Here is a 72,089-nt window from a genome sequence, read left to right on the forward strand (position 1 = left end):
TAAATCTGAAAACTTTTGTGCGTACGCAAATTCTGCCTTATGTGCGTACGCACACTTTAAGGAAGAAATCTATGCAAAGTTTTATACATGAGGCCCCTGGTACCCAAGCACTCAGAGGTTAAGCTGGGGCCAGATATCTATTAGTCCCTTACACGTCCCGGGCCCCCTCTACAGTTGAACCACACAGTAAATTGAAATAAAAATAGATGTGTTGCAAAAGCTCAGCACTAACTTCAAAGCAAAAAGCCTTAAGGTATGACATCTCAGAAAACTCACTCATGTCAATTTATCAAAGTAACGGACCAATGACAGGATGACGAAGGGGCAGGAATGAAAGACATTGGAATTTCAGAAGAAAGGAAGGAGAAAAAGCACTAGCAGCATTTCTGTTGCTATTCTGAAGTGAAAGGGGTTTGAGGAACCCAGGTGGCAAGTGATATGAATGCTGTTCAGGGCCAATTGCTCTCTCTCTCTCCTTGACCCCACTCCCATGTTTTTTACACCATCCTGATTTTACACGTCATAGTGACTTAGGAGAAAGAGACAAAAACATAAATAGCTTTTAAAATTGAAAGCAGTGAGTAAATAATAGCACTTTATTTATACTTACTGGCTATTTTTAAACGGATTCTAAATGGAGAGAGTCAGAGTGTCTTTTCTAAAATAGAACAAGAACAGCTGATGTGTGTAAGATTTTGTGATGATAAATGTTAATACAGTAAAATTGTAATGATGTGATTTTTTATTTATTTAAAATAACTGTGTAAATATGATAATACAAATGTGACCGGGGATTTAGGTTTACCACCAGGAACAGTTAGGGGTTCTATTTACTTCAAGTTAATTCAATTAATGCTGTAAAATAAAAATAGAAAAAAAAACCAACTTATTCCCAAATGCAATTTATCAATTTAATTGACAAGAAATAATTCCAATTTGAAATGTTCACAAAAGAAACCCAAAAGAGCAGAAAAAATAAAATTCAATAAATGAGGTTCACTGAGCAGATGATACAATTAAACATCCTCCTCGCTTCATATTACTCAGGGTGCAATTAGAGTAATGCAACAATTTCCAAAACGTTACAATACAATATGCTAGGGCGAAATACCAGACAATATCAAACATTACAGAGTGGGAATACTGTACAAAGAGAACAAAACAATATAAGTATATGAAGAGTTCAGATGCAAAAGCCTCTAAGTGCCATTTGAAATTCTCTTCTAGAATGATAATTTTTATCAAGCTTGTATATTTAAGTTCAGTAATTTCACTTAAATGGCAATGAAGATTACCTATGAATTGTCATTTAAGTGAAATTACTGAACTTAAATATACAAGCTTGATAAAAATTATTATTCTAGAAGAAAATTTCAAATGGCACTTAGAGGCTTTTGCATCTGAACTCTTCATATTTTTTATATTGCCCACTTAGATATAATTCGAGACAAATTAGAGAAAATAGCACTCACATAACAATCAGCTCCAACGCACTTCCACATTCACTTCATGAGGGTTGAAATCCCCAACATTATGTTGCACACTGTGTAAAAAATCACATCAGATTATAATCACATCAAATTATAATCCGATGAACAGCATATGAAATATTTGGGAAATTTAAATGCATAACATTTGGCATATACGACCAAATAATCGGGCCTACACGCATGGTGTGACATCACATTACCACGGACATTACACATGAGATAACTTTTTAAACAAGACAGTTCTCCGAATTGACACCCCATAATATGCATCCACAAATGGTATTAAACAAATATCCGCAAAACATTGTATTAACCCATGGATGAACTCCAATCGTTTACAATCTCCCGAGGGTGCGCGTCTCACCAAAAGACTGCGGCAAGAGTGCGCACGCACCAGATTGTATGAAATCCACCTAGTGCCACCAGTTGATGACCCAATGAAGTACAGGTAATCTCTGTTTTTTTCTGTTTTTATAATTAAACATAGTGAGCAACCATGAAATAAAAGATTTTTAACAGGCAAGGAGAAAAAAGCAAACAAACTTTAAAAGGCATCTACCACCCGGTTTCACAAAAATATTATTAGTGATGGCAAAGCTGAATTTTTAGCAGCCATTACAGTTTTTGCCTGTTACTTGAACACTATAGACATGCTTAAACCAAAGTAACATAGCTTGAAGTTATTGTTACTATACCTTAAAGCTGCAGTCACAGTTTTTCCTCTTTGTTGCTATCTCTGTTTGAAATCTGCAATTGCAGTTATTTGCGGAATTATCAACTTAACGCGAGTTGCACTTCAACACCACACTGAACACAATGTTTAAGGAGAGTTCAGCTGTCACCAAGCTGCTGTGGATACTGTCATTCAGAATCACAGATTATTCTTTTTGGAAGTATGACCAATTTATGACAAATTTTCGAATGGAAAATATGGCGAATTTTCATTGGAAAAATCTCATCTGAATAATAAATTAATAACTGAGAGTGTAAGAAACTTTCAAAAGAATAATAAAAGATCTAAATTAAATCATAATCAATATTTATGGTTATTTTCTAAAAAGAAACGATCTAAACTTGATCATCAGTAAAAAATTGGAGTCAGATTAAGCGTAGAGCTAAAGTCATATTGAAACTAAATTCTAATAAATTAAGTGAACTTCACTGGAGCGCTGAAAAGACATACACACATTATCCCTTCGCCCAGCCGTTGGATTCCGTCTTTGGGCCAATGGGTGGTCCTTACAATCTAGTATATTTCATTGTGTGTTAATATACCGCAATGATATATCTGGTATTCACGAATTGATTTTTATATGCTTTTATATTTTGTTTTATACTTTATTTTTTTTCCATAAAAAAAGTTTCTTTTTTTTTTTTACTTTCAAAGAAAGGGAACTACAAACAAATCTGTGAAGTTCCTAACCTACCTGCCTGCTCTTTTAAATGTAATTCTATCTTCTTGCTTTCCAAAATGTCCTGCGCTGTTACTGATTGCCACTGATTTCCACTCAGCTGCACTATGACACAAGTTGTTCACAGGCACAGCTGTTCCACAGTCCAGTCAGCATGTCTCATGACAGACTCACCCACAGTGAACAAATGCACACTGTTATCGGTGTATGGGGAGTTACAACAATGGCCTTTGATTGTCCATTGTAGAGGAAAGAGGGACCAGGAACCATGAAACAAGCTTCTGCTCTCACTGTAATGATGGCCTTTATGTACAGTAAGTGTGGCATCTAAAATCAATATCCTGCTTTAGGTAGGTGTATAGCACGGGAAATGTTCGATTTGAATATCAGGCATATGCAGCCTTATACATTCAATAGTATATTTTAATGTAGCATATGTCCTGGACTCATGATGGACTCCTAAACTCAGTATATATTTTTGAGTATGCTTTTAACCTTTAAACTCATAATGGTAAATTAGCATGGTGCCGAAGAGTCTGAAGTGAATTGATCTCTTGTGACACATTTGTTATCGAGTGAGGTGCCGCAGACCACCTCTTGGAACTCCAGAAGGGACTTCAAAAAAGTCCCTTATCCCTACACACACACACAAACACACATCCACATACATGGTTTCAGTCCTCTGCATTTAATCACAGAATTGAGTAATCCCAGAATCTGTAGGTGACATATGAAATATGCATGTTTGATATAGTTATGTTATGTTACATTGTGTGATTATCTTGTGTGTAGTTTTTGAATCCTAAGTGTGTATTTTTGTTTTGAGAATGATCCGCTATATTGTCCTAAAATCCTATCTTCTGCTTGACCATAAAACTTTACAAACCCGGAACAGATTTTTTCAGAAGAACACAGCTCAACTTAAATCTTGGTAGAGACAGCGGAATAGAAACCTTATTTACCCTATATATTCTATAAGCTATACATAACCACTGGATAAATGTGTAAACGTGTCTAATTTGCTTTTCCTCCTGATTTCTCCTTTCGGTAGTTGCCTTTTTGGTATTCCAGGTTAACCAAGTTATATGTGTGACAGTTTAAGTGCTAAAAGTCCAATCGTCACTTCCCAATGGTGAATATCACATTCTTGGTAAAGTTTAAGACCATTCAGAGACATGTTGATGTAGATGTCCTTCCATTGACTCTATGGGACTGTTTACACCTGGCCACTACATGCATTTTCTCAGATCGGATAGCTATCTGATTTATCAAAATGATTCCATTTACACCTGGTCACATAAATGTGTTTTTGCAAAACGGATATTAATCCGATCTTCAATTCCCGCACTATATACAGATTTAATGAAGTGCACGTCACCGAATGCAACAGATATGAGCTGCATTTTATTGATCATCGGCTAATTTCAAAATCAGCAAAGACAGCAATAAGAAAGAGCTGCAACAGCCCAGGTAAGATCATTTTGTTTCTTTACTTTTAATGAAGATGGAAGAGTTAAGCGTCTGCGACTTACTTTCACTTTGATTTGCGATAGATTGCAGCTTGATTAGGCACTCAGCTGCTCATCTGAGGTGATCATGTGTGTCGCAGTAGCGTCGTCATATACTTGAATAACATGACATATAGCCTATAATGCTCTCACACGTTTATTTTTTAACATTGTTGCGAGTAATAAAATGTACATATGTGGTTCCAACAACCAGATGCATTTACACATGGAATGCGGCCCAGACCACCTCCCAATGTGGTTTGAGCGATCGGATTCAAATCCATCTCAAATGCGTTTCGGGGGGCATTTACACTCAGGGATAAATTATGAGGGTATCATTGACTCATTAATTCAGCTGATTCATTCAAAACACTTTCATTCATTCAGGAATGAAAAAAAAGAGAAAAAAGTGAGAGCCTGTGAATCAATGCATCATTGAATAATTCACTCAACTGATTTGTTGAAAAAAAAAAAAAAACATCAATAGGGATTTTTTTTTTTTTTTGGCAAATATTTTTTTTTTTTAAACTAGGCTATTTGATGATTAATCAATGTATTAGACATGGAAGCAAGAAATATAAATAGGTTCACACATGCAGTCTTGTGGCAATGTGAATGGTATACCAATCTAAACATTTTCACAACCTGAATACAGAGTAAAACATATGGTGCGAGTGACCAATGTAGTCCGATTCTTGAACAATTATTCAATCCTTTATAGTGAATCAAAAAACATATAGCCCAATCAGAGAAGTCTGACTCCCAAATGAACTACCCAATGGGTTGTTTCTTTTCTGTGAAAAAAACACATATATCATATAATAAAAACCCAACCCATATATAACAAACAATAATCCGTGGCTTTAGGGGCAGGGGATCTTGCAGTTTTGAAGAACAAACACCCGTTGCATAGCACATTATTCTCCTAACGCCCACCTATCCCTCCCTATTACTCCCTCCCACACTCCTGCCTCTCTATTTGCTCTTTTCATTTTCCCTCTGTTTTCTCTGGAGCCGTGAGTCCTTTCCTGTTTTCTGTCTTTGTGTCATTGTGCCTCCTGCTCTCTCTCCATCTCTCCAACCCCTCCCTCCCTCTCTCTCTCTCTCTCTCTCTCTCTCTCTCTCTCTCTCTCTCTCTCTCTCTCTCTCTCTCTCTCTCTCTCTCTCTCTCTCTCTCTCTCTCTCTCATAGCAGCCTGCCTTGTCAGTAGTCTGTGTCTGCTGCCTGTTTTGGTGACACAAAAGTCACAGCAACAGCACATCCTGTTGCCAGCAGGTGACAAAAGAAAGAAAGAAGGTGATAGTGAGTAATCTAAAACAGAAAAATAACACCTAGTAATTTATGCATTGAAGATATATAAGCCGCAACAGTCTTTTCTTCATTATTTTATACAAGTGAACAATACAAGTTTGTCTTCTTGAACAAGACAAAATTTAATTCAGGACACAGGAATTCATTGGAGCTATTGTTTTTTGCTATTGGTGGATCTCATCTGAGTGACAGGTTAACCCGCCCTCGTGCCAGTAAACACAAAGAGATGTCACTGCAAGGGGGAGGGGAAGTTGATTTTGAAAGTTATTATTAATAATAATAATACTAATCATGGACAAATAATCAGAGGCAGACAGAGTACACAGCTTCATTACTTGAGTAAAAGTACATACATTTTACTCAAGTACAAGTAAAAGTACTACAGTCAGATGTCTACATAAGTAAAAGTACTGAAGTACTAGTTTTTAAAAAGTACTTGAGTATCAAGAGTACATTTTCTAAATATTGCATTACTACTTCCACGGAGGTAAAATGTATGTACAGAAAAGTCCTACGAGAACAATGTTAATGTTAATTCTTTGGAGAATGTTAAAGGAATTGAAATTAAAATCAAGTAATTTTCATATTTTTTATGAAAGTTGGAGGATGAATTTTTGTAGGCGATGAAGTTCTGTTTTGGTAAACACAGCAAACACTTGAAGCGAAAACTATCAATAACAGAAAATTGAAATAGTCTGGCGAGGTGGGGTCACGGGTTGGCACATTCACGGGATGGACCTGCTGCGTCTTCATCCGTTGTTTCGTCCCTTATCTAAATCTGACCATGGAGTTGACTTTGGCGGAAAGCTCAAGGTGATTGGATTGTGCAGGTGCCACTAAATGGGACAGCAATCCCGTTCAAAAAAAAAAAATATATAAATATTAACTCGTACTCACGGTTATGGATAGAAATGTAGTGGAGTAAAGAGTACAATATTTCCCTCTCAAATGTACTTAAAGTTGTAAATGTAGTAAAGTTATGAGTACTCCCCAAAAATTATCCTCGAGTAAAGTACAGATCCCTCAAAATTGTACTTAAGTACTGTGCTCAAGTAAATGTACTCAGTTACTGTCCGGCTCTGTAAATAAACTAAATAAATAGTTAGTTTTGTTTTTGATATTCAACAGACATTCATTGAAAAATGACAATTACCTCCTAAACGACTTAGTCAAATATGACTTTGCTCTATAAGCACTGCCCCTCAAAAGCCGCCGCAATGTTTCGCCGGGAAAGCTTGCTCTTGACGGAGACGCGAGTAAGGGACCGTGTGGAAAATGCACTTTTTCTGACACGTTTGTTCAAACAATATATACAATTTTCAACACTTGACAAGCTATAATCCTGGTTATGGGCGTTCCGTTGCCGACAATCTCTGCCTACGGTTTACCAATAACAACTGACTGGGTCATTTGACCAATCGCCGCAGATTCGCGTCACTCAAAGGAGGTGTTTGGGAAAATGAATCTTCGAATGAATCATTTGGGATCGGTTGAGCAAATCAGGTAAAAATAAATGCATATTATAAGACAAATAAAGTGTTTTTTATCCTTGCATGCACGTTAAACTGTTTTTGGGAACTCCCAAAACAAAAATAGGAACATTTCAAATCCTGTAATAGTGGCTCTTTAAAGCCCTTTGAACAGTTTGCAGTTTGTAATGAAAGTGTCTTTTGAACCTTAAACCATTTGGTTCCCACTGAAATGCATTATATGGAGAAAAATGCTGGAATGTTTTCATCAAAAACCTTAATTTCTTTTCGACTGAAGAAAGAATGACATGGACATCTTGGATGACATGGGGGTGAGTAAATTATCAGCAAAAGTTTTTTTTCTTTTTTTTTTCAAAAGTGAACTACTCCTTTAAGGGCTAAAAAAGTGGATTATATGTCCCCTTTAATGCACTGTAAATAACATGAACAAATTATGAACCGCTGTGTCATTAATAAAATTAACTAATACAGGACAATGTATGTCCAAGACAAGTACAAGACACAGTAGAATGTGTGTATTTTGTATAGTTTTGTAAAACTTAATTTAAATTTGGGGTGGAATTTCTACTTTGGAACTTCTAAATATAGGTACAGAATATGGCAAACTGAAATAATAAGCTCTGCAGCATCCTCTTTGTGACTGAAATGTCCTTGACAGATTTGTCTGCAGTGAGGCCAGGATGAGCCCCATTATGGACAGAAACCTGTGCCTGCACAGGATATGCAGCTGCAATAGAAACAACACTACTGCCCACCTGTCATACATAGCAGACAGAGACAAACAAAGTGTGTTTGAGTGATAGAGAAAGGGAGAGTGAATGGTGGGGCTATTTCTTTCTTTTTTTTTTTTTTCTTACATATCAAAAGCAGGCAGTAGCTGCAATAATTATTTTGATTCATGCGGTGTGCTCTCATAAATCTTCTGTTGACAGTAAACATGCAAATGCCTCCCCACCCCCTTATTTATTTAAATAGCTATTTTTAAAACAAAGATACAAAGTGATCTACAATAAGAACATGTAATATTACAAAACAAATACGATACAGAACTTAAAATATGACATGATAGAATAATTGAAATAATAATAATAACAAATACTATTAATTTAAGTAAAAGCTATGCAGCGATCAGGCACATCGGGAGTTAGTAGATCACAGATACAGTATAGGCAGGGGCCTGACCACCATTACCAGCCCATTCTCACCCCCAAGGCGTCACTTAACTGACGCCTTGGGAAGCATTTGGACATGCTTCAATATCTGACGCTTTAGGCGCCCTTTAGCGTCAGTAAGATGACGCCCTAGGATCGCGTGTACCCTACCCCCACCCCACACCTAAACCTAACCGCGTCCTCTAACAGACGCTTTCCTTTAGCGTCAGTTAGATGACGCCGTAGGATCGCGACATGTAAGTGACGCTAAAGGGCGCCTAAAACGTCAAATATTGAAGCATGGTCAAAGGTGACGCCTTGGGGTGAGAATGCGTTGCCATTACAGGCTTTAAAAGCAATCAGTAAAATATTAAAGGGTTAGTTCACCCAAAAATGACAATTCTGTCAGTATTTACTCACCCTCGTGTTGTTCCAACCGCGTAAGACCTTCGTTCATCTTCGGAACACAAATTAAGATATTTTTGATGAAATCTGAGAGCTGGGTCACTCTTGCATATTAGTCCATAGGCTTCTTGAGGAATTGAAACTTTCCGGCCTCGAAAAGTTACATCGTTAAAATAGTCCAAGTGACTACAGTGGTTCGATCTTAAGTTTATCAAACGACGAGAACACTTTTTTGTGTGCAAAAAAAACATCAACAAAAATAACGACTTTATTTCCTTTTCTATGGGAATCAAGTCAGTTAACGTCAAGTCAAACCAATTTTTACACACAAGGGTAGACTAACAACAACACTACTACATATGACAGAAATAACAGCAAAAAGTCACCCCAAAAAACTTTGGTAACACTTTATATTAACTGCACACTATTAAACATTAGTTAAGCATGAGTAAACAGTTAATTCATCATTTATAAAACATTAATAGACATTAATATGCAGTTTATAAATATAGCTATACATGCTTTTTTCTTGATTTATAAACATATCTATAATGCGTTTAATGATTGTATTTTCATACTTTGTTAATGATCAATTAATAATTTCTAAATGAAGTATAGCATTATTTACAAACCAGTTGTTTAAGAGTTGTCAGTCATTCATAAGATCACTTAGAAAGTGGTCGATAATTATGCATGAGGAATACATTTTGGTAAGTTGTGTTGTAACATACTGTATCTTTCAATAGTGTTCGTGTTCTTTTACCATTAGCTAACGATAGTAGAGATGATCGGTTCACAAGCGTTAGGGATCTGTTGTGTAAAGCGCCAAAACTGTATTTATTGTTTGAATTGCGTAATAAAATTAACAGAATATGAGAGCTGACATCGGTCTTCGTGTCCTTTTCTGTGCATAACAAAATTGATGTGTGGCGTGAGAGTGTGTGAAAAGTGTTGTGAGAGTTGGCAGCTCTGAAAGACGCTAGCTTGGTCCACATCAGGGAATGCTGTCTGTCAAATTAATTAAAACTAATGATAAATATGTAACATGAGACTCCCAGATAGCAAACTGACATTGAATCAACGTGGAAACAACGTCTCTCATGACATTGAAACAACGTTGATTTTGCTCATCGAATTAACGTTGAACCAACGTCAGACGCGGCATTCTTCAAAGCTAAATGAAAATCGAAAATTGGTTTGCTTTCATAACGTTGAAACAACGCGTTGATTTCAAGTTGATTTTCCGTTAGTTTTGAAAGAATGACGCGTCTGACGTTGGTTCAACGTTAATTCGATGAGCAAAACAATGTCAGATCAACGTTGTTTCGATGTCATATTTCCAAGATGATTCAATCTCAGTTTGCTATCTGGGACTACTACATATGACCGAAATAACAGCAAAATCTACCCAAAAACTTATTACAAAAGAAATGTACTTTTACCCTAGCCTAGCTTTACATCTTTATATATCTATTAAATCCTATTATAATCTAATTATGACAAATATATCATTGGAAAGGTCTAAGACTTCTAAATAGATATCCAACCCCTGTTTTGTGTTACAAATTATGTAGGAAGAGTAATTGATGAATTTATGACAAGAGTGTGCTTCATAAAATCTGCATCATAACAGGAGGTCTGAACTTTGACACAAAAAGTCAATGCACCCATTTTCAATCATTGAAACTTCTGTTCCCTATCGTAGTCACTTCGAGTTACGTCAGAAGTGACGGAGATTGGGGGTTTCGCATAGAAAGCCAATCCTCTTCGAGTATTAAAACACGAGCCAATGGCATGCAATGCCTTGGGGCTGCGGAAATTTGCATAGCGTACTCCGCCCTACTCCGTGAGTATAAAAGGAGGAAGTGAACGCAACCGCAGTATGTTTTCGCTTCGGAGCCAAGAGAACCTCTTCACTCCTGAAAGCACTGTTCAAGACTCTTCGAGACGAGCGTCCTCTTCAGTGTTGGTGTGACGGCGGTACCCAGCGAGATTCTGCATCGCCTGCGATCTGAGCAGTGGTCTGCCAGACTTTGCGCTTCTCCCTGGTCGCTTCAGCGCTGAAAGAGTGAATTTCCTCCTCTCATTGAAAGAGCTGCACGCGCACGTCTTTTTAAAGACGGTTCGCCCGTGCTCTTCTGGGTGTGATTGATTTCTGTCGTCATCTGATGGTCACGATCGCTGCTTTGTATGCCTGGGCATTTCAGCATGCAGCAGCAGCGTTCGTGGATGACTCATTTTCCTTCTGTGGGAACATGACCATCTCTACACTGAGGTCGAGACTCAATGATCTCACTTGAGTGAGAGTCCCGGTCCCCCCCGCTCGATCGGTTTCCTCCATAGGGGGCCCGTCGACCCGGGGACCTGGTGATTTACGGTGATGGTGTGGGATAAGCCCCGACGATTCCTCGGGCCACACCTCCCGCCTCAGTGCGAGAGCCAGCGAGCGTTAGTTCGATTCAGTCGGTTGCTTCTTCGGTGGCACCGGCTGCTTCGGGCAGCGCTCCAGATGATGATGCGATGTCGATCACAGCATCACTAGGCGGGCTTGACTCCTCGGGAAGTGAGGATGCGGCCGCGTTGCCTCCCTCGGGAGCGTCAGCGCCGCCGTGTCTGATCCCGCGATGATGGCCGTGCTATCTCGGGCGTCCGTGAGCATCGGGTGGGGGTGGAACTCCGCCCCTCCCCGATCTCTCGCGGCTGAATAATTGGTTTTTGGGTAACGCTGCCGCCTTACGGCCACGGCCAACCCCAATTTCCTTTTTTCCCCGAGTTGCATGCGGAACTGACACGCACTAAAAAATAAATAAATAAAAAAAAAAAAAAAAAGCGTGCTTAGTTCCCCGCCCTTCCTCCCCTCGGCGATGCGGCTGTCTGTGGGTACGCTGGGGCTCCCCCGGTCAACCGGCGGTTGCTCTCAGATGCCCCTCCAAAGCCTATGGGTTCTCGTCGTCTATGGCGGCGCGATTCTGTAGAGCGGCGGGACAGGCAGCCTCCGCCCTGCATATGATGAGCACCTACAAAGCTAGCTGCTCAGGAATGTGCACGAGGAGGTGACGGACCAAGCGAGCTGCGAGCCTGTCGCCTACCTTGTCCTTAAACGGGTCACGGAGGCGGTCGCTCGCTCCCTTGGTCAGGTGATGCCCACCGCTGTGGTCCAGGAGCATCATAATGTTCGGCGGTGCGGTCCAGGACTTTGCCCAGCACTTCTCGACCGCCTAGGAGCAGACGAGGGCGGTTTCTCTGCCCCGACGGCCAGCTGCTGCCTCCAACCAGCCGTCGGCTCGGACGCCTCCGCCAGCTCGCCGCCGAGGACGCCCCCCTGCGGCTCCCTTCCCTCCCACGCGGCCCCAGCAGCAGCCTTCAGCCGGTTCGCGTCGCGGAGGAGGCCACAGGTAAGCGTCCCAAGAAAAGAGCCCCCCCTCAGGCCGCGTGCCCCGCTAGATGCCAGGCGAAGCGATGTTCCTGAGGCGGGCCGCTCAGTGATAGTGTCATGGTTTTTCTCAGGAGGCGGTGGCAGGGCCCCTCCTTCCCCGGTGGAGGGCCGGTGGAGAATCTTTTGTTCTAGCTAGCTCCCTGAGCTGGTTGAGGAAAAGCTGACACTGTCATTGAGCACACAGACTGGAATGAGCGCGCACGACGTCCAGTGCGTCGCCCCGTTCATTCCTCTCTGTCTCGGAGGGCGCGGAAGGGTGCGTGTGTCGTCCCCGGGCTACGCCAATCCCTTCCCCCTCTGTCGCCAGACCCCCGGCAGAACAGACCCCCGTGGAACGCTCTGCCTTCCCTGGTCTCTTCTGTCGGGGAGCGGGTTTCGACGGTGCATCCGGACGGGGTAACTCCTGCACGCATGCCGGTCGACCCGCCTCGCTGCCCCTCCGGGGGGACGTCTGTGGTTCGCATGACCCCGTTGGCTCACTTCCTGGAAGCCTGGCTAGCGCTTCCCGGGGTTCCCGCTGGGTCATCAGAACGATCGGATTCGGCTACGCGATTCAGTTCGCACGGTCTCTTCCCCGCTTCAGGGGAGTTCGCTCCACGATGGTTGGTGGCAATGCCCCAGTCTTGAGAGCGGAGATTGCGACCCTGCTGGCGAAGGGTGCAATCGAGACGGTCCCTCCAGCCGAGGTGAGGTCCGGGCTTTACAGCCCCTACTTCATTGTCCCCAAGAAAGACCGGTGGGTTACGACCGATCCTGGACCTGCGCATTTTGAACCGTTCTCTCCATCGACTACCGTTCAAAATGCTCACGGCCAAACGCATTTTCGAATGTGTTCGGTATCAGGATTGGTTTGCAGCGATCGACCTGAAGGACGCGTACTTCCATGTCTCCATTCTCCCTCGACACAGACCGTTTCTTCGGTTTGCCTTCGAGGGCCAGGCATACCAGTACGCCGTTCTCCCATTCGGGTTAGCTCTGTCCCCTCGCGTCTTCACGAAGATCGTCGAGGCAGCCCTTGTTCCCCTTCGCGAACACGGGGTTCGCATCCTGAACTATCTCGACGACTGGCTGTTACTAGCACACTCTCGAGCTCAGGTTTGCGAACACAGAGACCTGGTGCTACGGCACCTAGCCCGTCTGGGCCTTCGGGTCAACCGGGAAAAGAGCAAACTTTGCCCCGTGCAGAGGATCTCTTTTCTCGGCATGGAGATAGACTCGGTCGCCATGTCCGCGCAGCTCACGAACGAGCGCGCGCACTCACTGCTGGCTTGTCTTCGACAGTTCGAGGGCAAGAGTGCGGTTCCACTGAAACTTTTCAGAGGCTCCTGGGGCATATGGCATCCGCGGCCGCGGCAACGCCGCTCGGTTTGCTTCATATGAGACCGCTTCAGCTGTGGCTTCGCGATCGAGTCCCGAGGTGGGCATGGCATCGCGGCTCGCTCCGAGTTCCAGTGACTCCGACGTGCCGCCGATCCTTCTTCCCGTGGTCGAACCTCAGCTTTTTACGGACAGGGTCCCTATTCAGCGAGTTTCCAGGCATCTCGTTGTCTCCACGGATGCGTCTACCACGGGTTGGGGTGCCATGTGCAATGGGCATGCAGCCGCCGGTTCCTGGACAGGAGCCCAGCGCCTCATGCACATCAATTGCCTCGAGCTGTTGGCAGTACGGCTCGCCCGGCACCGCTTCCGAGCGTGCTCTAGGGCCAGCATGTGCTTGTCCGCTCAGACAACACTACGGCAGTAGCGTACATCAACCACCAGGGGGGGTCTACGCTCGCGCCGGTTGTCGCAGCTCGCCCGCCACCTCTTGATATGGAGTCAGAAGCACCTGAGGTCCCTTCGTGCAGTTACATTCCTGGAGACCGGAATCGGGCAGCCGCGAGCTGTCCCGGGCCCGTCCCATCTCCGGCGAATGGCGACTCCATCCCCAGTCGGTCCAGCTGATTTGGGACCAGTTCGGGGAGGCACAGTTAGACCTGTTCGCCTCTCGGGACTCGTCCCACTGCGCCCAGTTATTCTCTGACCCGCGGCTCTCTCGGCTCGGATGCGCTGGCGCACAGCTGGCCACGGGGCCCACGCAAGTGTGCGTTCCCCCAGTGAGCCTCCTTGCACGGGTGTTGTGCAAGATCAAGGAGGACGAGGAGCAGGTCTTGCTGGTAGCCCCCTACTGGCCCACCAAGACGTGGTTCTCCGAACTCTTGCTCCTCGCGACAGCACCTCCTTGGCCTATTCCTCTGAGACCGGACCTACTCTCTCAGAGACGGGGCACTCTGTGGCACCCTCGTCCCGATCTTGGAGGCTGCACGTGTGGCTCCAGGACGGGACGAGGCAGGTTTGAGTTCGCTGCCACCTGCGGTGGCGGCAACCATCACTTCCGCAAGAGCGTCGTCCACGTGACACCTTTATGCGTTGAAGTGAAACCTCTTCGTCAATTGGTGTTCTTCTCGCTGAGAAGACCCCCGGAGATGTTCGATCGGAGTCATGCTTCCTTCCTGCAAGAGGGGTTGGAGCGCAGGCTGTCGCCCTCCACCCTTTGGATTATGTCGCGGCCATTGCCGCGTCTCATGATGCAGTGAAAGGTAAGTCTATGGGAAGCATGACCTGGTCATCAGGTTCCTGAGGGGAGTGAGGGGGCTAAATCCGCCTCCCTCCCCTCCTGCCCTCTGGGGACCTCTCAGTAGACCTGGGTGCTCTGCAGAGGCCTCCCCTGGAGCCTTTGCAGTCGGTAGAGTTTTTGCCCTGTCCTATGTGACAGCACTCCTGATTGCATTGGTATCCATCAGGAGAGTAAGGGACCTGCACGCACTCTCTGTTGACGAAGTGTGCCTGGAGTTCGGGCCGGCTTACTCTCACGTATTCCTGAGACCCCGGCCTGGATATATGCCCAAGGTTCCTACCACTCCCCTCCGGGACCTGGTGGTGAACCTGCAAGCGCTGCCCCTGGAGGAGGCAGACCCAGCCTTGGCACTGCTCTGTCCGGTACGTGCTCTCCGCACCTATGTCGACAGAACGCAGTGTTTCAGGACCTCAGACCAGCTCTTTGTCTGTCATGGGGGGAGCCAGAAGGGAAGGGCTCTCTCAAAGCAACGGCTGTCCCACTGGATAGTGGATGCCATTGCTTTGTCTTACCAGCAGCAAGGCCTTCCGTGCCCCCTTGGTGTGACGGCCCATTCCACTCGGAGTGTAGCCTCCTCTTGGGCTTTAGCGCACGGCGCCTCGCTAACAGACATCTGCAGAGCTGCAGGCTGGGCGACACCCAACACCTTCGCCAGATTCTATAATCTGCGAATTGAGCCGGTATCCTCTCACGTACTCGTTTCGGCCAGTTCTGGATCCGCTCAGGTGTCTTCGCTTGCTCGCCACTCCACTCCCCGGACTGGATAAGTGCGATATTTCCTCAGTTCTTCCATTGAAGTCTTGAGTCCTCCAGCACCGACGATGCGGGCACCACTGCGTTGCTCTGGATGCTAGCTAGGTGCCTCCATGCGCACGGTTCCCCATGGTAACCGTCTCATGTGTATTATCCACTGTAAGCCTCTCTGAGCATGTGTCTTCCCTTGGCAAGCCATCTGCCACCCCTGGAGTTTAAATCAGTAGCCACCTGCGGTTGGTACTCCAGTGTTCCATATGCGTTCCTATGTGGCCATATGTGTATTCTTAAGTCCTCCCTTCGGTAGGCAGCTGGTAGCATGTCCCCTTCGGGATATGTTCCCAGTGTACCTTGGTAATCCTGTGTCAAAGTCGGATCCCCAAAAAAAAAAAAAAAAAAAAAGAGGTAAGGCTCGGGGGTTCAGTCTTTCGCAGGGCACTGGAAGACAGCTTGAAGATGGCGTGATGGCACAGACCCCCAATCTCCGTCACTTCTGACGTAACTCGAAGTGACTACGATAGGGAACGTCTCGGTTACGTATGTAACCCTCGTTCCCTGAGTAGGGAACGGAGACGTTACGTCTCCCTGCCACTTCTGCTGTATCGCTGGGTAGAGGCCGAGTTCAGTCTTGGCTCCTCAGCGAAGACATACTGCGGTTGCGTTCACTTCCTCCTTTTATACTCACGGAGTAGGGCGGAGTACGCTATGCAAATTTCCGCAGCCCCAAGGCATTGCATGCCATTGGCTCGTGTTTTAATACTCGAAGAGGATTGGCTTTCTATGCGAAACCCCCAATCTCCGTCACTTCTGACGTAACGTCTCCGTTCCCTACTCAGGGAACGAGGGTTACATACGTAACCGAGACGTTTTCTTATGCTAAAAGTTCATAATAAAACATGTAATCTAGTATTTTTCTACCAAAAAGTTATAATATAATATTATAAATTCAGAATTCATCCTGTGAACACCGTTTTATAATTGAACGTTGTGTTACCATAGAAACGGTACTCTAAATTATTTTATCAGGCTCCTCTCCTTTTGGCATCATTATATTTCATAATTTATGATCAAAACCTTTTCTAATCCTGACAAAACACATATTGTCAGAAAGGTCTGTGTCTCAAGGTTCCAAATTTTGTGACAGAAATGATATTTGGACAGAATTTTTTTAATTTGTTAAGGCAGAATGTCACACACGGTTGAAGTAAAGAGGAGAAAAGCAGGATTTATGCGCTGACGGTAACTATTTTATTTAAACAAACACAAACAGAACAACCAATTTTTTTTTATTTTTTATTTTATTCTTCGGGCAAACATTAGATGCTTGATAATTCTTGATCACCAGATCAGATGAGCTCAACAAAACAATTAAAAAAAATCTTCCTGTAAAAGAAATAGGCTCTTGTAATAGCCTCCCCGTTGCTAAGGCAGCTCTCCACTTCCTCTTCATGCCTAACGACTTGTATGCCCAATTTGAGAGACAGATTACACAAACAACATCCATCCCAGTTCGTCAAGGGAAATGCCAAACAACAATTTGGTATAGGGTGCTAATTTTTCCATAACACACACAGCAGGGGGCAGCCGCTGCCCTCACTTGGACCCAAGGGTATCTATAAATGCATATAGCATTTTAAAGCTTCTAGTATCTTCACATAAATCCAGGCATGAGACTTGACAGCCCCTATCACTTGCTGTCAACAGGAAGCCAAGTGACACTATAGTAACCATCCCTTTGGCTCTCAGTTAAAGAAGTCTTGTCATACATGTCATGCTAACGACACTCACCCCAAAGATTTAATGATGTTCAAGATTTTATTTGCTTTCAGGGAGTTCATATTGTACCAATCTGTTACCTCTGGCCTCAATATTGTACATGTGCCACTTACTTTCTCTATAGAATGCCAATGGCATGTCAGTGCTTGGCCTCAGCTCACAAGGTGGAAGACATGAAATGAGCCTCGTTACATCAGAGGGAGAACTCGCCATCCAATCTCCACAGGTATAAACAGTCTTCAATCTCATATCACATACAGTAAAGGTTCAACACCAACTTATTTTTAATGCACCCGAACAATCTGTTTATTATCAGATTCATGGCTGACTGATCAGACTGAAAAGCCTTCATGTAAACACCTCAATCAATCCAAGGTCGATCCAAATGAAATTTCAATCGGACTAAAAAGAGTGGTTTAGAACTAAAATACTCACATTAAAAAAAAAAAAAAAATACTCATTCTGCTTAATGAAAATTAGTGCATGTAACATAGGCCTACCTATTGTGTAATAGAAATGATAAGAGTGATAATTATTTTCTCAAGGATTCAGACTAGTTTGAGTCTTCATCTCTGGCATATCTTTTCAGAGGACTAGAAAAATAGACACATAAATTTCATGTTTTAAAGCCCATTTGAATGCTCAAAAAAGTGCTTTACACCTCTTCTAACCAAGCGTGCCGCACAAGCCCTCAAAGTGAAGCCAAAACGTCTCGATCGCCCCCTGGTGGCCAGTCCTATCATACGTCTTAAACCCGCCTCCCCATGTTATTCAACAGGAAATGAGACCAACTAAAAAATGAAATTACACTTCACATATCCTTTTTACAAAGATAGTTTCTATCATTTACTGTAGTTTCTATCACGTTGATGTAATTTCAAGAGTTTTTTTTGAAATAAGTTTGTTTATAGTTAGTTATTTGATGCTATAAAAACGGTGCTGTGACATCATGATTGACAGCTGTGATTGACATGTTCTCTGTGCGAAGTAGTCACTGAAGCACCAACAGACTTTTTTCATAATGTTGACTATGTGGTTAGTAGTTGTATTTGCTTTATTTTAACAAGGTATTGCGATCAGCAGACATCATTGGAGAGCAACGGAGTAGACAGAGGACACTTAAAGCTACACTGTGTGATTTTTACCCCCATCTAGCGGTGTAAAGGTATATGACCATCCAGTGAATATTAGTTTATGTTCCTCTCAATTCCGATTTCGTTTTAACTCCTATACGGTGGCCAATGTAGTCCAAGATTAGCATGCGGCTTCCGGTTCGCGACCTCGTCCATGAGTGTTAACTCAAACGTAAACGCGAAAGGCGAAGCTTGAATTAACGGGTATGTCCCTCTTTGGCTAATGTACTTTCAAGATGGAGGGTCAACATGCCAACCGACATTAGAATCCCTTACCCGTATGTATTTTCAATGGCATATTATACACTCACGAGAATACTTTATTACTTGAACGAAGTAAATATACATTAATGAGCACATATATTTTTGAAAGAACTAAGTGTTTTAGCTAAGAATAAACTAAAAGAGTTACACAGTGTAGCTTTAAGTGCGGGGCGTGTGCTTGCGATTGATTCAGCGAGAGTGAGGGCAGGGCCTTGATTTTGCAGCTTTATTTCCTGCTCACGACTGCACATGTCTGGTCCCGACTTTTTCTATGAGTCATGTAAATTACATGTCAATGAATACTTCAACACTATTTCAAGACTCATGAAAGTATTCCAAAATCTTGGAACTGGGGCAATAAACATGTACCTAATATTTAGCATTCAACAGACAAAAAAAAGAAGAATCAATATGTTTTACATTTGCTTCTCCCATCGCTGATGCTTCATCTGCCTCTGAACTTATTTGAGTCATATCTGACGGCTTTTGACCCATCTGTCTGAGATCTAATTGAACCTCAGAGGTTAAAAATAAGATTGCAGGGCAGGCGACACGAGAATAGCAGTAAAGCAAAACAAGTTAAGACTAGAGCTGTTGGATAAGACACAGGGGATGAATGTTGCTCTGGGAGACAAATGTGATACATGTGTTGAAAAAAAAAAAACCTTTTTCAGGCCAAATCTTTTCAAACAACAGTTGTCACAATGCCGTGAGGTAAAAATCACACTAGATATCAAAAGTGCAGTAACAATCAGGGTTGTTGTTCTTGAAATGCTCACTAGTGTTGTGACCTTTATTCCATGCTGTGAGATGAATGCAATATAAGTGTTGTGGTAAAATTGTGCTGAAATACTTGAGAGTTTGAAGACTGATCAAACTCTGAAGACTGTTTAAAGTTTGAAGATAAAACAATAAGCAAAGTGATTTCATGAGAGCATTTAGGTACTTACATTTCCATAGACACTGGAATGTACAAAATTGACGTATTGACAACACTAAAATGTACATTATTTGCATATATACAACTTTACTGACAAATGTGTGTATGAATCCTTATATCAATGTTAAAATATTGGCATTCATATTTGTATTCATTAGTCATATTAATGACATGTTTTTTAGTTACATTTATTAAACCCAGTTTACTATGGAAGCCCTGAACCGCAATGTAAAAAATAAAAATAAAAATAATCTAGCATTTCGAGATTAAAGTCAAAACGTTTCGAGAGCAAAGTAGAAACGTTTCGAGAGCAAAGTCGAAACGTTTCGAGATTAAAGTCGAAACGTTTCGATAATACAGTCTTCCAAAGAAGTGTGTGAATTCATAACAGTGTGTGTCTGTGTTTGTGTGTAAAGAAATGCACTTGTGAAGTCTTTATAATATTTTATAACATACTATAATGGTACGGGAACGCCGCTGTAAAAAAACAGCAATACAAGTTTGAGAGGAGCACACGCACACACAATTTCAGGCGTGATACTCGATGATGGAAAAAGCGAATAAATAAATAAACACGGTCAGAAGAGTCTAAGAAAAAGGAAAAGATAATCTGACCGCATGAGGAACCAGCCAAGAGTCCCACTCGGTCAGGCTTTACCATAGATGTGGCTTTTCACTCGTTGGCACGAGCTTAATGGTTCTCGGGTCACTCGGGGATGGTTCATCCTTCTAGCTCCTCTTAGGAAGCGGATGACCAGCTCGTTTTTTTCCTAGTGACCAGCCGTGCAGGGGTTCCGTGAACGCCGCGACAAATGAATATCGAAAATTGGTTTGCTTTCATAATGTTGAAAAAACGTTGATTTCAAGTTGATTTTCCGTTAGTTTTGAAAGAATGACGCGTCTGACTTTCGTTCAACGTTAATTCGATGAGCAAAACAATGTCAGATCAACGTTGTTTCGATGTCATGTTTCCATGTTGATTCATTGTCAGTTTGCTATCTGGGGTTGTATTTGTACTTATGAACTCTGAAGTTTTACCTTTCACTAAACATATTTAGATATACGGGAAATCGCAATGAAGGACAAATTTGATAGATCTAAATATGTTTAGTGAAAGGTAAAACTTCCGAAATCTCTGTGTAAACAATGCGTGACGTAGATGCGCGAGAGATCACTTCCGGGGTACGTTGGACACGGTTCAGTTCAGTTTAGATAGACATCTGATTCAGATCAGTTCGACATGGATGTTAAGAGGTAAAAATTATATAAATACCGTTTTCTCACACAAACCGCTCGTTTCGTGTCTTAGGCCATCAGTGTGTACTTACATTCACGAGTCATTAAATCATGTTTAATTTTGACTTCTCTGTGCATGCTCATTGAGGTAGACCCCCTAAAACTGCATTATATGACTGACAGACAACACCGTTTTGACTGAAACATGTCAAAATTGAAAATACTGTGGAAACAAAGACACCTACATCTTGGATGCCCTTCAGGTAAGTTAAAACATATCAAAAATTAATTTCAAAGTGAACTATCCCTTTAAAGTGTGTACATTTCTTGTTGGCTAGGAAGGTTCAGCTGTGCTTGTAATTGTGTTTTTCCTGTGTTTCCATTTTTCTTTCTTATTGTTTTTACTTTCGATTATTCCATATACATCTGTGTTACATGTAGTGGTAGTTCATTTTTATTAAACTTCATTGTACGCTTATTGTCTCTGCCTGTTGATCATATAACAAAGCCTCTTTAACATGCAATCCGAAGCTACAAGCTGATATTGTTAACGAGTCTCCAGCCAAGCAGCCCGGCGGACGAGCTGACTGTGTGAATTGCGTTTAATTCTATTAAGGCATTCTGAAAATCAACAGTAATCCATCTGCATAGGATGTATATTCTTAATTAATTATAATTTGTTGTGTTTAATTACCTGTTTAAATCTGAAGCAGATGTGTACAGTATAACCCTCTTTTGGGTGATTTATTACACACAGACCTGGTTCAAACCATATTCAATGCCTTTTTATCAGAGATTAATAAGTATTGCATACTTTACCCCCGAATCGAACAAGTAGTCTTGGTCAGAAACAATGCTATTAGTCTGTGGCATTTAAACGGTGCCCAATTGGCACTAAGGGGCCTAAAGTGTGCCAAGAAAACATCCGCCACACCATTACACCACCACCAGCAGCCTGCACAGTGGTAACAAGGCATGATGGATCCATGTTCTCATTTTGTTTATTCCAAATTCTGACTCTACCATTTAAATGTCTCAACAGAATTCTGACTCTAATGTCTCAACAGAAATTGAGACTCATCAGACCAAGCAACATTTTTCTAGTCTTCAACTGTTTAATTTTGGTGAGCTCTTGCAAATTGTAGCCTCTTTTTTCATATTTGTAGTGGAGATCAGTGGTACCCGGTAAGGTCTTCTGCTGTTGTAGCCCATCTGCTTCAAGGTTGTGCATGTTGTGGCTTTACAAAAGCTTTGCTGCATACCTCGGTTGTAACGAGTGGTTATTTCAGTCAAAGTTGCTCTTCTATTAGCTTGAACCAGTCAGCCCATTCTCCTCAGACCTCTAACAGAAACTTGGGATTTTCGCCCACAGGACTGCCGCATACTGGATGTTTTTCCCTTTTCACACCATTCTTTGTAAACCCCAGAAATGGTTGTGCATGAAAATCCCAGTAACTGAGCAGATTGTGAAATACTCAGACTGGCCCGTCTGGCACCAAAAACCATGCTACACTAAAAGTTGCTTAAATCACCTTTCTTTCCCATTCTGACATTCAGTTTGGAGTTCAGGAGATTGTCTTGACCAGGACCACAGACCCAATTGCATTGAAACCACTGCCATGTGATTAGTTGATTAGATAATTGCATGAATGAGAAATTGAACAGGTGTTCCTAATAATCCTTTAGGTGAGTGTATATATTTTTAAATAGTTATTTAATTTATCAATTATATATATTTTTATAAAATAATGTTGGTAAGTGCACTCACTCACTTTACTGACAAAATCTGAAGACTAATACACAATATCATAAAATCAGATGTTTTGAGACTTGTTGATCTCAAATAATAATTAATTAATTTAATGTTGCAAAGTTCTTGAATGTGGTGCAGGCTTTGTGATAGATTGCAAGTAACAGAAGGAATCAGTGAATTGTTTCAATAATTGACATTGAGGAGAGAGTGTTATCAATCAACGTTGTCACTCTCCTCGCTGGGGTACTCCTTGCTTTCTGTGATAAATGACAATTCAAATGATCAGTGATTCAATTAGGCTTCCCATTAACAGAAAATATTTTTCCAAGGATGTGATTGGCACATGTGCCGCCATGGCAGATTTATCAGTTGTCTAGACCAGCTATTTTCTTTTTAGAAACCTACAACAGAACATACTGCATGTAATCCTGTAACTGACATGCATTGAGCATGTCATGGTTCAAAGGAGTTCAGATTGAGAGATGGGAGGCTTTCTGGTGCATGCACAATTAAACAACCCAACAAAAATAATCCTGTTAGCATATTTGTTTCTCTATGATGCAGGGCTGTGCTTCCACTCAGTATCATGCTCACTTTCTTTTTTTCACATTCTGCCACCCGAAGTCCTATCTTGGCTGTTGATATATGCCCAGTATTAGTGTGATTTACTCCTTCTGTAATCTGTCGCGTGTGCCAGGCTCCTGGTTCTGTGAACACACTCACACTGCCTCACAGATGCCCAACTGCACTGTATCAATTCATTTGTTTTGGATGAATCATCTTTATCTCAAGTGTATGGCTTATTAAAGGGAGACTCACAGGAAAAGGGCCAGTGTCTGTGATGTATAGCTCTCTCGGACAACTCAGCCAGTTAAAAGCAGCTCTTTAGCACAGCCCTAGATATCGGTTAGCACAAGGGAACATCTCAGAAACAGGATATGTTAAGAAAGTCAATGATTATATTATCACACCATCATCATAACCATGGTGAAACTAAATGAAGTAATTATCAAAGATGATGATGTCCTGAAATTACCGAAAATTATGTTTGCCAAATTCTATGAAATTGTGGTTGAGTTTTGGATATTTAAGTTTGTCACTTTTGTTAATTTCTGAACTGAGTGTGAACTCAGAAAACAAGATTGACAGATGGGTAACACTTTATTTGAAGGGGTGTGAATAAGACTGACATGATACTGTCATAAACATGACATAACACCTGCATGAACATGAAGGAGTCTTTATGAATGTTCATGACTGTTGTCATTAAGTGTCATTCGGTAAATTATTATTTAATGCAAAGTTGACATTGTTTAAAACGTCTTTGACAACTTGACATTAACAAAGACATAAATGTCTTTGTTATGGCAACTTGACATTAACCAACAAAAAAAAATGCCTTGATTATAACAACTTGACATTAACAAAGACAGAAATGTCTTTGTAATCACAACTTGACATTAACCAAGAATTCATAACTACTCCAATGTGTTCCACTTTACTTGAGGTAAAGGGAAATATTATTGACACTGTTGTTGAAGCATTTGACAGTGTAATAACCCTTAATGACATCTTTATAACTAGCACAATGTGTTCAACTTTACTTGGACAAGTAAAACAAGGACAAGTAAAATATTCATGTCACAGTTATAATGTTGTCATGACAACCAAAGTTAAAACCAACCATAACGTATGACAGCGTAATGCAATGGTAACACAAAGCTAAATAACTTCTTTAAGTTTGGTAATTAGACCTGTTATGACATATTTGTAACAGCCACATTTTACTTCTAGTTTTGAAATATCCAACACAGTGGTTCTCAACCTTTTTGACTTCAAGGCCCCCAATTTGCCTTTGGCTAAGCAACGCCCTAGAATGTAGATTGACCAATCACAGCCCAGCCAAGAAAGAGCTCCCACAGAGGTCCGACACTTTTTCACAGCTCTCCATTGACTTTCAACACAGACGTCTTATATTTTTGGTCTCGGCAGGCTCATAGTTTTATCCAAAATATGTTTAAACGTAACTATTAAGTCTGGTTCCCTTGGCAGCCATAGGAAAATCAGCTTATCAATTTAATAGCAAACTAAAGTCATGAGAATGAGACTCAAGGAGCTACAGCTACACCAACACACTCCTCGCCACCATCTTCTTTTTGTTTAGTCGGTTAAGCATGTTGAGACATGCATTTGTGGGTGGTTTATATTCTCTCACGAGAGCATGACCACGTCGGCACGTTGTTCGTCTCCCCTTTCACGTAAAGGCCTGAGTCAGTCAGCATTCCATGTGCTGTCGAGCTGCCGGCTGACAGTGCGCATTGTCATGGCAACCCAGCTCAAGTGCCTAAAAACTAGGTGGAGTCCCTTTGCCTATTCCCCGATCTAGTTCCTCTTCTGATGGCCACCAGAAATGGGCTACTTTGGTTAATAGCATTTGGTGATCTGATAATTACAGTGAGCATTCTCCGACGAGACCACCTCCTCGGGCCCCTCACTTCTCTAGTGCATCACAAACATGCTGAGACTGTGTTTGTAGGTGGTTTATTCTTTCTTATGAGAGAATGACCACATCGACACATTGTTTGTCTTGCCTTTCAAATGAGGGGTGGAGGGCCAATGCTATCAAGGTTATGGCCATGTTCCCTGTCTCGCATGCCTGGCAGCTTTTGGGTGGACTTTCTGGTCCTTCTCATGAGGGACCAGGTACACATCCCTGGTGTGCTCTACCGTGCAGCCGACGAGCTCTCACGGGCACCCGCCTCTTCCAGGAGAATGGCGACTCCATCCCCAGATGGTTCAGCTGATAAGGGGTATCTTAGATAGATCTGATTCATATATAGATCTGATTCCTATTCATATATATATATATATATATATATATATATGTATATATATATATATATATATATATATATATATATGAATAGGAACCATTGGATTTACCATTTAAACCACTTAAGAATAAATTTTTTTGTAGTGTGTTTGGGTTATATTCCATTAGGATTCAATGCCCCCACCAATAGACCCCAACACATATCAGTAGAGACCCACAGAGATCACTATAATTCCAACACAGTGGTTCTCAACCTTTTTGACTTCAAGGCCCTCAATTCGCCTATGGCTAAGCAAAAAAAGTTTTCTAAGTTACAAAAAGTTTTAGGGCTGGACGATATGATGATATATATGGCTATATATAACACTGATATAAGTGATCACCCGGATTTAGACCTACCTATATTATATTTATATAAAGCGTTCACAGGCAAATTTGCTTTATGTTTAGGTTTTGGTTTATTTCCCCGGTGTCGAAATCAGACAAACATAAATGTCAGGCAACACGATTCCCGGCTGCATGTCAATATCCATGGATCGCTGGATCTTTAGTAAGTTGTAAGGAACACTATATTGAGTCCAACATTTAGTTTAAATTGATAAAATTGTTCGATTTAGTCGCATTTCCGCAGTTTTCCCCTATTAAATCCAGTCACGCAGCAGATCTTTTGCCACTCGGTCAGGCTGAGGGGGGTTGTCACGCGGGAAAGTCACGTGTCAAATGCATTCCCTCTATTCGGGGAAATAAGTTGGGAACGACTTTTCTTTCTTGCTGGCTTCTTCCCAACACTAAAATAAACTTAATCTACTCTCAATAATAACATCAATCCACGGTGTTGCCATGGTTTGGCTTCACTTCTATAAGAAATACAGCTACCTGGTTTCAACTACAGGAGTGAACCAGTAGGCTTGTACGACTTCATGCAGCTCTGCGCAGTCCGATCGGTGCCTGACTTGAAGCAGTGCATGCCGATTAGAAATTTTGTCCGACTTAATGCAATGCTGACTCCACATGACTTTCATGCTTTCAAAATACCGCAAGAGTGATTCGAGAGTAGCCGGAGGACTCAGCCAGCGCAGCTTCTCAAGAGCGGCTGCAAAAGCTCTGATGATGTCAACACTGTTCCATGATTGGCCGGATTCACCGCATGACAACGATCACGTACGTTTCGTGTTTATTCTCACACCTTTAGTTCCACTAAAGCTCACAAATCAGTTTTTTTTTTATAACAGTAAACAGTCTTTTCATGTTGTCGCTATGTTATTATTGTGTCATGTTTATCAAAATAAAACTGATTAAAAAACGACTCCACTTCATTGATATAGGCTTATTTTGAACTTTATTCTAGTTCAAACAGATGCTGTATGAAGCAGTAAAGTACGGATCCGCTTCACCGCTGTGCGTGTTCTTAAAGAGAAACACAGACTTTCCAGCTGGCCATTATAAATTGCCATTTTTTTCTGCACTAAACTAGTGAATTTTCCCAAGATAGATTCAGAGATGATAAACAAGGTGTTATAGAATAATAATTTAATAAAAACCAAATTTTGACAAGAAACTGACATTCAATCTATATTTAGACCTTACTGAAAACGTACCAGCGCGACATCTGATGGGTTTTTCCAGATTGCAATACACACACACACACACACACACATATACTGTATATATATATATATATATATATATATATATATATATATAGAGAGAGAGAGAGAGAGAGAGAGAGAGAGAGAGAGAGAGAGAGAGAGAGACTACTAATTTCTGATGAGTGTGATAAAAAGACAGGTGCATGTATATTAAGTACTTGAGTATTTGTACATCATTATTATACATTTTACAATTTGACAGACCTTTATTCATTTTTCTGAACTCACAAGCCAATGAAACTTCACTTCTGGCTGATCTTGTATAGCCAATTACACTCATTTCAGTGTAAATTGTATTTGGAAACAGCTATGCTCATTTGTCTTTGTAAAGAGACATCTCATCAGTCTCCACAACACAGTTTTTGACCTCAAGCTACAGGTTTTAATTATAGGTATTGCTGAAGATGAATGACCTGTCCTGGGTACAGTCAATGATCAATCTATAAACAGCTATATTCAAAAATCAAATCTCGAATTAAAGTTAACAATGTCACTTAAGAAGTTTCACATCTGTAATTATGTTGCTTTAGAATTTTTTGAAAAAATGTTATTTTAATGAGACTATTGATTTTAAACAGTCAGTTTCAATAGCTAAGAAAGATAAAATACATTAGTCCCTTATAATACATTACCATTCCAAAGGTTGAGGTCAGTACGATTTTATTAATTTGTGGGGTGGAGTAGGGGGGATTGGGAGAAATTAATGCTTTTATTTAGCTTGGATGCATTAAATTGATCAAGAGTGATAGTAAAGACACTGGTATCACTTTATGTTGATGGTCTGTAGTCAACAGAATGTGTTAACCATCAAATCAAATGTCAAAATAAAGTGAGCAAAATACTATAAAAAAAGAATGCATGAAACCAAGACATTATAATTTTACCAAAGATTTGTATTTTAAACTTTTTTTTTAAACTGTCTATTCAAGGAAACTGGAAAACATATATGGTTTCCACAAAATTATTAAGCAGCACAACAGTTTTCAACATTTATAATAATAATACTAATAATAAATGTTTATTGCTCACCAAATCAACATTTCATATTTTATGAAAAGGATCATGTACACGAGAATAAAGTAATGACTCCTGAAAATTCATCTTTGCCATTACAGGCATAGCCTATATCAGGGGTTCTCAAACATTTTGGTGCCAGGGACCCCTTTCAGGGGAAAAAAAATTCCAAGGACCCCCCTCATATTTATAACAGTTATTGAGCACAAAGTTAATGTGTGAGCGGCAAATGAAATATTTTTGCACAAAATGAATGGTCTCCACCCAGGGTACTATGCAGGAATTTCTAAATAGCCTACTGAGGTAACGAAAGTGATCTTGCTAATCACTTAGGATCCCTCACTTAGGAATTTTTGATGTTCTTGATCTACACATGTGCATTTTAAGGTGTTTTAAGGCCCCACAATTGGATAACTATAGATTTAGTATGTCAGTCAGTGGCATACATTTTTTTTTTTGTCAAGATGTCACGAAACACAATCACATATTCCAATCAGGAATGACCTTAAAAGAGAAATGTTTCAATAATTAGGCCTATTCTGCACACAAATAAAGCCCATAAGCCTATAAATACAATGATAATGGCATGTTTAATAGGTGTGTGCGTTGTTAATTTGAGCTACTGTAATTAGCTAAAAAAAACATACAGTATATGTTAAATATATGAATCCATAATGTTAATCTCATAGGCACAGTATGTTTCTATTGACCTGCTTTTTCCTTTGTTAAAGTTGAGCTTGATTAATACTTTGCAAACTCATTGTTTCAGTCGTTTTTTAAAACTTTTATCTAAAACAGCTGTTTAGTTTATGTTAATTAAGGCCTACATCTTATCTCGCACTTTATGACCGTTGACTGAAACGTCGCGCGGGGAACTTTGAGTTCACTCCGACTCAAACATTTTGACATTGACGAGCCATCGTTGTTAGTCTGCTGAAGCACCTCAGACGAGAAGGTCAGTTATCATCGCGATGTGCATCCTTGCAATCTCAGTTGTGGGTACGGCCCTGTCACTATGCAGTTTTATTTTGATAATGATCAGACTTCTAATGTCAAATCTACAGTAGGCTAGCAGTGCTAGAACTGACTATTGTGCGCGCACGCGAGACGCCGGCGCGCAATTACATGGGAATTTTTCCTCAGCAGTGGAAACAGGAATACTCTTATTTATGGTCATAGATAAGACAAGAGTGCATCATCCGAAACGGTAACGTGTCCATTTTTTTATTTGTGTATAGGCTACATTATAAATGACTACAAAATGTCATGCCTTTTAAAAATACACAAAAGAACCGGATGCGGGTTCATGCCATCTCTCTGTCTCCTTTCTGGCGCACGTCCCGCAAAATCAACAGCAGCGAATAGTCTACTTGACGCAAAGACATAGATTATCTATCTATAGAAAACTTTAAGTGTTTACTTTGTATTGTTTTATGTTAAATGCTTTATATAAGTTACTTAGGAATAAACAGCATGTTTTCAGATGATAAAGAAAACATGACTCATAGCATGGAAAAAAACGTTAGGTTGTAAATTATTTCGCGGACCCCCTGGCTTTAGCTCGCGGACCACCAGGGGTCCGCGGACCCCACTTTGAGAACCACTGGCCTATATGACATAAACCCTTTAGCTGTCACCCTTTTTGAGAATGGGGGTTAAAATGCCCTATTCAAACTTAAATGGCTGTAATTCAAGAATGCTTTGGAATATATACCCAAGTTGATATCACAAAAATTGAAGTTCCCATGAGATTTTGGGCGTAGTACCAAAACTCAGACCTGTCTGACAATATGTGTTTTGTCAAGATTAGAAGAGGTTTTGATCATAAATTATGAAATATAATGATGCCCAAAAGGGGAGGAGCCTGATAAAATAAATTAGATTACCGTTTCTATGGTAACGCTATGTTCAATTATAAAACGGTTTTCACAGAATGAATTCTGAATTTGTAAGCTTCCATATACCTAATTTATGATAACTACTAAAATATGTAATAAAAAAAGATAAAAACAGATAATATTATATTTTAGAGGATAATATATATTATATATTTTTTTATTGAAAAAAAAAATCGATTTTATGTTTTATTATCAACTTTTAGCATGAAAACCCAGTTTCAGTTATTAAAGGTGTGTGCGTCAACTTCAAATGTCTATTTAGCAGTCTAGACCTTTCCAATGATATAGTTTGTCATGACTAGATTAGGATTTCATAGTAATATAGTGAAGTGAATTTAGGTTTAGGTGACAGTTAATTGATAACAATAAATTCCAACTGTAATCATGTATTTGACAGTAGCATAATCTGACTTAATTGTAATATCTTTTGAGATGAAGTCTGGTGAGAATAGTGCTGAATCAGTTGAGAAGGGACAAACTCTTATTTGTTTGTTCATTGTTTACTACTTTGTATCCATCAGACCTTGAAATTATTCACACCAGTATCCCCTGCTCTGTCGTATGTTTATCCAGCCTGTTCTCATCCCAAGGCGTCATATACTGACGCTTTTTCACAGGATGAAAATCTCTTTCAGATCGCTGATCGTTTGCTCCTGTCTGCCTCGCTGCCTGTTGTGCGGTGTTTGTTTGCTCCAAGGCTGTACGCTCTGTTTAAACCTCATATTAGCTTCCTATTTCTTTCTGTTTTTAACCATCATTTCTAGTTGTTTATACTACTAAATACATTATCCCATATAACATTTCAGATTAACCTTACACAGCTTCTGTTATTGTTAGTACAACACACATTATTTATGTGTTTTCTCTCACGCGCCCACACCTTTGAGTTCAGAAAAAGCCCGGTGAGTATTACCAGTCAACAAATGTGGTGAATAACAATCAATGAACAAACACGATGAGTCATAGATATCATATAGAGACTAGATACACTATTGGCCGCTGGAAAACGAGAAATCCGGCCGCCATCTTGAACCGGTCGTATTCCTAGTTTCGTTGCTTGGCAGCAGATAAGTTGCCAGAGCACTGTGGAGCATTTTCCTGTTCTAATCGCCGGACCACAGAAAATAGGGCTTTTCACAAGTAAGTCTTAACATTACCGTACTATTGGCTGTATTTTGTGAATAGAATATTACCAGATAATCGAGAAGGAGCAAGGATATTTGCTATTACTGTACTGAAATCGTTGTGAAATGCTGTTTACTGCATCAGCCGGTGTTCACCCGGCATGGAGAGGTGGGGTAACTGTTAATTACAAGAGCTTCTAGGTTGTCAGATAAGCATTCAACTGCCCTGTTGTATAGGTTATTTATGTTTGCGCACATCAGGAAGCAACGTAATATACACGCATGACAGCGATGCGCAAATTGAGTTACTTCTCCAACTTTTAGTTTTATTGATAACCTATATCTTACCACATGCGATTTGGCTATTGATATTACAGAAGTCCTGTGGTAAAATTACATTAACTTACTCCATCTACCCTTGTAAAGTTAATCCGAATATGGCTTTAGTCTCGACATTTTCCCCTCCTACATTCACATACAATAAAATAAGGTATAGCCTTAATGTTGTCCGAATTTAATTTTTAGAAATGAACGTTACTGATGCAAACACGCTGAAAAGCTTCTTCTCAATTTTTATTACAGGTGGCTGCGTTCGGTGGATTCGGTGGCTGCGTTCTGTGTGTGTGAAAGTGTGTGCGTGCGTGTGTGTGTGTGTGTGTGTGTGAGAGAGAGAGAGAGAGAGAGAGAGAGAGAGAGAGAGAGAGAGAGAGAGAGAGAAAGTGAGTGAGAGAGAGAGAGAGAGAGAGAGAGAGAAAGTGAGTGAGAGAGAGACAGCGAGAAAGAGAGTGTGTGTCTGTTCGTGTGTATGTATGTGTATGTGCGTGTGTCAATCATAAACTGTTTCTTAGCTACATCATAGCTACATCATAGCTACATGAATGACCTTTGCAGCAAAAAAAAAAAAAAACGCTTGAAAATCAGTTAAGTATTCAGTGAGATATGATTAATTGGTAACACTTTAGAATACTGTATCTTACTAACTGCAGAATTAATAAGGAATTATTGAAGAACTAATAGGTAATTCTTCATTAACTACTTCTTCACTACTGTTAACTACTAAGGAAGATGTGTTAACTAATCAGTGTGTAATATAATTTTATGATTGTGTTAAGTATCAGTTAGTTAATCAATAACTAATGAATTCTGTCATACCTCCTGAAGAACTACTACTAATTATCTACTAATTAAGGTTCAAGAAAAATAACTAAGAAGTAACTACTGAACAGTGATACAAAAACCTCAAATTATTTGTATATTTTATATACAGTACTGTGTGTGTCTGTTTTCCTCAGCATAGAATGCCACTGAGTAAATTAATGTATTTGAGGCAAAGACTGAGGGTAACTGAAAATATAGGGAACTTATTAGTAATTAATAAATAAGTATCAAATAATTCTGCAGGAATTACTTAGAAGCTGGAACAGTATTCTAAATTGACAATACAGGGAACCCATTAGTAATTAATACAGACTTGTCAAATAATTATCCAGGAATTAGGCTACTTATAATCTGAAACAGTCTTGTAAAGTGAAAATATAAGGAACTTATTAGTAATTAATAAATAACTTTTAAATAGTTCTTCAGGAATTATTTAGAACCTGGAACAGTATTCTGAAGTGACAATATAGGGAACCCATTAGTAATTAATACATAATTATCAAATAATTATCTAGGAATTACTTATAACCTGAAACAGTCTTCTAAAGTAAAAATATAAGGAACTTATTAGTAATTAATAAATAATTATTAGATAGTCCTTCAGGAATTACTTAGAACCTGAAACAGTATTCTAAAGTGACAATATAGGGAACCCATTAGTAATTAATAAAGAATTACCACATACTTCTGACTCAAATCAAACTTACTGTAATATATATATATATATATATATATATATATATATATATATATAGCCTATATATATTAATGTAATTATCTAAACCTTTGTAAAATACATGACAATTACTTGCGACAAAGACGAAGAGGGGTGAAAAAGGCAACAGTGGCAAGGAACCAAAACTCCAAAAACCTTGGGAGAACCCAGGCTCAGTCTATGTGGCTACTGCGATATTGGCGGAACTTGAATGGTGCAAAAGAAGTTTAAAATGTATAATATTAAGGTGTAATATACATGAGATGTTTTTGCTTATTTGCAGATCATAGCCTATAGGTAAATGTCTGCACTTACCTTTCTTATTAGTGCTGAAGAATGACAAACTGACTACTGTGTATGACTGTTAATTAGTAGTTACTTCATAGTTATTTTTCTTGAACCTTAATTAATAGATAATTAATAGTAGTTCTTCAGGAGGTATGACATAAATCATTAGTTATTGATTAACTAACTGATACTTAACACAATCATAAAATTCTATTACATACTGATTTGTTAACACATATTCCTTAGTACTTAACAGTAGTGACTTAAGTGTTAATAAAGAATTACCTATTAGTTCTTCATTAATTCCTTATTAGTTATGCAGTAAGTAAGATACAGTATTCTAAAGTGTTACCGATTAATTTAATGCGCTGACAGCTCATTTCACCTGCCATTCAGAATACACTGAGCGGAGCGGATGACCGGTTTAAGATGGCGGCTCCAATTCTCGTCCGTGCCAATACGCAGTAGCGGTCGATAGGGCGTCTACCTATATGATGTCTATGCGATGAGTAATGTCTTGTCCCGTTATTGTCACCTGTGTCACATTTCACATGTTTAGTATAGCCTTCTCCGATGGCAATATAGACGAATCCGACGAGTGTTCTGTGTAGGCTGCCATCTTGTGGTGACGCCATTACTGAGCTGTTACACCGGCATAGACATCTGCACCAGTATGTAAACAAACCTCGGTGATAACGCGAAAGCACCCTCGATGACAGCTACAGCCAGGCAGAATGACTTGTTGGGTTGATGATGTTAGACAGCGGCCTCCAGTCACAGATAAAGGTACAAATGATCTTACAGATTATTTATGAAAATAGCTTGGCAAGTTGGCAAGCTAGCTAGGCTAACGTTTGCTAACGAGGAAACTATAAAAAGATCTGTCCATTTGGCAACAATAAATAAATAAATATATGAATGAAATCAAATAAACAAATTCATGTTTTTAATTTGTGTCCATTATTTATCTCGTTATTAAATTGCAACGGGCAAGGGTAAGGTAACGTTACAGCTAGAAAGTATACATAATATCGACCAATTAGTGTTTTTAAACCATCGAAAGAGGTCAGTATAACAGCAGGAGAACAATTATGTCACATAACGTTACATTTAGCTCAGGAAAGCCATTTAATGACCATAGCATGTTAATTGAATAGAAAAAAATAGCAAGAGAGGAGATTTTGCTGATCACTATATCACATATTTATTATATTTTTTTACTTATGTCATTAAATAATTGTTATTATAAGCGAATGTCCGCGTCTTGTACTCGCCCAGGAAATCTATGTAAACCGTACGGCACCAGACAGGGGCAGTCCACCCGGGGTATTCACAATGTTTTCTCTTCAAAATTGAAATTTTACTGCCACCATTGAAACAATTTATAACGGAAACTGTTTACCCACTCGACATTATACAAGGGGTAACGTTGCAACGTTAGTGACAGTTGTAAATCGCGAGCTGTTTATTCCAGTAGACGCAAGTTGCAACTAAAACAATAGGAGGCAATGGCGCAACGCTACCCAGCAACAGCTCAGTAATGGCGCCCGCTTACTTTCTGTAGTTTCGCCGGATTCGTCTATAGGATTTGTATGTGATAAATGCAGTCAGGCTGACAGAGAAGATTTCAGAAATAGAGACACGCGTGCAAACTTTAGTTGTGGATAGTAAGGATGTTAGATCTTGAAATAGTGTTTTGAATGTGGCTAGCATAGTGAACTCTTCACATGATTCGGTTCCAGCTGAAGTAGCGCTCAGTGAAACACCCACTGAGAATCCTGTTGATTATGCCCTGGTAATTGGTGATCCGATCACATGGAACATGTAAATAGAGACACTAGCAACCATAGTCACATGTTTGCCAGGAGACAGTGCAAAAATATCAAAGCAAATTTAAAAGTGCTGGCTATTGCTAATCGTAAATAGATCATTATTCATGTCGGCATTAATGACGTTCGACTCTGCCAGTCGGACATCACCAAAATTAATATTAAAGAGGTGTGTGAACTCACAAGTACGATGTCAGGCACTGTAATTTGCTCTGGCCCAACTGAGCCCAAAGGATGGAGTGACGTGGCAAAGCCAGAGGAGGGTAGTCCCAGGGCGAGGGCGGGTCGATGAAGGACCAAGGTGGACACTCAGCGAGTGGTCAGAATAGTGAGTGAGGCACGCCAACTCCAAAAAATCCTTGGTGTGGGATTCCAGGGAACAGTTTACCTGTTCGAGGCAGAGGAGAGCCACAGCGGGATTGTCCATATTTAGTTTGGGTCAGTTATTCTGTCACGGGTATTTTGTAGATCAAGACTAAGGATGGCTGACGTGAAACAGACTTTCCGAAGCTTTGCGAGATCCCGAAGTGCAGATGATTCGAAACACTGATCCGAAGCGTGATTCAAAACACCCACGTCACGTGACTACGGCTAAATGAAGCTTCTAAGTGTTTCATCAGGTGGAGTGTTCCGCTGAATCAGGGTTTGATTGATAGGTCGTTCGGGAAAGATCACACATAACCATACTGATCGCGTGAGCAAAGTGCACACAGAATGCCTATTCTTAAAGTCTTGTGCTGTTTTATGAAGGCAAAAGCCATATATTGGTTTCGATTTTAGTTCATTGGCATAATATAACGCTAGAGACCATGTTAGTTTATACTTTTTTACATCTCATATGTTCAGCAAAAGCCGGATTCGAACTCACGTCCGAGCGCATCAATAGCTCTTTCACGAACTACATGCTCTATCATCTACGCCACTATAGCTGCTTGTGACAAGCGTGTTTTTGATAAAAAGTTACTTCCACACGTAACTGCCTATAATACTGTCTAACACTTGATGGCTGCTCTGTTAAGTCTTCATTCATTAGTTTCTCTTTTTATCCCGAGGGACCCTCTATGGTGGACCTGCGCCTGGACCCATCCCGACTCATCCTTAAATGCCGGGCTCATCAACACGACAGCCATCGGCACTGATCCTCAACATCTCATCTCCAAACCGGCGTGATTACTTTGACTTCCATACAGATGGAAATGGACAAATACTCTTAATGTTTCGATCCAATTTGTTTTGTAATGTTCCCCGGTTCACACTGTTCCTCCGTTGGCCAGAGGAGAACTGGCCCCCGAGTGAGCCTGGGTTCTCCCAAGGTTTTTTTTTTTTTCTCCATTCAGTCACCTGGTGGAGTTTTGGTTCCTTGCCACTGTTGCCTTGGCTTTTGGTTTGCTTAGTTGGGGAAATTTAATATTTAACAATATTATTGATCTGTGTTGTATTATTTATTGTATTATTATCACTGTGAAGCTGATTTTAAACATCTGTATTGTAAAAAGCGCTATTTAAATAAAGGAAACCTGACTTTTGACAATGCGTATCCGACGCACATGGCACTTTTTAGCGTCAATATGAGACGCAGATATATATGGGCCAGAAGGTGCCTCCTAGTTGTCTAACCCTAACCCTACCCCAGACCTAAACCTACGCATAACCAAAGTGTGTTACTGTATATTGACGCTAAAGGGTGCCATGTGCGTTGGATGTAAATGCATTGTCAAAATGCTATATGATGGCCTAGGATGAGAATGCGTTGGTTTATCACTTTTCCCCTCACTCTCGTTGAATTATACCCAACTTGATTTTTTAACTTTACTGCTCCAGACTGAAAAACCCTCAGCATTAGCAAACACACTACAGACAGATGTCGTCATGCTCTGCCTCCCTCATATCACACAGTCTGCAGGGCAGATAGTTGCTCTAGAGATTCAAGTTCCATCCACACTCAGACTCTCTAGGCCTAAAATAACTCAGGCACATCACCAATCATAATGATTGGATAATTATATTAGGAGATGACTATGGTCCTTTGCTTTGCTGCCTGACTAACCCCAGGCTTAGTTTTTCGCCACTCTTCTCCTAACATCCTATGGGCGATGGAAAATGACTAGAGAAGTAAAAAATGGCTCCTGTCTGACAATGCTTGTCTGGGAGGCTGAATTTATATTCAGGCTTACCTTTCTCCTGCCCTGTGTTTCTATGGCTCAGGAGGACTGTTGGACTTACGGATGCAGTACTTCTGGGAACTCCCACGGGGCTTTAATTATCTGTGAGCGAAAGGAGCAGTGGAGCAAAGTCGTGTGGATGAATGTGTGCATCTGAGGGGTATTTGCTCTCAGTTTTACTCTTCTTTCCTATTTTCCTTCTCTCTACTCTGCCATCTACCTTGGTCAGACACTGTGTGACCTGAATGGGCAAAAATGCAGGATAAATGGAATTGTCCAGGGAGACCTGTCTGTCTGCAAGCTGAGATTCATAACATGCATATTCATAACATGCACACACACACACACACACACACACACACACACACACGTGTGACATGTGACTGTTACAGAATGCAGACTCAGACACTGAACAGTGAGCTTTATTAACAGCACTGAGAACAATGGAGAGAATGGGTGAGTATGCAGTTCAAATAGACTTTGCAGAATGTTTTACACTTAATAATCAAGACTTAATAATTAAGGTGCGGGAGATCATGAATAGTTGGACAGATGAATAGACGCCGACACCTTGTTGTGTTTGGTGAGTATGGCAGTAATGTTCCTTTGCAGATTGATGACAGGAGAACACAGGACACAAAAGGGAGATAGATGCTGGAGTACTAACACTGGAGATAATTGCGGTTGTAAATGCTGTAGAATATGTAAGTAGTCTACTTTGTAAAAATAAGACCATACAATGATGTGAGACAAGGTGTGTGCTTTTGTAGCTGGCTTGATGATGGTGCAGATGAGGTCCAGGTGTGAGTGAGCTGGCGTTTTCATGGCTTGCCTCAACATTAGTGTTTGAATAGCAAGCGCTCTCAGTGGGCATGGTCACAAGCACGTTTTAGGCTATAATTAGGAAAAAGACTGACATCGCTTTCTATTCATACAGATTACATTAACTGAGAATAGTTGTTTTTTATATAAATTACCCCATTTGGTAAGGTAAAAGAAGAGAATTTCAACTTCATAAAGAGTATTTACTTTGATACAGTTTATTTTTCAGATGTGTTTCAGAATGAACTTCACTGACAGAGAAAAGGCGAAACGCGCATCATGTTTATTTTTCTTTATTTGACATAAAGCAGAACTCTTTGTTTGTATTTTGAGCATGCAAACAAATAGACACCTAACAGATCATTACAGATTTAGGTGGTGTTTGTTCAACTCATTGACCGCAGTACATTGAAAGTAAACATAACCGGAAATAAGTGATTTGTATTCTTTCCAAACGGAGGTGCGTCGCTTAGCTTAGTGCAAGTAGTCCATTACAGACATGAAGAAATGTGCTTTCCCTATCGGTCAGTCACTACAACATCGGTCATGACTGACCAATAGGAATCTCACTAGAGAGACAATTTACTTTGAGTGAATCTAAAACAAGCCAATGCACATTGGCGTGCAATCATTTGCATCAGCTGCGCAGCCTCGTTAGCGTGGGTATATAACAAGCAGCTGCTGCAATTGCACTTCAGCTTTTTGCTTCAGAGCCAAAACACTCAGCCCGTTCTCATCCTTTAGCGTCACATAGAACGCTATGTGACAAAATGGCGCTATACTACGCACATGGCACACTTTATCATTAATATTCATGCGAACCCAAGGCGTCATAAATCCTTTAGCAGAATATGAGACTACCCCACCCCACACCTAAACCTAACCATCACAGCACGTGTTATATTAACGATAACGGGTGCCATGTGCGTAGTATAGCACCGTTTTGTCATATAGCGTTCTATATGACGCTAAAGGATGAGAATGCGTTGAAACACTTCGATGCCTCTGCTGAGAGTGAATACTAAACTCAACAAGACCTTCTGGACCTCTCCTTTTCGGTGCAGGCGTGATGGCACGGCAGCGCAAGCAGTTTCTCTTTCTCTCTTTCTTTGAGCAAAAACAAAAAGCTGGTTAGATCCAGCGAGAGAGATTCAGCGCATGCACGGGTGAACATTACCGTCTGTGACCGCTGCAACTGTTCCTCTGCGTGCTTCAGCACCAACGAGAGCAGTGTATAGTAGTATAGAATAGTTTGCGTCTTTTTAAACATGACGTTCTATCTGTGTGTTTCTGGATGCGGTTGTTATCCGGGATCATGGAATGGTCACAAACGCTGTCTTGACTCCACAGTGGAGTGGCGACTCCACCCCCAGGTGGTTTAGCTGATCTGGAGAGAGTTCGGGGAGGCTTAGGTAGACCTGTTTGCCTCCTCAGAGACCTCCCACTCCAGCTGTTTTTCTCCCAGACCGAGGGAACACTCGGAACGGACGCACTGGCACACAGCCTTCGCAAATATGCATTTCCCACAGTCAGCCTATTTGCGCGAACACTGTGCAAAGTCAGGGAGGACAAGGAGCAGGTCCTTCTGGTGGCTCCCTATTGGTCCACCCAGACTTGGTTCCCAGAACTCATACTCCTTGTGACAGTCCCTCCCTGGCCCATTCCTCTGAGGAAGGATCTTCTGACTCAGAGACAGGGAACCCTAGCACCCGCGTCCAGACCTCTGAAAACTCCATGTCTGGTCCCTGGACGGGAAGAGGAGGTTTTATTTAGGTGACTTACCCCTGGAGGTACTTAACACCATTACTTCAGCATGGGCGCTGTCCACGAGACGCGTCTACACCCTGAAGTGGAACCTGTTCGTCGAGTGGTGTTCTTCTCGCTAGGAGGACCCCTGAAGATGCTCAATAGGGTCTGTGCTTTCCTTTATGCAGCAAGGGTTTGAGCCAAGGCTGTCTCCCTCCACCCTCAAAGTTCATGCTGCTGCTATTTCAGCTTATCACAACCACATAGATGGCAAAACAGTTGGAAAGCACGACCTGGTCGTCAGGTTTCTTAGAGAGGCGAGACGATTAAATCCTTCTCAACCCCCCCTCCATACCCTCTTGGGATCTTTCACCAATTCTGAATTGATTTTCATATAAATTTCTAAGAATCGATCCATAACTCAGAGGATCGATTCAACAATAGGCCTACATTTTTTCCTGTGAACTTTAACTTGCCGTGACTAGGAGATCCCTATGTGCACTTTGAAAGCTTTCACTCAGCGCGCACATTGTTACGACAACGGACTTTGAGTCATTAAACCGTTCATTCAACGAACACGTTCAAAAAAGCTGATTCATTAAAAGTGATGTAATGAAACAAGGTGTTAATTATTTTTAACTTTCCACTTTTCAAGGCTTAGCTGAGCAGCAATGCGTCGCATGGGTAATGCTGAAGATGATGCTTCACTTATTAGAGACCAATATGGCATTGATTCAATGTTTGACTCGCTGATTTTATTTCCTCATGCTGTGGGATGCTGACCAGCGCTGCTGCTGACGCACATTTATGGGAAATACCCGTGACGTGAACGTTAAAAGGATGATACGACAACCATTTGACACGGCAACCCTTCCACGAATATATATGACTTCAAACACAGACGCAGGTAATCGGACACCAAACACAGACGCAGGTAATCGGACACGCTCTGCCGATCTCTCATTCACTGTCTGTGCGAAGCCTCCGTAGGCTACACATCACCATGATAAACAGTCTCATTATCATTATGAACTTGTTTAACATTCAATACACATGCATGAAGTTCAAAACAAGAAGGATATAGCCTTATTAAAAAAAAAAAAACATGAATATCACAGTTGCTGCGGTTTCTTGCAATCCTCCTGCTGATATACCTCTGCGTCCTCTGTCGTCTACACCAGTGCAAGTTTGTGAAAGCAGTTGTATCAACACTCTGGAAGGTGGATTGTTCTTTACAACAGTCAACACTACATTAATATGCAGTTGAATGTCAATAATTATAGTATAAAAATGTTGTATAACTACAGTCCTGTAATTCATGTAACAGCTGGAAAAAAATGCTTTTTTTCAAAAACAATTATCTAAATCTCAAAGATCAGGTCAGATCTGATCGAATTGAATCAAATAATGATAATCGATTCAAGATCTTGTGAATCGGAATCAAATTGATTCTTGAAATTTGAATCGAAACCCAGCTCTAGCTGTGGCGCTGGGTAGGGATTCCTATTGGTCAGTCATGACCTACGTTGTAGTGACTGACCGATAGGGAATGTCTCAGTTACATATGGCAACCATCGTTCCCTGAGGGAGGGAACAGAGAGGTAGGTCCTGTTGCCGCATCTGCTGCCGCCCGCCAGGGTTTCTCAGGCGTCATATAGAACGCTATATGCAAAAACAGCGCTATACTACGCACATGGCACCCGTTATCGTTAAAATAACACGCGCTGTGAGGGCTAAGTTTAGGTGTGGGGTAGGGTGTGCGTGTCATATTCACGCTAAAGGATTTATGACGTCTTGGGTTCGCGTGTTATATTAACGGTAAAGGGTGCCATGTGCGTAGTATAGTGCCGTTTTTGCATATAGCGTTCTATATGACGTTAAAGGATGAGAACGGGCTGGTCGGTCATGACGTCTCCTTTCCCTCCCTCAGGGAACGAACGTAACCATACGTAACGGAGATGTTTACATGTTACATGAACATGTAAAGCCATGTTTCAGCCAGCACCTGTAACATAGATTTACATATTACAGCAAGCACCACACCTTTAGCACTGAAAACATATATATATATATATATATATATATATATATATATATATATATTTAATCTAAAATCAAAAATCGTGATACAAACTACATTGTAGGTTTGGTCTATTGTTACAGCCCTACTAAGATGAGAAAGCAGGAGTTTAGTCCATTAGCATAGTTTTAAATAAAACATGGCTATCTGAACATCTATGCCAAGCGCAAATCAGTACAGAAGTAAGCTATTCAATAAATTATCAGGGAGGGTCATGCTTTTTTTCACAATCATTTTGGAGGGTCATTGAAAAATGTATTGCTGGCAATGTGAGGGTCAAGTCTTTTTTGACTACAGATCTCAAAACTCCTCCAGTAGCCCCTTAAAAAAAAAAAAAAAAAAAAAAATCGAACAGTACCGTAGTACTCTGGTGAGGGTGTGCATTGTGATTAGTTGTTGGTGCGAGGCTGGCAGATCAGTTTTTTTCTGTTTTGGTCATATTTTGCAACCTGTTCAGATTTTTCTGTTTTCTATGATGTTTTTTGAACAATTAAGTCACAGTATTTGCAGAACTGATAAATAAGGACATTGAGTACCAGCCCAACACTTCAAGCCGTTATTGTTATTTCTCGCTCCGATTTTGATGTCCAAGCTCAATGATGCATAAGTTACTAGAGGGCAAGTCAAAATGTTTGGTTGTTGGATGTAGTGACCCAAAGCACTTCAAGGTTTCCAACTTCAACAACCTCCGCCAGCATAAAGAATGGTTTGCCGATCGACTTCGTCTGAATGAGGGGTAAATTCCTTCTATCTAAATGTCGTTAATAAAAATAAAGTAGCCTACTTTATTTTCTTAAAACACATGGTGGTCATGGTTTAGCAGTACCTTTGTCTTTCTTTGTTTTTGTTTTGAAGTAACCTTACACTTCTGCAGTATTATTTTTCTTGATTTGCATCAATGGTCATTTAGCTGCTGTGTTTTCTGATGCTTTTCTAAACGTATCATATTATCAATGCAGATTTTTAGTGGTAGGATTAAATCGTAGTCATTTTTCTTGTCAGTGTGCTTGTTTTAACTGTGCGTTCACTCCGCTCGCTGACTTGAGCTTCCAAAAGCGGCCGGAAATCATTCATTTTCAGTAGAAGCTGGCTTTTCTCAGCTGCAAGGAGCATCAGATCCATTGGTGTTGCGTTTTGGGCGTTTTGAGCATCAATCAGAAGGTTGAAATAAGGTCAAATTTATGGTATTGAGCTGTGACGCGGTTCAGCGGCAAAACGCTAGCAACTTATCGGAATATTGACGTCCTTCATGCTGGCTGATTCTGGAGAAATATACAATGTAAACTTTCGTTCCTACCAAAATATTAGTTCTGAGTAAATGGAAGAGAAGCTAATAATTGCTGTTGCTGTGATTCCGACTGGTTTCGTATCATATGACATGACGTTGTTTGCTTATAGGGACAGCATGAACGCAACTTTTATTTGAAATATTTAAACGCTCATTTTAAAGGGGGAATGCAGTTAATTTGCTCATGGTGTAACAGATTTGACCGCAATAATAATAATAGCTAACTATTGTTTCTCAACCAAATGTGACCAAAACGGTTATAAAAATGCTGTCATTATAAAAGGTTTCTTTATGTATTGCTTGTTCTCTTTTTGTTTATTATTATTATTCTTTCTGTTCTTATTATTTCTGTACATGAAAACCTGTACACCCATACCTACATTCAAACATACATACAAACCCTAATAAAAGCAGCATTATTTAACTGAGAAAGTGTCATGCTCCTCTACTCACACACAGGTTTAGAAACAGAACTGGCTGTTTAAAATGTCTGATGACTTTTCATTAAAAAGGTCAGAATTAATTCATTTGTATGACATTCACACACTTTCTCATGCCAGAGGAAAAAGAAGAAAACCTCTGGCTCAGTAAGGTCAGCTAATATCTGGCTGGATTAACTCACGTGATCTCTTCGCTCACTCTCTGGCTCTAAGCAATGCACTGCGAAGAACCGCTCACATGAACGTTTGCGTCTATACCTAGACACTATTCTTAATATCCTTTGGCTCGCTTGCATGAACAGGATCCAGCATCCCTGTAGCTTACTATTACAATTGCTTGCATAGCAAAAAAAAGAGATTTTTTTTTTACCACTATTGCATCACAAAGGCTGTGTATATATATATATATATATATATAAACTATGTAATGGAACTATGCAAAAAGTGCAAAGAGGATTACAAAAGATTACACTTCATCCAGATTAGACAGAACATCTGTGAGGTTCCTGCCACCAACTCCACTGATGAAAATGAGAGTTTGTTCAGTCACCTCATGTGTAAATGGATTTCACCAAATGCCTCAGTTAATTTCAACATGATAGTGTCACGCTGCTTTCTGGCTTGACAGCATGCAATTACAAAAACAATTAACCGTTATCCAGACCTCTGTCGTGTTGCGGGACAATAATACATGCATACTGTGTTACTGGAGAGATGTTTCCTGTATCTTTTGTTCCATGTGCTCAAAGCTGCTGTGCTCTCTCAGATAAGAAACTAAGCCTGTTATGCTTTGATAACATCTTTGCTTTGTGCTTTTAGAGTCAAACACACATTAAGAAAACAGTCTGTGTGAGACATTACACGTAGCTTCCACCTGCGAGGAGACCTGTCAAGGTATAATGTCATTTTCCAGGATTATATTATATTGTTTTTTTTTTGTTTGTTTTTTTTAATTTTAGGCACCGTAACAATAAGTCTTTCCAAATGCGAGGAAAGGTGTGAAGATGCAAGGACATTCTAAAAATAAAACAACAAATGTCTATCAGCTGTTCAGCACAGTTCTTCAATATACGGCCTCCAATGCCATCAGGGCCGGGACTTTTTCTTTCATTTGTGCCTCTAAAGAGTGTCAGGACCTTATTTCTGTCAACCTGGACTTTACACTGCCCGGGGGCAAAATTATTAAAAACTGACAGCTCCTCACTAAAATCATAAATATCAAAGCGATTATAAAAAGTGTTTAGTTCATTAGAGAGGGCAAGATCTGACATACCATTTATGGAAATCGGACCCTTCTTAGGCTGCATCCCCATCATGGATTTCACACCGTCCCATGCAGGACGTGAGTTGCCTGTGCTCAGCATGTTCTCGACTTTGTCTTTATAATTAAGTTTTGCAAGCTTAAGTTCCTTTTTTAACTTGTTTTTGAAGTACTCTGTATTGAGTCATCACCTTGGTTAAAGCTAATGTTTCATAGGCCTAAGTGTGTCCCTGCTTTATGCAGTTATTAATGCAGTTATTTGAGAAAGAAAGAGAGAGAGAGAGAGAGAGAGAGAGAGAGAGAGAGAGAGAGAGAAATATGAGACAGAAAAGCATGTGCGTCAATATTATTATTTATTTATTAATTAGATTTGTTTTAATTAATTTGTTCATTCTTGTTTTCTACAATTGACAGTAGATAACCCAATAAATGAAACACACAAAGCCCTTTTAACAAGTAGGCCTATCAATAAATATTTTTTTTTGTTATATTATCTGGAAAAATTACAATAATCCATGCAGCAGTACTATCAATTTATTTATATTCAGTTTAATTTTCTATTTAGCCTATTATAGATAAGACTATACACTTTATTTATTAAAATTAAACTGTATGTAGCCATTGATTGTGAAGTTAGACATCTAAGATTGCAGCTCAAGCGCATGGGGCTGCATGTTTTTTTTTCCTGTTATTAATTGTATTCTATTTTCCGTTATTACAATTAACTATGCGCAGTGATATGGAACTGTAATGTGGCCAAACCTGCCTGAAACTACTTTAGCCATGCGTTTCCCTGAAAATAATTGCACACCTTTAGAACGTTCTCAACCAATCAGAATCAAGCATTCAACAGCCCTGTAGTATAAAGTTAATTAAACCTGTTTTTCTCAAAATTCCATTTCTGAAAATCATAGCAATCAGCCGACTTCAGATAACCACAACTTTTGTTACAGACAAACAATAAAATAAATAAAAACAGGTTTAGAAAGGACTTGAACTCAGCTCTAATATGGTCTCAAAACCTGTAGTATGTCAAATTTCACATCACTGAAGCATGTTGAAATAGAATGTATTTGTTTAAGCAACAAATTGCAAATTAACATGCTAATATATCATAAACACGATATGTTACAGGCAAGCTTAGACAAGATTTAGTTGATTAGTTTTGGATAGACCATAAAGTTTTTAATGTAATAAAAAGACACATCAAAAAGCATTTGTTTGCCCATTTCTCCTTATAATAAAGATGAACTGAACTGAAAAAAAAATCGACGTTGAAAACGTGATGTTTATGAAAAAAATTTTAGTTCCCTGTAAGCTATGATGGTGATGGCAAGAGAGTGGTGGATAAAAAAACAACGGTATGTCGCATCTGCTATATGACAATAGGGCACACCAGCGGGAATACTTCAAACATGTCAACTCATTTACGACAACATCACCCCAGTGTGTCAGTATCCGGAACAAGACAAAAACAATCAGAAACATACACGACACAAACTATCCCCGCAGCATTTAGACAGGCATTTCCAACTGATTCAAACAGTGCAAAAGTCATCACCGCGGCGATTGGTACATTTATAGCCGCAGATATGAGACCTTACTCTGTAGTGGAAAACGCGGGTTTTAAGAACATGCTTAATGTAATTGAGCCCCGTTACACCATTCCTTCATGAGCCCATTTCAGCCAGACTGTAATTCCTGCTTTGTACCAAAAAACAAAAGCCCAAATAGAAAACCAATTGGCCAACGCAACCGCGGTTGCTCTGACAACAGACGCCTGGACGTCAAGGGCTACACAAAGCTTCCTGACTGTAACGGCTCATTACATTACCGCTGAATGGGAATTGAAAATTCACGTTCTTCAGACACGCCCCCTTGAGACTCACACGAGTGAGGATTTGGCCAAAGGGATAACAGAAGCAGTGGAAGTGTGGAAGTTGGAGAGAGCTAATCTAACTATTCCTGTTACTACTGACAATGCCAGGAATATAGTTAATGCTGTTGTTGGAGCTGCTGGACTTGGCCCACAAATAGGGTGCTTTGCCCATGTCATTATTCTAGCATCTCAGAAAGCAATGGCAGTGCAGCAGATCTCTCGCCTCCTAGCAAAGATCAGAAAGATTGTGACCTTTTTTCACAGAAGCACAACAGCAGCCCATGCGTTGAAGACAAAACAGGAGTTGCTGCAGCTTCCTGTTCACAAACTCATCCAAGATATACCAACTAGATGGAATTCAAGTTATGTTATGATTGAAAGATATATTGAGCAGCAGGCTGCAGTGTATTCTGCAATGACAGACAAAGCTGTTAAGAAAAATGTTAAAGACATCATGATTTTGTCTGAAAACGACATGCGACTGGCAGAGAATGTTATCACAGTTTTGAAACCCTTGAAAACTGTGACAACCCTTATGTGCACTGAGTCCTCTCCATCTGCATCCATGGTCCTTCCTATGAAAATGATGATCCTGAAATCCATGTCACTGTCTGATGATGACAGCCCAGCAGTGAGGAATGTCAAAAAGCCATCAAAAATGACCTGCAGCAGCGATACACGCTACCTGATCTTCAAGATTACCTACACAAGAGCACAGCTTTGGATCCACGATTTAAATCACTGCAACACTTGGATGCTACCACTCACACCACTCGTATTGAACAAATGGTACTATTTATAGTTTGCTGCTTAGTATATTTTCTATTAATTATTTGCATACCTTTAGTTTTAAGGGATTTTTTAATAACATTTTCATATCAATACTTTGACACCGAATACATCCAGATGTTGTTTTCATTATAATCTGTTTTGTAATGTTGTATCCCATGTCCCTGTGTATAACATTGCAATTGTGTGTGTGATTTAGAACCTTTTGTAGTAAATCCCATGCTATGGGTTATATGATGAGCATGTATCTAAGATTATTCTTGTTTATATTTCTCAAGGAGCAAGCTACAGGCACCACAGAGCCAGCAACCTCCACAGAGACAGTGGACTTGGAGCCCTCAACATCACCTCCACGAGAAAAGAAATCAGCCATGCCTGAGTTTTTTGGAGGAATGTTCATGACCCATCATCATGATTCAAGCCCCAAATTTGTGGCCAAAATGGCAGAGGAGGAGATGAAATTGTACATGGCAGTGGACTCTATTCCCCTGGATGCAGATCCACTAAAATGGTGGAAAAACCATGAGCACTTATACCCTCATTTTGCCATGTTGGCACAGCGTTACTTGGCTGTGCCTGGAACCTCTGTGCCTAGCGAGAGGGTATTTTCCACAGCTGGGACATTGTTACATCAAGCAGATCTGTGCTGTCCACAAAAAATGTGGACACTCTCATCTTTCTGAGAAAAAAAAAAAAAAAAAAACATAAAAGAGTTATAGAGTTCCATATAAAAACAAAATTGTTATATTCTTTGTATTTGTTAATAACTACTACATTTTCATTTTTTTTTATAAGGAGCTGTTTTTGTTTTATACAGTTTGCTGCTAAGAAAACACCATAGAAGTTTGGTAAAGTATTGCTCCATCATTGTTTAATGTAAACAAAAAAATTCATACTTAAGTTTTATTGAATAAAACATTTTAAAAAATCAAGGAAATTTATCTGGCAATTTTTTTCTTTTTGCTGTACCGAACCGTACCGAACCGAACCGTGACACCACCGTACCGAACCGAACCGTGACACCACCGTACCGAACCGAACCGTGAATTTTGTCAACCGTTACACCCCTAATATATATATATATATATATATATATATATATACGTCTTTGTGAAAGCCTCATTATGCAGGTTATTGTTTTGTCAGGTGTGAATCAGGGCATTATTCAGGATCCTCACAATCATCCACACCCCACATATTGCCTTTCTAAATACAATGTATCATACAAAATTTAAATCAATCTATTGTTTTGAGTAAATGACATTAGTCAAATTAGTCAAGTGTCTTGTGGACATATATTTGTCTTATTTTTTTTTTTGTGGCCTTATTTCATAAACTTTTTTAGTTTCAGGTTTTTTTGTTTTTTGTTTTTTGTTTTTAGAAGTTAAATGTAAGTTAGTTTTTTTGTTGTAAAAAGTTTTAGTTTTTTCAATAACCATGCATAAACAATATTCTCTCAAAAATACAAACATGTACATGCATATTGTTCACATATTAGGGTAGCCCTGTTTGTGATAAATAGAGTTTATTTATACCTTTGCCATTAATATGTTTATAAGCAACTGAAAAAAGCACACATGTCAGTGCATGTCAAAACATCTCAAGGACCCCAAAACACCTCAGACCCCAGAGGGTTAATAAGAATGGCCTGCCATAGTTTTATAATGAACCTAAGGCCCTGTTTACACCTGGTATTATGATGTGTTTTCACGACACTAAATATAGGTGTAAAAGGGGTCTAAAACATTTTGAGCTTGTCCACTTTCGACCACTTCCAGAGGTAGTCGAAAACACACTTTTGACAGGATTATTTTCATAATATGTTTTTCTGTCTTAATAAATATCTTGACTGTCTCTTAATTATGTCTGAGTTGCTTGCAGCTTAGTGTAGCTTCCCCAACACTGGTAACTCATGCGTAAGGCACTATAGAAAAAGTCATCATAGGTCTCCGTGATCATGAATTTGACAAGCTGGTCTGAATAATTTAGCACAAGGACATCCAATACCTGATAAATGTGACCCTGTGCAAATGGAAGCCAGATAGCACCTGATGAAAAATTCATAAATGAGCTGATGACCTGAGGATGTTCATAGAGCTCTCCTACCTACACAACAGCACAAAGAGCATGAGGAGGCTCATGCCACTGTTTGTGCTAATACATTGGAACCCGCTTCAAAGACACAAAATCAAATAGTGCAATATATTATTCACAATTTCTGAGGCTTATACCGCAGTGTCTGTCAAAGGCGAGATGTGTTGCACAGTATGAGACCGTGTACCACATATGGTTACTGTATGGGGAAATTGTAAGTGCAAGTGGTTTGTTGGGATGAAACTTTAACCTCCAAATAAATGCACCCAACCAAGATGAATGAAATGTCTGGCTACTGGAAATCATTCATTTCAAAAAGGAAGTACAGAAACTCAATGTGACCATATGTGTATGTGGAATTCCAGATTTGGATCTGATTCAAGCTTTAGTTGTGGTTTAGTTATGAATTTTGGTCAGATTGTATGCGGCATCCAGACCAGATTGGCTATATAAAAATGAAAGCTTGCAAGATTTTTTTTTTTTTTTTTTTTTTACAAAAAAATCGTAAGTTCTGTTAGGATGATTCAATTGTTCCATCATTTATTACCTTCTCATCTAAGATCGGTACTTACACATGTCTGAGTTCGCAGATACTAACCCTAACCCTAAACCTAACCCTAACCCAACATTCATTTGCTCACGGTCAGCCACTATTCAGATTCGGATGACGAATTTGTGTCTTCCCATCTAAGACGATGTCTTCCCATCTAAGAGCTAACATCATCCAAAGTAAGGACATAAACTTGGCTACATTACTGCTTCCTTCGACTGGAAAATGGTTTAGTGTGGTGACGTGGCAGTCCTTCTCAAAACAGCAGCAAAAAAATCTTGGCTTGTGCTATTTGTAGCTCTCATGGACACTTGACTTCATTCTGCCCTAAAGCATTTGCTAGCCAAGCTCTGCCCGCAGTCAGTAGTTCTGAAAATTTAAAGGAGCATTTCACCCATTTCAACATTAATTTTTATTGAAAGTGGATCATATATGTAGTCGAAATGTAAAATAATTTTTTTGAATTTGGGCCCTCTTGACAGAGAAAAGACAGAAAATAACCGAGGGGCACATTTGTATGTAAGACAACAACTCCCACAATGTACCGCATTGCACAGCTCCGCAAGCCACATCCACTAATCCGGAACAGTGCAAACAGAGAAATCACTCTTCCGTCTACAAGGCTAACGTCAGCTGTCACCAGAGTTTGAAATTTATTTCACACAAAATGTCTAGTCAGTTGGCTGTGGCGAGCAGGACGATAGAGGGTAAGGGACGTAAGAAAGAACGTAATGAAAGACACCTGTGAGGGGCGCGCCGGTCTCGCGTCTCTCACGGAGGAGCGAAAGCATAAAATTAGGAGCGACGACGGCAGATCGAGAGAGAAACAGCCCTGATTTTATGTTGCTTTGTTTCTGTTGTGTGTAACGTTACAGCAGTCGTCAATGAGTGGCTGCTGGCTTATACTTTCGTTTTGTATTTGTTCATTTTACGAATAAAATGTTTAATGTTCGCTGGTTCCTGCATCCTCCTTCCCACAACAACAAACCCCATTAACGTTACATTGGCAAACTCATTAGTGAATTACTCCTCGTTTGTATTTATTTCTATATGGTGAAATACTGCATATGATACCTGGATATTCAGTCAAGCAAAACTATCACAACACAAACGTCCGTGTGCTCGTCTGATTCAGAGATTTCCTCCAAGAGAAATTGCCATCATTGAAATTCTCTGCAACAGACGGACTCTATCTGTGTTTGTAATTCACAGCAAGAGCACAAGACAAGCACCAGCAGCTGGGGTCCCTCCCCCTTGAATAATAATGAGCTAATATTTGTAGTTTCTACACTTTCTAATGAAATGTGACTTCCTGCTTATTATTACGCAAAATGACGATATTTACGTGATAATAAGCAGGAAGTAAAATACCTAAATCCATATTTCTCCCATCTTAGGAGAAAATAAGGTAATAAACCATGACCATTCAAAAATATGACTGGGTTTCTAAAGATACAAAGCTTAATGCAAATGGGTGAAGTGTCCCTTTAAGACTCCCCCACGACGACAGAAGTCATTCTGTTGTAGATTTCAACAGTGTTGTAAAATTTACTAATTGTAAATTTGCTCAGGTTTGTAAATTTGGCAGTAATATGCTCCCAAAATCAGTCTGCCCACGCTGGTACAGACCTGCAACCCTCGGGAAGGCTTCAATTAGGGGTGCTCCGATCAGAATTTTTGGGGCTGATCACCGATTACTGGAAGCTTTATCACCCGATACCGATCACCGATTACAGGGTTTATTTGAAGCCTTCAATTTATAATGTAGCATTATTATTAAACTATATTTAACAACAATGTACATTTAGTATTACATTTAAGAGAAGACAATGTATCATGAATTTACACCTGTGTATTTATTTGCAGGCAACATGTCCAGCATATAATCTTAGCAGCTTGTGCTTGGTTATTGGGAACAGCTTAGACCTTGACATACAACTTTCCTATAGAATATAAAATAAAATAAATAAAAGACAGAACATCTGAGTCTTTAAATGTAGCTTTAGACTTTGACTCAAAACATTATTTTTGCTATAGCATTTTTTTTTTTTTTTTTGCTGTTTTTAGTCTGACAGCCATCAGTTTTTTTCTAATACAAGGACCACTGGTAGTAAAGTGCACAGTCAGCAACAAAAAAAAAAAAAAAAAAAAAAACCTAACAACTCCAATATCTTTATATATCTACAAGTCCTTTAAAAAAAAATGCATATTGTGATAAAGTTCATTATTTTCCATAATGTAATGATACAAATTAAACTTTCATATATTTTAGATTCATTGCACACAAATTGAAATATTTCAGGTGTTTTATTGTTTTAATACTGATGATTTTGGCATACAGCTCATGAAAACCGAAAATTCCTGTCTCAAAAAATTAGCATATCATGAAAAGGTTCTCTAAACAAGCTATTAACCTAATCATCTGAATCAACCAATTAACTCTAAACACCAGCAAATGATTCCTGAGGCTTTTAAAAACTCCCAGCCTGTTTCATTACTCAAAACCGCAATCATGGGTAAGACTGCTGATCTGACTGCTGTCCAGAAGGCCATCATTGAAACCCTCAAGCAAGTGGGTAAGACACAGAAAGAAATTTCTGAACAAATAGACTGTTCCCAGAGTGCTGTATCAAGGCACCTCATTGGGAAGTCTGTGGGAAGGAAAAAGTTTGGCAAAAAATGCTGCACAACGAGAAGAGGTGACCGGACCCTGAGGAAGATTGTGGAGAAGGACCGATTCCAGACCTTGGGGGACCTGCGGAAGCAGTGGACTGAGTCTGGAGTAGAAAGATCCAGAGCCACCGTGCACAGGCGTGTGCAAAAAATAGGCTACAGGTGCCGCATTCCCCAGGTCAAGCCACTTTTGAACCAGAAACAGCGGCAGAAGTGCCTGAACTGGGCTACAGAGAAGCAGCACTGGACTGTTGCTCAGAGGTTGCATGTCATTCGGAAATCAAGGTGCCAGAGTCTGGAGGAAGACTGGGGGAAAGGAAATGCCAAAGTCCAGTGTCAAGTACCCACAGTCAGTGATGGTCTGGGGTGCCATGTCAGCTACTGGTGTTGGTCCACTGTGTTTTATCAAGGGCATGGTCAATGCAGCTAGCTATCAGGAGATTTTGGAGCACTTTATGCTTCCATCTGCTGAAAAGCTTTATGAAGATGAAGATTTAATTTTTCAGCACAACCTGGCACCTGCTCATAGTGCCAAAACCACTGGTAAATGGTTTACTCACCATGGTATTACTGTGCTCAATTGGCCTGCCAACTCTCCTGACCTGAACCCCATAGAGAATCTGTGGGATATTGTGAAGAGAAAGTTGAGAGATGCAAGACCCAACACTCTGAATAAGCTTAAGGCCGCTATCGAAGCATCCTGGGCCTCCATAACACCTCAGCAATGCCACAGGCTGATTTCTTCCATGCCACACCGCATTGAAGCAGTCATTTCTGCAAAAGGATTCCCGACCAAGTATTGAGTGCATAACTGAACATAATTAAGGTTGACCTTTTTTTTGCATTAAAAACACTTATTTTATTGGTCGGATGAAATATCGGCCCCTTGGAATTATAAGGTTCTATCTGCATTCTGAACAGTTTTGAGATATTGAGCTTCAAAGTTTTTGCATTCCATATAGGAAAATGTGTATGGGGAACAAGTTTCTTTCAAAGATAAACATAACAGGGACCCTAAATGTACAAAACACATCACATAATGTAAATAAATTGTCACAGAATAAGAATATGTGAATAACTCAATTTTGACAAAAATGTCAGAAAGAACCTTATAATTCCAAGAGGACGATATGCTAATTTTTTGAGATAGGAATTTTGGGTTTTCATGAGCTGTATGAAAAAAAATCATCAGTATTAAAGCAATAAAAGACCTGAAATATTTCAGTTGATGTGCAGTGAATCTAAAATATAGGAAAGTTTAATTTTTATCATTACATTATGGAAAATAATGAACTTTAATTAATTCAAAATGAAAATGAATAAAAAAATAAAATAAAATAAAAAACACTCGGCTGTGCCGGTCGTTGTTATATTATTAATTTACTACAAGTATGCTGCTAGCACAGCCAAACTTTTCCTGTTGGTTCTTTGCAATGTAAAAAAAATATTGTATGTTAATTCTTTATGGGTAATTTTTTTTTTACTTTGAAGCAAAGTAATTATAGTCACACACATACACACACACACACACTCACACACACACATAAAAGATTCAGATAATCGATTTAGCATCGAATCGCAGCCCTCTGAATCGTAATCGAATCGAATTGTGAGGTGCCTAGAGATTCCCACCCCTATTGGCCATGATATCAAACAGGTTTGAAAATATTGCAGTATCTGTAACTGCTTGAGACAGGCTCAGATCACGTCACTAATATATTTGACAAGCATTGCCGATCGCAACGAGTAACGATTTGTCCGAAATCTGAAGAATTTGTAGCTCAGACCTTGGAAATCGAACACTAAAATCCAGCCCAAAGTCGTATTGTGTGAGCTTGCCTTAAGCTGCATATAAAATTTGGCACACCACAGAGTCATTGTGTCATGGGAATGTTGCAATCACACAAAAGAGCAACATAACCCTTTGTTGCTCATGATTTATCTTCACAAGGGCAAAGATAAATAAAAAAAAATAATTTAAATTCAACATGTGGATAGATTGCATATGGCTGGAATATGCAGCTGGAACATGAATCCATTGAGACAACTTTGTATGGCGGTGACATGACACGATTTCATCTGTGTTGTTTTCAACATTTATTGGCTGTTTTCTCTTCTCCTGGCTTCCCATGTACTTGCAATCATCCTGCTCTTAGAGACATATTTGTCCAAGCAAGGAATCAAATTAGAATCTGTTTTGACAGTATCTTTTTATGTACTTATGGTGAATGTGTTTGTCTTTCATTTGGAAACCCTGCCTGCTGGGATCAAAGCATGGTTATAACTGATTTTAATCAGCACTTCAAATGGCATGGCAAAACTCTTTGTAAAAAGATTAGATACAAAGACAGCGACTAAGGGAGCTTATTTCAAAGGTTGCACAAAGAGAAAATACACCCCCCCCCCCCCACACACACAATTTTACATTGGTTTTGTAGTTTACAATCATAAGTAGCAGGTTGGCACATGATGTAGCTGCACTAGTTAGAACTACTTGGAATTAATTCAATATTAAATTATTAATAGAATTAATTGCTTTTTTCACCCCCACCACACTTTATGTTTTATGGGGGTTTTGTATACCTTACTATGGAAGTCAATGGTCACTAAAACTGTCTGTTACTGTTGTAACACTTTACAATACGGTTCATTAGTTAACATTAGTTGACGGCATAAGGCAGTTAATACATCTTCTACCCATAACCTTTAAGTGGCATATGAACCATTGTAACTATCTTACATCTTTCTCTTGACCATGCCACACACATAGTCACATTGAAAAGAGAATTGCCCCAGATCCCCTGTAACTCTTAAGAATATGGAGAAATAATGGATATGGAGATAATATATGGCAAATAAAGTTAAACTTAGAAGAAGAGAGTTTTCTTCTCTTTTCCTGAAAGCATGTAGTATAAATAAAATGTCCAAGCTTGGCATATTTGATATGAGTGAAACTAACAATCCATATGTGTGATACACTCTAAAAATGCTGGGTTGTTTTAACCCAACATTGGGTCAAATATGGACAAACCTAACACAGTCTCATACCAAAAAGTCATATAACTGACCATACGTCAACATCCGCCTTTTTAGGGCCCCCTTAAACGTCGGTAGATGGCGATCCCGGGCCGTCATACAACTGACGCTTTACCTTTAACGTCAGTTAGGTGACGGGTTAGGTTTAGGGTTAGGTTTAGGTCTGGGGTAGAGTTAGGATCCCATAACCTCATCTACCGACGTTTAAGGGGGCCCTAAAAAGGCAAATATTGACGTATGGTCAAAAGACGTCTCAAAACGTCAGTTATATGACGTCTTGGGATGAGACCGGGTTGACAAACCCAAAAATTGGGTTAAAAATTTAATTAAAAAATTTAACCCAATGACTGGGTTTGTCCATATTTGACTCAAAGTTGGGTTAAAACATCCCAACAATTTTTAGAGTGTACCTCTGTATCATTCTCGTTGAGGCCTTGAAGCCTCAAGATTGAAACAGTCACAACATGGATTTTATCATGGGGTTATGGATGATGCATCTCTTTCTTCATGACCTGATCTCAAGCCACATGCTTAATTGCCCTGTCAGTTCTGAGTTTTGTCTCTCCATTCACACTTATATTTAAAAACGCGAACAGGAGCTGGAAACATTTCCAGACAGAATACACTATGATTACAAAGTGTGTTGTCTGTCCTCCTGTGCAGGTGGTCTGCTATCTCAATGCCTGCACATCACTCAACTACTCTCCTCTGAATCACGCTATAATAAAAAATGTAATCTTCTATCAGGGAAAAAAGCCAATATAAGGGTTTGATGATTTAAATCTAATCAAAATCATGCAATTATTTATTAGCACCTTGATGCACTTAATGTGGATGCCTCTTTCATGCACTGCTTCAAGAAAAGAGTCATGCAGTTCAACACTTTCTCTCATCTCTGTTGTAGTTAAATGCAGGCATGCCAAACATAATCCCTTGGCTCTAGGAAAAAAGTGATCTGCCGTGCCTTCAGTATAACATTTATTCCAAAGTTCAATGTGGTTCTGTTCTGTGGGAATTAATTCACAGTTCTGTCAGTACACAGCAGCAGAAGGAACCCATATTCCCCAGCTGCTCTTTTATTCTGTGTGAGGGACTGAATGAGACACTCTAATGTTTATTGTATTAAAAAGCTCCAACTTGAAAGATACTTTCAAAGAAATAAAAGTAAGATCTCTGTATTTTTCCACACTTATTGTTCCATTTCTTCCCTATAGTCACCTTTCATTTTTTTTTTTTATATAGACTTTGATAAAACATTTAGTTTTGCTGGGAGTGATACAGATGAAGGCTTTTCTAAACACATATTTTACTTTATAGAGCCAGAGTGGTTTATTTATATTGTAGTGGAAAATGACATTGGCCCAGTAGGCCTATCCTCTCAGGCCACCCGAGAACCATGGGCAGTAAAAGAGGGTAGGCATTGACATATTAATCGAAGTGACTGAGTCAATGCTGCTAAACCTCTCTAATATATTTTTTTCCTTACTTTCATTTTGCATTTTCTTTATTTGACAGTTGCTCACAGGCATGAAGTCAGAAGTGAAAGAGGGATGAGATGATTCTTCTGCAAATTGTTGACACCGATTCGTATCAACCTGCTTTGGATAACATTACAGGAACAAAAAGGGGCTGTTTACACCTGATGATCAGATGGCTATCCGATCGTGAAAAGACCAGATGTAAATGCTCTTCAAACGCATTTGAGACGGATTTGAATCCGATAGCTCAAACCACTTCAGGAGGTGTTCTGGGCAGCATTCCAGACGAAACTGGACATGTGTAAATGCATCTGGTTGTTGAAACCACATATGTAAAATTTACTCCAAAAATGCTAAAAAAAAATAAATAAATAAATAAACGTATGAGAGCATGTTATATGTCATGTTACTGTACCTGCACGCTAGTACTGCAACACACATTACACAGATCAGCAGCTGAGCATTTATTCATCAAGCCAATGCGGCACAAATTATCGCAAATCAAAGTGAAAGTATGTCGCAAATGCTTTACACACAATCATCATCATCAAAAGTAAAGAAATGAAATGATCTTAACAGGGCTGTTGGCACTCTCACTTACTGCTGTCTTTAATTTTGAAATTAAAATGGAATCATTTTGAGAAATCAGATACCTATCCGTTCTGAGAAAACGCATGAAGTGGCCAGGTTTAAACAGCCCCATACAGACATGTTTCCAAATGCACATTGTGCTTGTTTTTTTTTTTTTTTTTAAATCAAGGTCACATACGTACATGAAAATAAATCAGAGCAGCAGGATTTTGAAATTCCTTTGTCTCTAATGTTATTGTACACATTGAGCAGCACTTAGGAATACTTCTCACTCTGAGTGCCGTTTTGAGAGCTGGGACCCATTTCCACCGAATGAGTCGTTTAAGTGCCATGTAACTTTATTTGTGCCTTTTTTAGATTACATAAATCTTCTTCCGTGAGTCCCAGTTGGTACTGTTAATTCCTAATTAAGTGCAAAGGAGCCAGAGGCTGGTGAGTGATTGGAAAGTATGCTTTTTTTTTTCTCCTCCTTATACCCATAAATATTAAAGTTAAAAAGAAGCACTGTGATAACAGTTTACAGCTGAAAAAAACAAACAAAACAAACAAAAAAAAAAAAACATAATAGTCCTGGAAATATGCAACTGTGAGCTCACCTTGATTGATTAAGGTGTGCGAATTCATTTCACTTTGCAATAAGATTAACTAAACCAGAAGCTTGAGGACAGTGCTATGCATGTAATCCCATCTACAGTTCACTGCAGTACACAGAGCAGGCAAATATGCAGCACTGTGTTTACCTTGATACTTTTTCTGTAAATGGATTAAACTGAGGCCAAATACATTTTATTTTATAAGTGTTTCATCTTGCCACACGTATGGTACCATGATATTGCACTGTGATCCATTTGCCATACTTGTTCTTATACAGTGTATTCACTGACCTGCACAACCTGAATAAAATGGTCAACGGCAAATAACAAATATCCTGCACTTGAGCTATAGAACAGATACTCTTATGAAATATTCAATTAGTTAAAGTACTCATTTTGGATTTCTGCCACAGAAGTAATTAATGTATTCAGGTATGTAATTTGTTCTCTTTTTTTTTATCTATAAAATTTTACATCGACAAAACAAGACTTCTTCCACACTTGCTCAGACTCAATCACTGAATCACTGAGTTCTTACTTCGAAAATCATGGCAATCGGATAGGCCCATTTGCAGAATAATTCATTTCGGTCACTATGTAAACCAGTTCAGTGGATTTTCTAAAAAGAAAAGCCTCAAAATAATGATCCAGCACAAATCAGTCATCACAATTTTCGAGCGTTTATTAATTTATTTAGTTCAAAATAATGAAGAACATTATTTATTTATTTATTTTTATTAAGACACCATGCATTTAAATATAGCTAAGCAAAAGTTTCAAAAATTTCTGAAAAGCCGAGATGTTTGAAAAATTTACTTAGGTACAGATACAATAAGAAGAAGAAGAAAAGAAAAAGAAAACCTTGTTACTGCCCACCATTGATTAAATATGACCTAAAGAACAGGCCAGTAAGGTCTAAATGAAGCTGGCACACACTCAGCACAAAATATTTAAGAAGCTGGGTATTGCTACATAGGTCTTGTAAGGCAATCATAATGTAATCATATTATTAATTGTGTAGTTTAGTTTCTTATCTACTAATACTCTTTTTAATAATAATAATCATAAAAAAAACAATTCTTACATGATTTTCAGGGTTTTGCGACAACAACAAAAATCACAGTACAAATTTGTATATGTTATTCAGTACAATTAAACAATTGGCTAAGGATCTAAATGTTGTAGCAATGCATTGCATTTGAAGAAAATACAGAAGATAAATAAAAAGGCAATCAGCATTGACGTTCACAATTCCCGACAGTCTATCTGTCAACACAAGACAAGACAGTGAGAACGAGAAGAGGTCCATATTCTGGGTCAGGTAAAGCAAGGCTCAGCTGATCTGAGCACTACAGAGCAGAGCTGATGCTAGCACAGTCTGACAGAGTGATAGATACTGCAGAGTGAAAAGCTGATAGATTTTCTGTTGATCCCATACCACTGTTTGTTGCAGCTGGGCCTCTTCTTCCAGCCTACACTGACATATGACTAAAAATATTGAAGACTTTGGGGAAATGGCTCCCACAGACAAAAAGCATTTTATTCCTGAGCACCACTAAACGATACCCATTACAAACTTCAAAGTGTGCTCGATGAGCAATGTTTTACATGCCTGCCCAACCCCCAACAAAAAAAAAAAGAAAAAGAAAAAAAAAAACACAACAACTAATATCTCTGAATTGACTTTGGCAGAACTTATGAAGACAATTGATATAAAAATGGACAACAAAAAACAACAACAACATGATTTATGATATTGACTACTGTTTTTTTTTTTCAGGCATTATAAGTTGTCTTCTGAAATGTGATTATTCCTTATAAACACACCAGAAGCACCAAACACAGAAAATTTAAAGTGCATTTGAGAGCCGCTGACCCATTTAACCATGCTAGATGAGGTGTTGGGTGGGTCCAAGAATTTGTTTTAAAGAACAGCCATGTGTGCTGCAGAGAGAGGCCGCTCCACATCCACAGGACTGGCTGTACTACTTAGCAGACTGCAACCTCAGCACAAGAAGTTAAGAGAAACAGTTTCCCGTTAATCAGTCCAGACACGATAGGTAACCTCAAAATCCATCTGCTCATGCACCTGCTGGCACTCTCAGCCCCTGGCACATGTCTGTTCCTTACACTTCAATTGCTCTGGCATGGACTTTCTAAAGGGATGTGCCTAAACATCTGGCATCAAGATATAATCAAGAGGACCAGGATGTCACCCATGCCTGACTGTAGATGTGATGAAGGTTTGGGACACCTTTAAGGAATTCAGCATACATTTAGACAATTTTAAATGAATTAATACACAAAGAACAAAAAAAAAAAGATTACTTGGAAAATTGGAAATAGGGTGATAACAAAAAGTAGGTTTGCATCTCACGCTCCGCCCCGCAGCGCAGGTATAAATACGGAATGGGATGAATGCACCATTTGTTTTTCGCTGTGGAACAGAGCGGAGCCTGGGGTCAGCAGTGGTCCAGCAATAGTGGCGACGGGACCACATCTCCGTTCCCTCCTTCAGGGAATGAGGTTCACATATGTAACCGAGATGTTCCCTTTCAGTCGCTCACATTCGACTTAGTCGACTGATTGGGATCCCAATTAAAATCCCACTAAAGCTGCTACCTAGTGCCTAGACAAAGCCTTCTATCCCCCTGCAATATTGAGGCGGAGATGGGACAGAGCTTACGTCAGGGAAGTCACTGCTGTTCCTCAAGACCCACTCAGTCAGACTTGGACAATACAGGGAAAACGTCAGAGGAAAGGAATATGTTGCGGAAGTCACATACGGGGTGGTGATGGCACAGTGGATAACACACATAACTTTGTTGTGAGAGACCCAGGTTCGAATCCACTGTGAGACATAAATGTGTCCCTGAGCAAGACACTTGCTGAAAAATCCAGCTAAAACCAGCCTAGGCTGGTTGGCTGGTCTTAGCTGGTTTAAGCTGGAAGTAGCTGGTTTTAGTTGGTCACCCAGCCTGGCTTAGCTGGTCAAGCTGGTCTCCCAGCCTGACTTAACTGGTTAAGCTGGTCTCCCAGCCTGGCTTAGCTGGTCAAGCTGGTCTACCAGCCTGACTTAGCTGGTCAAGATGGTCTCCCAGCCTGGCTTAGCTGGCCAAGCTGGTCTCCCAGCCTGGCTTAGCTGGTCAAGCTGGTCTCCCAGCCTGACCAGCTAAGACCAGCCTGACCAGCTAAAACCAACTTGACCAGCTAAGACCAGCTGAAAAAGTGTTCAAAACCCCTCTAAAACCAGCCTGATAAACCAACTATAACCAGGCTGGGAGACCAGCCAAAACCAGTCAACCAGCCTTGGCTGGTTTTAGCTGGATTTTTCAGCAGGGATGTGTGTCTCGACCTCTGACATATATAGCAATTGGACTGGGCGTTTTTACCAAGCTGTACAAAATATGGTATGTCACTGAGTTTTTTCCAGCCTATAACAGGGTGGAGACTCACTGGATAATGACGGCAGAGCAGGCTCTGCCAAGGGAAGACATGGGCCGTACCATGAAAGAAAACACATATGGGACCCAGCCTAACACAGGTTAAACCAGTGCAGCACAAATGTTAGGCCTGGCATCGGACTTTCCGCCACATCCGTTGCCGAAGGGTGTGGAGGAACTCAACATGGTTCGGCTAAAGGGCAACTCTACTGGAGAAAGAATGGGCCACATATCCAGTATATAGGAAGGGAATTGCGCAGCAAGCCGACACTTCGAACTGGGCTTACAGTGAAACTGACTTCATGTGAAGGGATCCCACGAAAGCAAGCAACCGGCTCAACACATAGCCTATTTTTCTAGTGAACGTGTTTGGTGTCGCCCAGCCCACAGTTTTAAAAACACCTGTCAGTCTGCCCTGTGTCAAAGCCCAGGAAGTATCTACACTCTCTCTTTGGAGAGGCTCACTACCCAGGTGGGCATGGTGCACCTTGGGTAAACACACCAAGATGATGGCAGCCACTATCCAGGAGGACAACCTCTGCTTGGAAACAGCCTTCCCTTTTACCAGTCTCCCTAACAAATAAGAGCTGGTCTGAGGCTTTATGTTCTGTCGAGCTATAACTGTAATGAGTGGAAGGGACAGATAAAAGCCAGGGCTGGGTTTGCCTCTTCTGGGGCAGCACTTGCAGGCTCACCACCTGGTCCCATTTAAGGGAGAGGTAGGAACCTAGGGCACATACCCAGGCCAGGGTTTCAGGATACCGTGAGAGAATTCCAGACACGATTTGGCGACCGAAAATGCGTGCAGATCCCCTATTCTCTTGATAGAGGACAAGCAAGCAGGAGAACTGTTCTCTTAAAAAAAAGATTTTTAATTCAGCTGCCTGCAGTGGCTCATAGGGATGACCCATCTTAGAGGAAAGAAAGTACAGAAGTGATCGAACACCTTCAAGTCTCCTCTCGTAGAGAAGACTCTCAATGAACAGGTTCCACTCCAGGGCATAAGCATGCCTCGTTACGGTGTCTATAACATGTTTGTGGTAGATCACCCAGAACCTCCACATCCCGTCCTTCAGGACCTGACATGCAGTTTCTAGAGGTCTGGACATAGGTGCCATCATGCTCCGTCCCTGAGAATGTACTCAGAGGAATGAGTCAGGAAGGGGCTGTTGAGAGGAGTAAGGCTATGTTTACACAGAAACGATTCTGAAGAGAAAACGCAAAAGTGGCGTTAGGTCATCACTTTTTATTCTGCGTTTAGACGAGCGTTTTGTGTGGGAAATCCGTGTGCAAATGGTGACGCAAAAGTGTGAAATTCAATGTAGTATGCACTTCAGGTGGCTAGGAGTGCATACTACAACAACACCAAGTCCATGCGCCTGCATACAACCTTCACTTTCAAGCAGACTTTTGCGTTTTTACCATTTACACGGGAGCGTGGCGGTGGAGCGTTTTTAAGATTTCCACTCTGGAGGGTGATTTCACTTTTTTGCGTTTTTAAGCCCCCAAAACGCCGTCACCGTGTAAACGAAAGGCTCATCCGATAAAATATTTTTACGTTTTCACCCGCAAGCATTCTCAAGTAAACAGGGCCTAAACATTCAGGGGAATTAGGTTGAGCCAATACGGGGTAACTAGCACAACCTGCTCCTTCTCCTCCCTGACTTAGCACAGTGCTGTACAAGAACAGGAATTGTACAACACACGGACTCTGGGTCAAACATGTATGGTCGAATCATTTCGGTCGCCATTTTACAACATTGGAAGTTTTCAAAACAATTTCCATGTGCATCAACAGGTGAGTTCAAACTCATTATAATATGCAAAACTGTTATCCACTCACAGCAGTGGGTAGTCTTCAGTGCCAGACGCCCATAAAAACTGACCGTTTTTCAGGTAGGCTCACAACTTGGGTACAAAATAGCCTATTACTTATTCATTCAAGTTGACCTCGGACAACAATATAATAAAATTTAAAAAGCCAGTTCATGACCCCTTTAAAATCCGGGATATGAGCATAATCGTTTTTTTTTTTTTTTTTTTTTGCATGGCCGTGAGCCACCGGGTTAATATCCTGGTTTTGAACAGGTTATTGTCTGCATGTAAACCTAGTTATTGAAGCACTCACTTCTTTGCCCTCCAACCAACCGTCAACAAACGGTGAAGTGATGCTGTAGCTCAGAAGCTTGCGATCACAGCTGAACTCATGCTCTAGAACCACCAGCACTGGGAGAGTCTTCCAGAAAAACAGCGACACACTCACTCGTTGAAAATTTCAACACTCTTCGATCGACACTGATCGGCTTATTCTGAGTGACAAATGGTGCGTGCATCCACTTCCACATAAATACCCGCACTGCGGGGCGGAGTGTGAGATGCAAAGCTCACACTCCAATGTGCATTGGCTCGTTTTATCAATACTTGAAGATGACTGGCTCCCTAAGCGTGATCCCAATCAGTGGACACATCGACTACGTCGAACATGAGCAACTGAAAGGGGAACATTGATTTTAATGTAATATCCTTGCTTTTTTTCACTACAAGAGGCAATATCATTGGCATGTTCTTGAGTTAGACTCTTTTATACATAAAATATACTTGAAAAGACTATTTTAAAATTGAAAAGTCTATTTTGAACTTAACTACAGTCACTAGCTCTTGAATACAACATGTTCATGAGTTCAGACAGATCCATTCACAGTATGCTACAAATGTCAAATGATTTTTGACAAAAAGAGTGGAAATTGCAGTCGTCATGTTAATGTATTCGGATGTATACCTGACTCTGTACTGATGGATCTGCTGTTCGAATTGATTTGAGCTGTTGAGAAGGGTTCGGAGATGTTCACGCTGCTGATATGAGATGAAATGATCAAAAGCCAGTTACTCAACACATTCTTTTTTATATACAAAAAAGCAGCCAGATACACAAGGCGCTTCGCCACTGTAGCAAATGATACGCATGCAGGCACAAGCCGCAGTGCAATTTGATATTTTTCATGGAATTCATTTGAATAAGAAAATCAATTTTATGCCAAAGAATATTCACTGTTTGAAGGGCTGCACTCAGTGGTTGAGCTCTATGTATGTTAAAAAGAACACTTTCCTCTTTTATAAAAAAAATGATATGATATTTGTAATCCAAAAATATGTGTGACAGCATTAATTCATTTGAATACAAATTGAACTGGAACACACTGGGTTTGACTGTAGGCAGAACTGAAAGCTTTTGACAGCTGTATGCAAAATACTTGGGAAGTCTGACGAAATGGACAAAGTTGGATAAGAACAGTGAGTGAGAGGTACAGAATCTGTCTGAGTGAGTGAAGGGAGAAACTGATAGATTTGGGTTACTTGTGTGTGTCTGGGGATGTTTTGAGTATGTGTTCAGAGAGTAGCCTTCCTTGGTTAGAGTCAATGTCATCACAATGCTGACAAATGGTGCATAATACATTATATCTAGTATCATTTCTTATAGTTTTTGAAAGGGATAGTTACCACAAATGTAAAATGGTGTCATTATTTATTCAGTATCATGTCATTCCAAACCCAGAGGACTTTCATTCATCTACAAAAGGCAAATGAAAATAATTAAATATTCACTCATCCTTCTGGTCCATGCAATGAAAGTCCAACTGGACATCATAAAATAATCCATGCTAATCAAGCAATTTAATGCAAGTCTTCTTATAAACAGATTTACATGTATGCATTTAGCAGACACTTTTATCCAAAGCAACATCAGATTTAATTTAGGCTTTTATTTACATATAAACATTGATAAAAGCACATAGGCTGAATCCGAAATTGCCCCCTAGACCCTCAATGACTATTACCTCTATTAGCCCACTTATACAGTTTACTTGAAGGAGTGAATGAAAAAACGACTGAGCGAATTGACTGTACATCATTGCCGTTGACTGTACATCGGCTGTAAACTTGTTATTGTGGTGAAATGTGGGTAGTGGATAGAATGGGTGCACTCAATAATGTCCACTATGGTTTTAGACACCACTAAAAATGACTGTTCCTTCAAATAATGTCCTATTTATAGGGGGTGATTTCGGATACTGCCACAGATTTCATCAAGAATACTTAACCGTACTTGCTTGATGTGTGAGAACAAACCTTGATGGTTCTTGCAGAAGCTCAAACAGGCTTGTGTGGCACGCGAGAACAACCCTCATTGGTTCTCACTTAGTCCATCAAGCTCGTTTTAGCATCCATTTAGCATAATTGATCTCTGTGTGTACATATCATGGTGGCACGGTGGCTCAGTGGGTAGCACTTTTGCCTCACAGCAAGGTCCCTGGTTTGAGCCACAGCTGAATGAGGAGACCTTTCTGTTTGGAGGTGCTCTGGTTTCCCCCATACCGTCAAAAGACATAAATGTAAAATAGACATGCCAAATTGGTGTGTGTGAGTCTCTCCCGAGCCATATAATGGCGAGGGTTGAGGAAAGACCTGTCAACCTGAAATGTTTTTTTCAGGAGCGAGCTTTTGCAGAGAGGATCACACTGAAGTTCAAAGGAAATTCTTTTAATTTAAACCTTATTTTCTACTTTATTTGTGTGCTAGTCTTAATAATTATACATTTACTGCACATTAGTTGCATTCTGCAACTAATTTGCCCATGCATGTTAATAAGAATTTACCAACACGTTTTGACCATTGTGGATCATCTAAAGCAAGTTCTGCTAAAATTAAATCCAGCTGCCTGGTTGCCTATTAATTATTATTAAAGTTAATAAATTTTTTTAGGGCTGCCAATTCTCATGCAATGAGCATGAGACTCATGCAATTGATCCAATTCTCGCGCTCTCACGCCACACCCACGATTTCTCACACTGTTCTCAAGTGTCAAGCTGGTCGGCAAAATACCTGAAAGATAAGTTTATCTATAGATCCACCAGTTGATATGCTTGTGATCGACTAGTTTTACCACAAATTAGTTAAAATATCCTCTAATCTAGAGCGATCGTGCATGCGAGACAGATGTTGAGCTCCTAACAGCGCGGATGCAAAACCAAGACTGGAGCCAAAGCACATTCCTCTCTGCACTCATGCTACATTCACACCGGACGCGAATAGCACGTCAAATTCACGTCTAGTTTGACGCTTGACCACTTTGTGTTAATTCGCGCATCAAGAACGAAACTGACACACGTAAAATCAAAAGTTTGAAGAGAAATTTTCACAAGTCTGGCGGGTCAAAATCAAAACCCGTTGGCGGCTATCTTTTTTATGTTGATTGAGCATTCATCGTGAGACTCACCGCAATGTATTTGTTCTGGAGAGCTAGAACAGCGGCGTGGGGATCATTGTCGCCATATTTGTGTCCACCGGAACCTTCGGAGAGTTTCAACATTTGCTCGCTCCAGAAGCTGCGCCTGGATGACGGCCGCTGTCAGCGGTACTTCCGCCTGTCCCGTGCCCAGTTTGATGACCTGTTGTCTGTAAAAACATGTTTGTTTGTTTTTTACAAAAAATAAACTGACAATTTCACACTTGTGTGAAGTGCATTCTATGCTAGTTGAACTACTAAACTTTAACTTTAGTTAACTTTACTTAATGTCTTAACTTAATTGTAATAATCTAGTAATCTGTACTATTCACATACTATGCTTTGTTTACTCAGAAGACCCATGTTAAGATTCATTGATTGGTTTGATTGTGGTTTTTGAGGCACGAAACAAACTTTTCCCTCATTTCCTCCACTTCTGCAAGTAATGTTTCTCTGTTTGCATTCACTCATTTCACAAAGTCTTATTGAATGTTGTCAATTCAACTGAAAAAATTGAGAGAACCTCACATAAGCTGACTTCATAAATTGATGTTGATTTTCCTATGTTTTCAGTTTTGCATAACTACATGTCAGATAATGATCTTTTATAATTTTGTTGCTAACACTTATGTCCTATAGAATACCTATAGAATAATCAAGTCAGTTAAAGTTGGTTTGTAGTACTAACTGACTTTAATTACTTGAATGAACAAAGCCTTCTTTTCCATTTTCCTTTGTGTATGCATACACATTTTTCATCTCTCACACGAGTGAATTGGTCTTCCTATGTCAGTAATGACACAACTGGTGGGCTATCACTGCTTAGGTTCATTTAGTTCGAATAATACGCAACTGCAGCATGCAGCATGCTTTGTGAAATTAGAAGTGAGCTATCATTATGTCACCGGTGCAGGCCAGGGTGGGTACCAGATGACTGGTCGCACCCTTAACTTGCAGTTAGGTGACGCCTTGGGGGTGAGAATGGGCTGCTTAAAACACATGGTGGTCATGGTTTAGCAGTACCTTTGTCTTTCTTTTTTTTTGTTTTGAAGTAACGTTACATGTCTGTAGTATTATTGTTCCTAAATTTCATCAATGGTCATTTAGCTGCTGTGTTTTCTGATGCTGTTCTAAACGTATCCCATTATCGATACAGATTTTTAATGGTAAGATTAGACTGTAGTCATTTATTAGACCGTAGTCATTTATCTTGTCAGTGTGCTTGTTTTAACAAGACAAATAATCGACTTTCACTTATAACACAAAACAGTCACATACCATTGCAATATCCATATGAAGACGTTGTTCTGCAGGTTTGTCGTCATCTTTATCAACTCGCTCGCTCTGGCTCGAACATGTAAGGCTTGATGGACAAGTCTTCCGTTGTTGACATTTTGTTAACGTGTGAATAAAAATGTTCTTTGAAGCTATAGTGTATAATCGTATATCTTTAATCAAACTAAAAGAACAGGGTGGATTTGAACCGACCGTGAACTCAGCGACCTGCGAGCGGGCGGATTATGACACATCTCCTTTTTATTTAAAGGGGCCACTTCAAAACGAGTTGCTCACAGACGGAAATCAGAAAAGGGGTAGAAAAGGGACCTGTGGAGCTATAATAATGAGGAATTCAGACCCAAGCATTGTAGTTATGCTTTACATAGACCACAAATGTATGATTTATATGTAAAAATGAATGATTTAAAATCCTGATATGTACCCTTTAAAACTCTGATCGTAGAACAACTCTCTGTGGGCAAGATATTTCGTATCAACTGGAAGGGTGGTCAAAATAGCCGTATTCCTCGAGACTCAGGCAGAGAGAGAATGGAGGTAGGTTGCTCACCAGCGTAACAGTCTTTTCGGGGCTCAGGCAGAGAGAGAATCTTGCTACCACCACTGCTTCAGCAATGCATTCTCCACACTCGTGTTCACTACAATCCACACAGGGAAACGCATGTCAATAAATACTATCAAATACTGTGAAACACTTCCCTCACAAAGGGTAAGGCTTCAGCGCGGCATTTTATCCATCGTCGAGATAATCCTGATCATGACAATGGGGAAATGTAGGCCACTCACTGCAACGACAACTTCCCTTAAGCAGTCAGCAGTTGGGTAGTCGCTGTTAAGTGCTAGTCAAAGAATACCATGGGTATGCTAATAAAACAAAATATAATAAGGGGGAAAAACAACAACAATGGATAAGCTACGAGGACAGAAGCTATTATGGACTGTAATTATATTTAATTTAAAACAAATTTAGAACATAAAAGTGCTCACTAAATATTCAGCATTTTTTAGTTTTTCTAAAAAAAGGCCTCGATAAAGCTGATCCTGCACTGTGTGTAAGTGATGAAAGCCCCCCTGCCTCTATTTCTCTCTGTAGGTAACTGATGAAACATTGGGCTGCGTGATTGTAGTCTGTCTTGGGGGGAAAATTGGTAGCCTACCTTTATTTTTAAAGGAGCATTCTTTACATTTAGATGCAAGACACCTGAAAGACATCTTGATGGCTAATTAACTGAATGTCTATGCCATTTAAATTATGAAAAAGAGATTTCAGCATTAAAACTCTCCAGCTGATCACCCTGCATCACAAATCCAGGGCTAGAAGTTCTCCGCAGACATGGTTAGGTAATAACAATGTTCGGCGCACCCGTGGAACCAGCCCCAAGCAAAGTCCCTGTGGGTGGCTACTGTAAAAATCATCAGGATTGTTTGAAAAACAGCTGGTGTTTCACAGTTTGACACCACTAGCTCCTGCCTCCTCCCGTCCTTGTCTCTTTCACAAACCATAAGCAAACTAACTTTTTTTCTAAGACCAAAAGTATTTTCCAGCTGAAATGAAAGGTTTTTGGTTGCCTTTTTGTTTCATTATGAAAGTTCATTATATTTACATGGTTCATTCTGTTGCATGTTCTTTCTGTTTTTTTTTTTTGTTTGTTTTTTTCAAAGTAAACCATACAACTTGGTGGATTGCAAGTAAAAAAGACACAGAGAAATTGTCTGCCTTCAACAATGGTAAATGGCAGACTGTAATTCCCTTGGTAGAATCAGTAACATTACATAGATAGACTATAGACAAAATGCATTAGCATTGTACGCTTTCATTCCCAAGACAGCATCACCTCTCCAGAGTCACATGTCTTGACACACGTGTCTAGGTCGCACGTGTTGTCTTTGTGCTCAGTGACGAATGTTCTGAATGGCTGCTGAGGTGTAGTTAAGATAAACAGACCATTGAATTCTCCTGTTGATGGAGAACACAGCTGTGCAAACCTCCAAGCCAGTCACACTTTTAAAAGACAAAACTCTGCACATCGCAGTGCATCCCTTCTTCTTATGTAAAGTTTCCAAGAAGAATTAGAATTGCCTTAGCCGCGAGATACCCTGAAATGGATAGTTCAACCATAATTTAAAATCATCTCATCATTTAGTCACCCTCATGTCATTCTGAACCTGCATTACTTGTTTTCTTTTGTGGAACATGTAAAATAAATCAGTGGGGTATAAAACAACCTTTATTTTCCTTGTATGGATGGAGGCATTTTTCAAAAGACAGAAGAAAAAAAAGTCATAAAGGTTTAAAAATACATGAGAGTGAGTAAATAATGAGCTAACTATCCCTTCAAAGGGGTAAAATATTTTGTGCTCCAAAAAGAAAACGTCTTTCACATAAGTGGATAACTTAATTGTTCTCAAAATAATTGGTAATATTTATCAACTGTATGAACCTATTGTATTGTGGTTGGCCATGAATCATATTCAAATTTGGTTTTACCTGTTGACAGTAAAGCTGGGATTCCGTCGTTCCAGGAGACATGCAAGCCACCAAACTGAGTATGGCACCAGAGCTTATCATTCATCTGTGTAACAAGAAGTTGCTGTGACAGGCCCTTCACTTTAGTGGGGCTCTCTGCTACTCCACAAGCACTTCATTCAGATAATGAAGTTGGCAGTGCTGGGCCTCGTTTCATGGATGTGCAGCTCATTAGTGTCAAAACTTGTAATAGTCTTCTGTCTCTTTGAAATGGTAGACGAGGATTAATACCCTGCACCATTACAGCAAGAATAGGCCTTGGCACTTTTTGGTGGCCCTATGAGAAAGCTAATAATCTGATTGGGTATTGACATGCAATGGGTTTCTGGATGGATTCATGGATTCAAAGGTGTCACTAAAGTACCAGTGGAAATCTATTTGAACTAAAAATGGGCTATCTTGCTCTCTCTCTCTCTCTCTCTCTCTCTCTCTCTCTCTCTCTCTCTCTCTCTCTCTCTCTCTCTCTTTTATTATTTGTCTTTCATCTAATGTTCTGCTTGACTTCCTGCCGTTGTTCATCTGTGAGATTGAACCTCTGAAACGCTCTGCTGACTCTCCACATAGCCGTCATGGATAAAGGTTTGCAGATGGGAAAACAAAGAAATGAAAAGAAAAGGAAGGAAGGAAGAAGGAAGTTCATTACCGAGGTGATAATGCTGAAAAGCAAATGATTGGCAGCAATGGTCTGAAACTGCAGGCAGTGTTGTCCTTCACACTGTCATGGGCTGGATACGATCTGTTCGGCTCAACATTAATAAAACATGCAGTCAGCATTCCTGTTTTATTTTCTGCAAAGAATAAGCTAGCAATATTTAGAACAAAATAACAAATAAAAACAACATAAAAATGCTATGAGAATCAACATATTTAGATG

This window comes from Pimephales promelas, chromosome 1 (assembly GCF_988280905.1).
Source record: "Pimephales promelas chromosome 1, fPimPro1.hap1.1, whole genome shotgun sequence".
Lineage (NCBI taxonomy): Eukaryota > Metazoa > Chordata > Actinopteri > Cypriniformes > Leuciscidae > Pimephales > Pimephales promelas.